Source organism: Lontra canadensis, unplaced genomic scaffold (genome assembly GCF_010015895.1).
Source record: "Lontra canadensis isolate GAN:19392208 unplaced genomic scaffold, GSC_riverotter_1.0 scaffold13, whole genome shotgun sequence".
Taxonomy (NCBI): domain Eukaryota; kingdom Metazoa; phylum Chordata; class Mammalia; order Carnivora; family Mustelidae; genus Lontra; species Lontra canadensis.
In genome coordinates, this window is record NW_022631007.1 from 25,700,420 (window position 1) to 25,772,508 (window position 72,089).

Here is a 72,089-nt window from a genome sequence, read left to right on the forward strand (position 1 = left end):
GCATAAGAAGAGTATAGCTACTTTTAAATATATAAGTGGCTTTGCCCTAGAAGAAACTTACCACCACCCATAAATTTTTTGTAAGTACCATATACAATACTCCACTCTATTTTTTTTTTTTTTGGTGGTATTAAGAAGTAGTATCAGGCTCCGCTCCTAAATTCACCCTTTCTGACTTACTTAATTATTGTTGCACACCTTTAAAGATCCATGGATAGTAAAACTTTATTCTTACTTTTTTTCCTTGAAGTGACACAAACTTCTATTTCTTTTTGCAAAACTTGTAATCAGGGGCCAGCTCTAGATTCTCCATTATTCAGCCAGATCTTGCAGACCTCAACCAAGGTTAGAACCCCCAGTCACACCCTGCTTTGCTTATTTTTCCCATCTGAGACAAGGGCTTAAACAACAGCTTAGATGGCATAAGGCAAATCTTCCTAGTGGTAAAGAGAAAGCCTTTGAAGAGATAATCAGATGTCTATGTTACTCTTTTCAAAATGGCAGTGTGATCTGTGTCTTGAGTTGATCTACTATTGTTACATCTGAGATTTGGAAGACTTGATCAGGTATGATATTTATGTTCAGGTAGGTGGAAGACTAGTGATTCTGGAGGCACCTGAAGGTGTAATCAGAGGCCAACAACTTCGAGAAGGGGTTACCAAGGCCTTAGCAAATTTAGTCAAGGCTTTACTTGAGTGTTTTACCAGGACACTCTGCAAACGAAAGATCAAGCGTAGTGCTAAACTGAGTACAACCGAAAATAAAGTTACTGTAAATGTCGGATGAGATAATTTTCTAATGTGCATGCTATAATAAGCATTAATTGAATTTTTTGCTATTATTATTATTATTACTATCACTTTTTACTATGGAATTCACTAGAGGATCTGGTAGGTTTGTTTTGAATACACCAAGTGGGCTATTTTTAGAGTTTCTTAAAAAGTTCTGAAGGGTAGACAGGTAAGCCTAGGATAGAATAACCAGGCAGTTTGGGTAAGAAATTACAATGCTTGGAGAAATCTATCCTTCTCGACTCAGTATGACTCACCCCAATGTTTAAAGGACCAGCATCCCCATAATCTCCTACACATCTTTGCAAAATGACATTTATTAGGCAAGTGGAATATCTTCTCCCAATAAAACCTGTTAAAGATTAGGATTTGAGAGCTTCACATAGTGGTTCAGAGTTAACAGTAGAGTGTAAGCAGTTAACCTAATCTTGAAGTTCCAAGTTAGAAAGATTAAAGATAGAAGGAAAATTAAAGATAGAGGGAAGCCCTTGGTAACAGATCTCAATTAAAACAGGAAAGTCTTATAAAATAATATTTTTCCACCTTGCAATGTGATCTTGATTTAGATCGCATGACACAGTGTAAGAAGGCTTCATGCTTAATCAGTTCTCATCTCATATGGACTCCAGGAAGGTGCTAGACTAACCGAATGTCTTCAAGGACTCGTGGGTAAAATCATAGCCACTATGTGTGACTTTTCTTGTGTGCTTATTTAATTTAATCTTCTTAACACCATTTAAGATGGGAATTATTACCCATACATATGGGGGGGAAAAAATCCTGCCTCAGAAAGATAAATTCCTTTGCTCCAGGTCATTCAGCTGATAGATGGGGATAGGGGGGTGGATTTAGGATTTAATTTTTTGTCAGTCTGAATCCAGGCTAGTGTTCTTTTTGGCATGACCTACTTCCTTACAAACTGACGTGGAAAGTTCATTTCTGAGGGATTCTGGCATTACCAAGTATTGGACGTGGATTCCTGTAATGTAACAGCCCCTCAATCTGCAAGAGTTTTATGCTGCATGATAGGAGACCTAGATCCTGATGTTTAATGACTTTCTGAAATCCCTACAGAGTACTTAAGACATGCTGACATCAGGAGTTGGTAGGATCCCTTTCACAACTGTGAATTGAGAGATATCCTTATACTTTCCTCCATTGTTGTGGGGCATTTAGATTTTCCCAAATATACTTGATTTCTTGCAGATATAGATGCTTTAACACGATACTAGGCAACAAAATAAAAAAAAATTCAAAGAATTAACTAAACACCTACTGACTTCTACATTTCAGTTAATTGAATAGAAGACCCTTACCTCCAAGAAGAGTGTTTAAGGCACTAGGGGTCCCTCTTTAGAAGCACAAAGTCTGGAATAATAAGGTGTTTTCTATAAAGGAACATAAAGATGAGGAAGTGGCTTGAATACAAGAATTGGAAGCTTGGATGCTTCTGGGACTTAGGGAGAGACCGGGCTACTGCTACTTGCACAATGTGTGTACACCCTTCAGTGAGATTATTTAGTAATAACTGTTCACTAATATCCAGATTCTAACAATAACCAAAGGAAAGATAAGGAGCTCAACCTTTAGGCAAAAGGTAGTTTTGTGTGGGAATAGAGAGTTTTGCAAATGCAAATACTCAAGAGAAATTCAGCAATTTTCAAATCTGTTGAAGCATTCGTCTTCTCCTTTAAATAATGACTTCAAAAGAGAAGTGCTAAGGTAGCATTATTATAGCTATTAATGAAGCAAACTCTTTAGAGGACAGAAGGCAAACTATAGCCTTGGCCCAGATGGGACCCTTGGCCTTTTTTCGTGTGCTGGGTGCTAAGAATGGTTTCTATATTTTTACAGACACACACACACACACACACACACACACACCCGAAGAGGAATATTTGACAGAAACTATATGTGGCCTACAAAACCTAAAATAGTTACTTTCTTGCCCTTTTCAGGTAAAGTTTGCTGACTTCTGCTGTATAGGGTATAAATATTACATTATATTTTGGAAAAAATGTGACATCTTTTTTTGTTAGCTACTTCTTGAGAAGTCTCATCTTTTTCTTTGATGCATTTTACAAACCTTTTACATAGAATTATGATGTAAAATAGTTCAGTAAAATAAATAAGGATTTGGGAAGATAACAAGTAAGGTAAAAAAATTAAATATACCTACCACCTTCCATATTCTTTCATGTTAAGTCTTATATTTATATATGTACACAAATCTTATTGTATTTCAATTAGTGTACTTATTTGTCAATGATGCTGATTTTATGCTTCAAATGTAATTAGACTTGTCAGGCATTTGGAGACTTCCTGTGATATTAAAAATAAGTAGAAATAAATTGACAAGTTTAGAAAATAGGAAATGATACTATTTTAAATGGGCCAATGAGGGGACCATTGAAGAAACTCCCATTATCCTCCCTAATTCAAGAGGTTTTTTTCCCTTTTTATGTTTGTGATTCTAATATAGATTTTTAAAAAAGAAATCCTAGTAGTTATTTTTATATAAAACATTGGCTATTAGTCGGCATCGGCTAGATTAATTCAAATCTCAGGGATGATGCATAACAAGTTGTTTCTAATCTTGTTACACGTCCAAAGGTGACTGGCAAGGGCAGTTGGGTGCTCTGTTCTGCAGCCCACCCACGTACTCCAACCATGCAGCCTCCAGTGTCTTGGTCAAGTGTGACCAATTACCGAGGCAGGGGAAGAAGAGGCAGACAAAAGAATTTTGAAAGGATTTTCCCCTGTCTCCACAAGTGACTCAGTTAATTTCCAGAGTTAGTTCAGCACAATGCCTAACTGCAGTTTCTGGGAACTAGTGTTTCTTGTGTCCTAGGAGGAGGAACACGAAATGTAGTTTGATGTACATTCTCTCTGCCATAGTATACAAAATTTTAAGTGAATTATGTGTGCCATCTACATGATTTGTATTTAACATGGACATTCTGGAAGAAAAGAAACATCTTCCAAGACTCAAGGGTGGTTTTCCTTGCCTACTACCAACTAAATTCAAGTAAATTTATTGTTTGTTTTGTTAAATCATGTGGAAGGGTCACAACAGTAGATTTTAATCCAGAAATAAGATTTTTGAGAAAATGAAAGTTAATAGTTTGAGAAGCATCACATTCTGGGCTCCTCACACAGAAAAGGCTAGTGTTGTCACTGTCCCAAAGAATCCTCTTTGGGAATGTTCCCATGACATGCCACTTGGGCCAATTATCTCCAGCAATAAGACTATACGACTTCCCATTTTCTATGTTGTCCAAAGCAAATGTAAGAATTTCTTACCTATTCTAAAGGCTGCTTCTGGAAATACTAGAAAATTGATGTGTTAATATTAGTTGGTATCAGTGACACAATATTTTATCCTTTTTCAAAAGTACATACATTTAAAAACTGGAATCTATGGTGGCACCTGGGTGACTCAGTCACTTAGGCATCAATCTCTTGATTTTGACTCAGACGTGATTTCAGGGTTGTGGAATCAAGCCCCACTTTGGGCTTCATGCTTGGCACAGAGTTTGAGTGTCCCTCTCCCCTGCTCCTCCCTCCTGCTCACTCGGTCTCTCAAATGAATAAAAAACTCAAAGATAAGTGAATAAATAAAATAAAAATAAAAAAATTTAAAAACCTTTTAAAGAACCTCTTGACTCTTATGAAGGAATGCCTCTTATCCAAAGTTAATTGTCTCTAATGGTAGGTTACGAGGCATGATCTCATTGTATGTTTACAGAGGAACAGTTAGAAAGTCTTTCCATAATGCTTGCTAAAATATTATTTGTTTTTAAAGTTTTGCCTTATTCTTTTATCTGAATATATTAGTCATTCATTCCTTTATTCAAATATTTATCCTCTTATTCATCAAATATCTGTTTCTCATATTCTCCACTGGGCGGTACTGGTAGCTGGAAATATAATATATAGTTATTATTTTCAGGTAAGTACTGGTTAGAAATGAGAGACTGAAATATAAAGATGTTGTTAAGTGCCTCTTTTTAAGTCACCTTTGTTGAGGTATAATTTATTTACAATAAGATGCACCCATTTTATTTTTTTTATATTTTATTTCTTTGCCAGAGTGACAGACCAAGCGAGAGAGCCTAAGCAGTTGACTGGCAGAGGATGAGGGAGAAGCAGGCTCCTGGCTGAGCAGAGAGACCAATATTGGACTCGATCCCAAGACCCTGGGATCATGACCTGAGCCAAAGGCAGACACTTAACCAACTGAGCCACAAAGGCTTCCCTAAAATGCAACCATTTTAAACATACATTAGTTTATAATTTTGACAAGTTTTATATATTCATGTAACCACCAGTACAGATAATATATAGAAGGTTTCCATCGCCTCAAAAAGTACCACATTTACTCCCACCCAATGCTGAGCCTGTACTCCCAGCAACTACTGATTTGCTTTCTGTCTCTGTAGATGAATTTTGCTGTTGTGATATTTCACATAGATGAATCATGCAGTAGATATTCTTTGGTGTCCTACTTCTTTTGCTCAGCCTAATGTTTTTTGAGATTCATCTATGTTGTGTGTCTCGGTAGTTTGTTCTATTTTATTATTGAATAATATTTCACTGTAAGATACGACACAGTTTTTTTATCTACTTACCTCTTGATGGACAATTGAATTGTTTCCAGTTTTATACAATAATGAATAAAGCTGCTGTGAATATTTATTTACCAGACTTTATGTAGATATGTTTGAATTTCTCTTCAGTATCAAACTGCAGCATCATGGTAAATGTATATTTAGCTTAAAAGAAATTGCCAATGTTCCATTCTGTGTGTGTGTGTGTGTGTGTGTGTGTGTCTTCTTTATCCATTCATCTATGAATGGACACTTGGACGGTTTCTTCCAAATCTTGGCTACTGTTAAATAATGCCACAGTAAACTTTAGGATGCATATATCTTTTTGAATTAGTGTTTTCATTTTATTTGGGTAAATACTCAGTAGTGGAATTATTGAATCATATGGTATTTACAACAACATAGATGGACCTGGAGTGTATTATGCTAAGTGAAATAAGTCAAACTGAGAAAGAAAAAAAAATATGATTTCACTTATATATGGAATCTAAAAAAAAAAAAAAAGAATAAACAAACAAAAAGGGGAATGAGACCTGTAACTACAGAAAACAAGCTGGTGATTGCCAGAGGGAAGGGGGTGGAAGGTGAATAAAAAGAGTAAAAAGGAAAGATACAGGCTTCCAGTTATGGGATGAATTAGTCATGGGAATAAAAGGCCCAGCATAGATAATAGAGCCAGTGATATGGTAATAGCGTTGTATGGTGACAGATGGTAGCTACACTTGTGGTGAGCACAGCATAAAGTATAGAGATTGAATTACTATGTTGGACACCTGCAATTAATGCAACATTGTATGTAAACCATACTCAAATAAAAAAATGAAAAGAAACTGCCAAAATGACTTCCAAAAAGTATCATTCTGTATTTTCACAAGAAATACAGGACAATTCTTTTAGATACATATTTTTGCCAACACTTGATATAGTCAATTGTTTTCATTTTGAGCATTTTAGTCACTATATAGTGGCACCTGATTATGATTTTAAGTTGCCTTTCCCTAAAGACAATTGATGGTGAACATCTTTTCATTTCTTTATTAGTCATTTGTGTAACTTCTCTGAAAAGTAATTTTAGATGTTTTGCTAATTGTTTACTTAATATTGAGTTGTAGGAGTTTCTATATACCTTTGGTCTCAAGTTCTTTGTTATCTCATATAATACAAATAATTTCTGCAAGTGTGTGGTTTGCCTTTTTATTTTATTAATGATGTTTTTCAACAATCAGAAGTTTTTAAATTTTTATGAGTTAATAATTTTCTTTTTCTTTTATGGTGCATGATTTTAGAGTCTATTCTAGGAAATCTTTGCCTACTCTCAAGTCAGGAAGGTTTACTCTTCTGTTTTCTCCTATATGTTTAATAGATTTAGCGTTTACATTTAGGTCAATTACAAATTAATTTTTGTGTGTGATGTGAGGCAATATGATATTTCTTTTTTTTCAAGTAGATATCTAATTGTTCTAGCAAAATTTGTTGAAAAAACACTCTCCATTGATAATCTTCTCACCATTGTTACAAATCAATTGACCGTATATCTGTAGTATATTTCTGAACTTTCTATTCTTCTCCATTGATTTACATTATTATTATATACTTCTAATTCCACCAATAACACATTGTCTTGATTACTATAGCTTTATGTTTTGAAATTTGATAATGTGTCTCTTAATTTTGTTTTTCAGAAATATTTTGACTAGTTTAAGATTTCTGTAAGTCTAAATAATTATGAGAAAAAAATGGTAATTGCTAGAAACAAGACTTTTGAGATTTTTATTTGAATTTCATTAATCTTTTAATTAACTGGGGAAGAATTTACATTTTAACAATATTGAATCTTCTAATTCATGAACATTTTACATTTCTCCACTTATTTAGGTCATCTTTAATTTTTCTCAGCAATTTTTATACTTTTTTGAAGTACAAAAATACTTGAAGTATTTCACATATGTAATAATATCATCTCTTTCATTCCTGATGAGATTATTTCCTTTTCTTGATCATTCTGTATAGAAGATTATCAATCTATTTGACCTTTTTAAAGAACCAGCTTTTAGTTTTACTAACTTTTCTTATTATTCACCCATTTTATCTTTTATGGATTTCTGTTCATTATTTTTGAGTCTGAGAAGTTTGTAATGATTCTAGTTTGTTTTCCCTACATTTAGAAAGCCAATTTTTTTCTTGTTACTTTAAAGTTTTGTTTTTCTCACTGGTTTTAAACAATTTGATTGTGATGTCTTCCGGTGTGGCTTTCTTTGAATTTCTGTGCTAATATCTCATTGAATTTTAAATATTTTGTTATTATTTCTTCCTGTACATTTTTTGCCCTTTTCTTGTTCTCCTCTCTATCATTCAATCCAAGTATATATATATATATATATATATATATATATATATATATATATATATATAATTTGATGCAGGACTCTATAGGGGTCTGTAGCAAGGTGTTGGTGAGGGTGTGTCATGAGGGGTGGGGGAGGGCCCTTTGGGGGGTTTGATTACTTTGAATTTTTATTTTTCTTTAAGGAGTGTTAAAGATTTTTTTTGGCATGGAGTTAATTTACTTGTAGATCACCATGATTCTTTTGAGCTCTTTTTTTTGTTTTAAGCTTTGTTCTGAAATAGCTTTTACTCTAGGGTTAGCTTAATGTTGCTTCTAAGGTGTGACCCTTCTGAGAGCTCTATTGAGTGCCTCAGGTATTCCACAAGATCTCTCTATGGTTGGTAAAAACTTGCATGTCTGCCAGCCCTGTGTGAGCCTTGGGAATTATTAAGCTATGGCTCTCTGACAGTTGATCTTTACCAGGCCTTATGCAGTTTCACTGGGTGCATATGCAGATTAGTAGTCAACCTACAATTTAGTGTAAGAATTTTGGAGGTTCTTAGGTAGATTTCTGGAAAGCTTTCCTTGACTAGCTTCTTCTTCTCCAAATTCCAAATTCCAACTGACTTGTTCTCCTTGAGGTCCTATGTCTTTCGCCTCTACTCTATGAACCTGAGTCAGGTCCATGCTGGCAGAAAGCCAAGTTGATTATAGGCTTTGCCTCATTTGTTTCTCTATTGGGGACCACGTTCCTGTGCTTCCTACCATCCAGTGGTTGAAAACAGTTGTTTCATATACTTAACCTTGTTTTCTAATTATTTAGTTGTTTTTGGTGGAAAGCAAGCCCCGTACCATTTACTGTTTCATATATGGAAGTGAAACTCCTGTCCCTGGCTATTGAAGAATCTTATTTATAAAGAAATATGTCTCCTGGACAGAAGTACAACAATTCCTTGGTGAGAAATAACATATTTGAGGACATTGGATCAGAAGGAAATAATCATTCCATTATGACAAATCCATGTTTGCTGGCTACGGTGGCAAGATGGAAGTATCTCTGGGGAGTGAGTTCTGTGAGTATCTCCCATGGAATGTTTTATTTACAAATACAGCAGTGGTGCCAAGAAGAAGTAACTATTTCTATTTGGGGAGGATTATAGAAAGCTTTACAGAGGAGGAGAAAGATATTTGAGCAGAGATGAAGGGTAAAAAATAAGAAGAATTAAAGAAGGCAGTTTTCCAAGCACACTACTGTGAAGAAAGACATAGAGATGTCCAATGGAACTGTTTGAGCATGTGAATTTTGGGAGTATGAAAGAGAGGTTGAAGATGTGAGCAAGAGGGGCACCTGGGTGGCTCAGTGTGTTGGGCCTCTGCCTTCGGCTCAGGTCATGATCTCAGGGTCCTAGGATTGAGTCCCTCATTGGGCTCTCTGCTTGTCGGGGAGCCTGCTTCCTCCTCTCTCTCTGCCTGACTCTCTGCCTACTTGTGATCTCTGTCTGTCAAATAAATAAATAAAATCTTAAAAAAAAAAAAAAAGATGTGAGCAAGAAGACCCCTGGTTGCAAGATATTGTGATGAGTTTAGACTCCATCCAGTGGCTGAAAGAAGGGTGTTCAGAAGAAAAGTTATGTGCATGGAAGAAGTATAGGTAAAACACAGAACTCTACTAACAGTTTGAGACATTCATTGTTCAGAGTCTTAGCTGGAGACAAGGCAATTACTTTGTAGTGTTTTTCAAATTACTGGTAGCAACCACACATCAGTGAGGTTGTAAAATTGATTTTGCTTTTAAAAATGGAATAGGATAGAGGGGCACCTGGGTGGCTCAGTGGGTTAAAGCCTCTGCCTTCGGCTTGGGTCATGGTCTCAGGGTCCTGGGATTGAGCCCCACATCAGGTTCTCTGCTCAGCGGGAAGCCTGCTTCCCTTCCTCTCTCTCTGCCTGCCTCTCTGCCTACTTGTGATCTCTGTCTGTCAAATAAATAAATAAATAAATAAATAAATAAATAAATAAAAATCTTTTAAAAAATGGAACAGAATAGAAAACAGTGTGCATGTTACATTAAGGATACTTTTTAAACTTTTACTTTAGCAGTATGTATTGTTTTAATTATGTATGTGTATAATGTATATGTATGTGTATGTTATGTATGTGTATAATGTAAATGTATTTCTTCATGATGATAGGAAACAGTTTGAATATCACTGCTTTAGTGGGCTATAAAAAATTGTCTAGGTAAAATACTATGAGTAGTTAGCCAAGGCAGTAGCAAATGGACATACATAGGCATGATAATAAAAATGTAGATACTGTTAGAATTTAGTTAGTTTTGTGGCTTGATAGTCACAGAAGAGTACAGGATGCCATCTTTGTGTCTTATTTCTATACCTGGGTGTTTGGTGATAATGAGTCCAACAGCAGGTGCAAGTTTGGGGAGAAACAATATCATTTCAGACAAAGAAAAACTAAAAAGACACAAAGGATGCATAAGAAAGGATCCAAAACATGTCTAAATTTTTATTCAACATTGAAAGTCAAGGCTGCCACTACCTGCACCTGTTCAGCCCTTGGAGATGAAAAATCATAGGAACAAAAGTATGATAGTAAAAGTAAGCTAAAAACAGATATACTGAGTAGAATAACAACCTAAGTGAAATCAGGCACTTTTTTCTCAATTCCTCGTTTTTTTGTCTTAAAGGGAAACGTATTTGATGATGAAGTAAAGCCCACTGGATGAGGTTGACAAAATATAGAAATATAGGAAGATAGACAGAAGAACGGTACATTATATGTAATACATGAGAACTTAAACCCTTGATGACATTTATCTTCACTTGTAAGAGATTTAATAAAGTAATTTATTAGGTCCCTTCTCACTCATGAAAAGAAATGTCATAAAAGACCTATTCTTTCATATACTGTCCATATACTGAATATTAATCCTTATATTCCTAACTCAGTATGGTATGCTGAATTTTCAATAGTCCTGCTTTAGAGCAATAAATATAGATGACAAGAAAATCTTAAATTTGGGGGACAGAAAAATTTCAAGATGGCAAGATGCTTTGGAATCACTCATCTTTCAACACTTACTTGTTTTCAGATAAGTAGCCTTGGAAAATAAGCCAAACACCACTTCATCTGGTTAAATTCTGATGCCTCTTCTGATACGGGATAACATTTACATGGACCGAGTCTTCTTCCCAACCACACCTCCCTCAGAGAAAAGTGGTGAGTGTTAGTGATATATTCCACATTTCTCTACTGTTAGAAAAGCAACTTAATTCATCGAGACCATTGTGTGCAAGACAGCAAATGGTTTTATTTTATTGTTGAATATAAAATTCATCTGCTTAAAAGATAGGTATTAAAGTATATATAAAGTTTAAATCAAAGGTTCACAAAAATAGCTAGGAAAACAGAAGTGAAGTGTAGGTCAATTCTAGCTCAACTTATGATTTTTAAAGTCAGTGGTAATGACACCAAATTAAATTTAAACATTAAAGGTTTGTTTCATTTCAGTTAGATATTTTAGGTGCTGTTAGAACACTGACTGTTTTTCACGTTTGCCTTTCAGGCTTATATGCACTTGGGAAGGTAGCTGTCTTGTCCAATAAATTTTCAGGTATCTCTTCAGTTGCTTGAGACATGAGCAAAGTGATGCAATGCAAAGCAAATAAGAAATGACTTCAGAAATTGACACAAATTCCTGCAATTGACACAAACTGACAGGTCTCTTCAAAGAAAAACTCTGCTGACATTGGAGTGGATTATCTTCCTCAGTGCAGTTTCAGTTCTAGCAGCCCAGGTGCATGGAAAGGGATTTTAGGAAAATGGAGAAAAGAATGTGACACTTTGATAAATGGTCATAATAATAGGTCCATATAGAGCATAGATTTACTAGGGAAACATTCTAATTTAGAAACTTCATTTTTATTTTTAGAAATTTAGAATGCATCTCATACATGGAAATAAGGCTTCCAAAAATCTAATACAGTTTTAGCTTGTCAAACAGGGGAATTGTAAGAGTAGGACTATGATCCTTGGGGTTGTGGACTTTTGAGCCTCTCCAATTCAGAAACACTTTAAGTAAGAGTGGCATTGCAATTAATAGAAGCAATATAGTGAGTTTCCTTTTCTTGAATGTGTACTGACTGGCTCCTGTAGCTACAGTTTAAGTATAAAGACCACATCTGATAACTTACTGAGTGTAGTGTCTTCTATGGAGCAGGAGCTCGTAGTACAAAATTTTAAAAGCTGTACTATCTTGTAATCCAAGATTGGCATATAAATGCAAAAATCGGTGACTCCCTTCTTCTTCTTCCTCCTCCTCCTCCTCCTCCTCCTCCTCCTCCTCCTCCACCTCCTCCTCCTCTTCTTCTTCTTCTTCTTCTTCTTCTTCTTCTTCTTCTTCTTCTTCTTCTTCTTCTTCTTCTTCCTCTTCCTCCTCCTCCTCCTCCTCCTCCTCTTCTTCTTCTTCTTTTTTTTTCTTCTTTTTCTTCTTCTTCTTCTTCTTCTTCTTCTTCTTCTTCCTTTGGCTAATCAGTTAAAAAACATAGAAGGATACATTATAGTAAACAAAGTCAATCACTTTCCTATATACCAAAAATAAATAAGTGGGTTTGAATTCTTTCTTTAACTTAGGTTTTTACAGGAGTCACTGTTAGCAGATCAGTTATTAGACATGGATTGCCTTTACCTTTTAAGGATCCACTTGAGATTCAGGGGGAAGAAAAGCATACGTATTATCTTTTATTTTTTAAAATGTCAATTTCAGCATATAATTAAATTAATAAATAAATACATTAATAAATCAATAATTAAATAAGTTAATCAGTGCACAAATATATCTACTTATAAAAATAAATTATCTGCATGAAAATAGTGAAAAGTAGAAGTATTCCTAAAGGGAAATAATAATCTCTTATTTCTGTTTGAATATATGTGATGACATAATAGAAGTAAACTAGCAGCAATTGTTGTTCTCCTCCCAATCTTTAAAATGCTCACAGACACCTTTGCTCTTAAAGGTGGAATAGTTCTGCAGTAGGAGATTTTCATCAATTATCTGCAGAATTTTATAAGAAATTTCTGCTTAACAACATTAGGCAGTGTGCTGATTTTTACCAACCATTAACACTCATTTGTTGATGATATTAGATCTTTGCTGACCAGGGGATTGAAGACACCATGCTATAGCTGTTTTCTAAAATGATGAGGGACATTTCCTTTCCTATCATCCCTATCATGGCCACTCTTCTATAGTTATACAAGTATAAGGTGTCTCAGTGGTGCAATCTTTCCCATTATAGATGTGTCATAGATTGTATCCTGATGATATCTGTACAAGAAAGAAGTAAATGTGAGAAAAGTAGTAAAATTTTGTACCAGAAATGATATTTACAATGAAATATAATTAACATGACTTTGAAAGTATTCTTTAATAGGAAAGAAAGACTCTTTGTCCTTAAGATATGGGAAAAAATAAAATTTATGCTATGAAAACAAAAATAGTATTTTTATAACATTTTTATTTATAATACAGTTTTGTTAAAGAGGAGATGAAAAATAACAATGATGAGCATGAGACAAAAATGGAGCTAAATTATATAGGCAAAGATGAAAATTAACCAAGAAACATGGAAAGATCGTAAAGAAATCTAAAATTCACTAACACGGTTAAAATCTGCTCTAGATGCAATAAAGAGCAGGGCACCTGGATGGCTAGGTTGGATGGACATCTACTCTTGATTTCAGCTCAGGTCATGACCTCAGGGTTATGAGATTGAACCCTGTGTCAGCCTCCACGCTCAGAGGGGAGTCTGCTTGAAATTCTCTCTCCCCCTCTCCCTCTGACATCCTCCCCCTTGCACTCATGCTTTCTCTCTCTCAAATAAATAAATAAATATTTTTTAAAAAGAAGCAATAAAGAGCAAAATCTGTATTACAGAAGTAGAAAGTTTACATTGTGGACGAATGTGAAAAAAATTTTGGAAAGTACAGGAACTTGTTATTAAAAATTAAAAACAAGAGATGATGAGAGAAGATGATAGCTACCAGAAATGGAGGAAATGGTCAAATAAAGATAATCGGTGTCCCTGATTAAGAGATGAAAAGAAATGAAACAATCAATGCACAATGATATGAAGCAAAATTTTCCTCAGGTAAAGGAATTTAGTCTGGAGATTAATAGAACTCTTCAGGGAGAATGTCTGTAAGAGAAGGTAATGTTAAGACAATTCCTGGTGAGTTTGTTTTATAATAAAACATGAAGGGAACCTTCTACAAGCATTTAGATAGAAAAGGTTATATGAAAAGTTACAAACATCATCTTAATCTTAGATTTCTCTTAGAATACTAATTATCAGAAGTAAAGGTAGAAATATCAATTGATTTTTTTATTAAAATATAATTGACTTATAATAGTCTGTTAGTTCCAGATGTACAACATAGTGACTCAAACAGTCAGTTTTTGAGAGGGGAAAATAGTGTCATCAAAACTCATGCATAGAGACCAGGGCAAAAGAGCCTCTGTTCTTCCAGCATCCAGAATTCTTATCTTTCCTGTGACATTCCAATTATAGATACAATTATACTTCCTATGTCCTTTGCCTAGAAAAAGTAAGAGTATACCTCCTAACTTCCTTTCCTAAAAAATTTAGGTATAAATCAACTGGCCAATAGTTACACCAACTGGAAGATTTCAAGAATGGGAAGTTACGGTATAATTTTTTTTTTTTTGCAATTATGGTATGATTTGACTATAAATTACCAAACTATATTTGAACAATTATAGAAAATATATTTAAAAACCAATGCACTTGTAAAAACAGTTCTTGAACAAAAAGAAGTATAGTACAAAATAATTATTTACTAATCATATTCTGGGTCCAAAATCTTAATAGTAGCAACAAAATAAAAACATTTTTAGATAAATTATAAAGAAAATTAAAATTGTTTGTTCCTTATTGAACAAAGGGAAGAAACAATGAATCACAGTTCTATTTTTGCTAGCAAATAAATAAATTTGTATATCTACCTATATATACACATGTACATATAACACAAGCATATGAAAAATTATAAACATAATCTCCAAATTAATCAAATATAATATCTTCTAAATCTTCAATGAAAAAAGGCAAATAAAGCACAATCCACTTACCAATCAGCGGAAAGCAAGGAAAACACCAAGGAAATGTTTTCCAAAAAAACAAGTAGGAAAATGAAAAGTTAAAAACATAAGATATGACACTATAAATGAGTCAAACATCCTATTTAGAAACAAGGACTGATGCTTAAGGAAACAACCAAAACAAAATGACACACGTAAATTAAGAAATAAAGAGGACAAAGATATCTAAAGTAAATAAAATTTAAAAATAACAGAAATAGTATATAGCAAATATGCATCAGGTACATGTATATAGCAAATACACATTTTCAAGTTCAATACTGTAAATGGGACAAGATTAATCTTATTTTCTCAAAGGCAGTCTATGACCACTAATGAATCGTTGAACACTATGTCAAAAACTAATGATGTATTATATGTTAGCTAACTGAACATAATAAAAAAAAAAAAGTCGAAAGCAAAGACAGTCTATGAAAAAAAATATATAAAATGACCAAAATTGTGTGTAGGCAGGTGATAACACAGAAATGAAACAGAGGTAGAAAGATTAAATTGGGAGACAATGAAAAAAGGGTTTTTCTTTGTGTGTTGTCTAAGACCCGTTACTCCTCTATGGGCTTTGATTTGGTTGTATTTATAAGGGAAAATTGTGTTGGAAGTCAGAATGCATGATGTCGAGCAAATTGTATTGGAAGTATCAGATTAGCAGAAACAAAAAGATTTGTTAGTAAATTTAGGGAAGATTGTGTATGTTGGAGGAATCTTCCGAGGAGACAAAACAGAGAAGTCAGTAGATCTGTAGTTTTTGTTTTGTTGTGTTTTTAATCATAACAATTTAAATCACAGTTGAAGTCTGATCATGTAGAATATTAAGTGATGGAGAGATTCCACAGAATCTCTAAAATTTTCTGCTTACCAAAAAAGCTTGAAAGAAATTGTTTAGAGCAGCAGGCTTGAAAATGTTTTGCAACTTACATATCAAGAGACATATAATATGAGCCAGAGATTTACATTAAAAGAAGAGCCTGCATGGACAGGGAGAATAAGCCAGACCCTGAAAACTGCATGGGAAAGCCCAGATGCCTGCCACTTAGAACTGGAAAAATATGGAAGCTCCCCAAACTCAGATCTTCCAGGAAGGAGAAGAGAAGAAAAGTTTGGGTAGTGGAGAAAGAAATCATTTTCCTTAGTACATACTGAAGAGAGCCTAAGTTTGACCTGGAGGAGCACACCTTTCCCTCAATTGTCAAGTTTTCAGTCAGGGGAGATGAGGATTCAAGAGACAAATAAATTTCAATTAAGGAAGAATAATGCCTCCTATTCCTGAATCACGGATGTGAAAAATCTCTACGTATATAAAACAGATACATTAAACATTAGATGAAAAGCTGGGAAATTTCAAAATAAGGAATAAAATGGGAAATTAGATTGAGCACGACAGCAACTAAATTAGTATCCTACAGGAAATTCTTTCCAGTGTTCACAGAACACTTACATATCTTTGATAAATCTCCCACATAATGAACGGAGCTGTATGTATTATTTCAGGAATATTGAGCAATGATAGATAGAACAAAGAGTCTCCCATGGCAGTTACAAAATGCAAAGTTTTAAACACTTCTCAGTCAAGTAGAAACTATCTGCACAGGTGAACAGACTTTCTCATCAGATTTAAAAATATATTACAAAGCTACAATAGCTAACACAGTGTGATGCTGGCCCCAAAATACATAGATTATTTGGAAGAGAATGGAGAGTCCAAAAATATTCAAGAATATGTATGCAACATTTTGTATATGATTCAAGAATATGTATGCAACATTTTGTATATGATGTGGTAGTATTTTGAAATAGTGGCAGTGGGGGGGATGATTGTTCAGTGAATATTTTTGCTCTAAGTGCCTGGATATTTAGAGAAAATTTAGATCACTACCTACCTCTAAATTTCAAATACATTAAAGGATTAGGAGATGTATAATTGACTTAATAATTCTGGGATAAGGAGGTCAGTTTAATTATGATAGCAAAGAAAAGGTAGCTGAAAATAATATTTTTCTGCCTTTATCTAATTATATTTATTTTCTTATTGTGTTACTTAAGAGCAATGTGAAACACTAAATTAGTGGTGGGAAATCTTACCTTCCTGATACACAGTAGTTATTTGAGTCTTAATGGTAGGCACGATGTTCTCTTCAGTATTAAACAGTCATATTATTCTAAAGAGAAACTTTTTCATTTAGATTTCAGAATATTGACTTGTTTTAAAATCAGCTATCTTTGCTGACTTTTATAAAATGTTTTTTATAGTATCTAAGATAAATATGTGATAAATTACATTAGAAGATCTATTTTTATTGATCTATCTTTGCATTTGTAGAATAAAAACTTTGTCATGGTTTATTATTGTTTAATATACTTCTGAATTCAATTTACTGCTATTTTACATGGAATGTTTACTTCTATATCACTAAAAGAGTTTGATTTGTAGTGTTTAGTTGTGTCTGCGGGGGCACACAGGCTATCTTTTTTTTTTTTTTCCAAGATTTCGTTCTTTGTTTTATACCAGAATAATATTTCTTTTTGTTTTTTTAAGATTTTATTTATTTATTTGACAGACAAAGATCACAAGTAGGCAGATAGGTGGGCAGAGAGAGTGGGAAGCAGTCTCTCCGCTGAGCGGAGAGCCCGATGCGGGACTCGATCCCAGGACCCAGGGATCATGACCTGAGCCCAAGGCAGAGGCTTTAACCCACTGAGCCACCCAGGCACCTCATACACAGGCTATCTTAGTCGGATTTTGCTCTTAGGCTTGAACTGTTTCCTACAATATGATTTTATAATCTTCCTCACTTCCCATCTCCCAGAAAGGACAGACTTCTGTTACTACAAAATTCTGCAAACAGCTTCTCTACACTTCTACACAAGAGGAAACTGAGAGACAGACAAATTCAGTAGCTTGACTTGTACATTGGACTAGCACAACTGGTCGGGGGGGATATCATCAAAATTAGCTTTATTTTTCTTTTCCAGTCCCCACTTACAACCTGTACCATAGGACAAATTTTTCTCTGGCTGCTAGCAGGATGAAAAATCTGGGGATCCCATGACTTCATAGCCACTTTTAGGTAATGAAAACTTCTATGCTCCAACTTACGAAATAGTCTCAATTGGGGATTGGAGCACCTCATTCCACACTGGATTGAGAATTAAATCTTTTCCATTCTCTAAGTCAAGGAGGAATTCAAACAGGCTATTGACACCTGGTATGTGGGTACGGTCAGTATCTTCTGTCATTTTCTGCTTCTCCTCCCTCAGCTTGCAAAGTGGTTTCTGACTCTTCCAAGACAGTGAGCAACAGGGAGAAATGAAAGAAGGTACAGAAAGTACACTCAGGTAAGATTCCTTCCCATTCTGAGTCTTGGTACTATTTAGAGATGACTTTCTTGCCTGGGAACTTCTGTGGATTCTTCAGAGGGGCCCTCTGTAGGGGCCAGGGGCATTCTGCCCCAAGATGGGCCACTTCAGCATGAAAATTATTTTGAGTTAGAAAGCAATCAAAATGGCAGATTCAGGCAAAGCTCTTTACTTCCCCACAACTGCCCAAAAGAGTTTAGATAGAGATCGTGCTCCAGGGGCAGAGCTATCACCATAGGTAACTACATCATGGAGGAAATGGGAAGGAACCTAGCAAAAGCTGTTTGTTCAAAGTCCTCTTTGTCCCATTGATTTTGAGTGATCCAGCAAACATATTTTTCATTTACTTTTTTCATCTTTTTACAAATTACATTCCTTTCCTCTGAAGTCCCAAATCCCTACCCCCTTCTCCTTGGTTCAGGATGACATATATACTTCATTTTGTCTGTCTTTGGAATAATCATGTCTCTGTAGTGTCCCACACATGCACTATTAAATTTGACTTTCCCCTGTTAATCTGTCTTATTTTGACTTGAATTTTATTAGGGCTAGAAGGACCTGAGGGGAAAGGAAACTCTTGCTCTCTGACACTCCCTTTGCTATGCCAGCCACTTCCCCAGGCCCTGGTCTCGTGAGTCTCTGCTCAGAAAGTTCCAAGTGGCACTTCTGAGCAGAATTTAAAGTGGCTCAGGTCATTTTTAACCCTTTTTGGCCCAATAAGTGAGAAATGTTCAGACATTCTGTGCCCGTCAATGATAAGAGAACATTTCTACACAATGGACCTCCATTTTCTTTTACTTCAGGCCTTTAGCATAGCTGCTTGCCTTGAAATTCCTTATCATGTGCCAGACACTGGTATACTCTGTTGCTAGCTGCTGAGGATCTCATTAAGGTCTCTGAACTGTCCCCTTTTACTACATATAAAGTGAGAGGCACGGGCTTTAGCCCATTCACAATGGGATAACAGTTTGGCAACAACTCTCACCAGAGAAATACCCTCTGGAAATCTACCTACACAGGTTCATACTTTCAAAGTGAGTGAGGAATTTCAAGAGACCTGAAATAGCTCTTGATAAGTTTTCATGAGGTCAGGCCCTTCTTTTAGAATTTCATACTTACCATGTCCTGGCACTTCAGTTGCAATTTCAGGTATAAAGTCCTGTCTCTGAGACTGCCCAAGGTCATCTAGAAGAAGTGTCACAGAAGACCTGCACATAGGTCCAGAGGTCTGTTGATTCCCAGTAACGCATCTCCTCTAGTCCATGCTGCCACCTCCTCATTTAAATCATCATTGGCTATTATTACATGAATTTAATTTCTTATATCTTGCACATCACAGCAAGAATTAGAAGGAAACACCATTTCCACATTTGTACTTACATTCAAGAACAGTTCAAGTTAAGCTAAAAATTGACTAGTCTTACTGGTAAAATCATCCTGAACTCCAACTAGTTACTATGGCAGTAACTCCTCTCCAGAAATTAACTGTTATTTGATCTTTACATATAATACTTTTAGAAATAAGAGGCCAGAAATAGAGAAGAGTCAAAATTCTTTACTTTTTAGACTGCTGACACACATGTTAACAAAATAATTGAGTTAATTAATAACTAAGTTCATATGATGAACTTTTTTTTAAGAGCTACAAAAACTCCTCTATAAAATAATAGAGATTGAAAATAGCCAGAACAAGGTAAATGGCTTTAAATAAAGTGATATTTACACGAGTCATGTTATGTTAACTGTTGAAGTCCCTGTTGAAACACAAAACACTATCTTGAGGTATATTTGAAAAATACTATAAGTGAAATAGTATACTGAATTCATAAACACTATTATTATTAATTAGTTTCTATGGATATATTCTGGTTTAAATATTCTCTTTGACTTTTATTTGTTATGGTCTGATGTTTGGAGTATTTATACTGTGGATTTGGTATATAATTTAACTTGATATATAGAATACTTTTTCTCTAATTAATTACCTTAGAAATAAATTATGGGTATATTAAAAATGATAATGTAGGAATATCTGAATTTTAAAAATGTGTAGTTCAAGAGACATTTATGCACATTACCAAGGTACCCTTCACCTTAACACATATGTTTCAATAGCACATTTTAAAATATAATTTGATATGAAAATACATGCTCAATATAGAACATTTTATGGAAAGTATCCCTTGATAAGTTGATTTGCTATAGTTGTATCAAAGTTTTGCTCTGTCATTATTACCTGTTCAATCAAATACATGTATTTGATTATATGTATCATATATATAGTAGTTATTATGTGCATAATATAGACAGGTACTATGTAGATAAATAAAGTACAACTGCTCTCGTCTTCAAGTTTTAACATTTGTTAACTAAAGAAAAACTTCCATTGGAAACAGTAAGTGATAATTCCAGACAGTAGATAATTAATGAATAACCATGCAGGAGTAAATGTAATGGGACTTTACAGAACAGAGAGAGCTGAGTAGATAGAGGAGATGAGTAAGACTTTATGAATGAACTGGAGAGTGAATTTGTCTTTCATGATTGCAGAGGATCTGAGATGATTGGAAGAGAGAATTCCAACCACACACACACACACACACACACACATGCACCATGAACAAAATTATGATGGTATGAATGGCCACACTTTGTAGTTAGGGGATAGAGAATATGGAAGGAGCAGAGAGAACAAATAATCAGAAATGTAAATTGGAAGGATATTTAGTAACTAAACTGTGTCAGTCCTTCCATGATAGGATAAAAAATATCCAGTTTACCCTAAGGATAGGATTAATGAGTAGGAATAAGATAAAATTAATTCTAAAGAGCTTTGGAAGGGGGGTAGGCATTGGAAAATCCCTAGAAGACTATTGCAGGGATAAAGATTGAGGAGTCAAAAGAACCTCAGGTAGGATATGAAGTGAGAATTGAGTGTGTGGATTCCAGGTACACTGAGAAAGAAGCACTGATGGGATAAGGTGAATGTATTCACAAGGGACACAAGAAGGAGAAAAAAAAATCAAACATCATGCAAAGATATACTGGGAGATATGATGATAGCACAGTATACTTATTTCTTTAATTTTTTCCTGTCTTTACTATTTTACATTTAATTTTTATTTTTTAATAAGAGAGGGAGAGAGGTAGGGGAGGGGAAGAAGAAGAGGGAGAGAGAATCTCAAGCAGGCTCCACGCTCAGTGTGGAGCCTGACAGTGCTCAATCTCACAATCCCAGGACCATGACCTGAGCCAAAATCAAGAGTTGGATGTTTAACCAGCTAAGTCATCCAGACGTCCCACAGCATACTCCTTTGTAATACTACTTAGAAGTTAGCTTTCTCTTAAAACAGATAATCTACATTATTACTTTCATTTATAAATATTTAAAAATGACCAACTGCTTTATTAATGTTAATAATTCAATTATGAGTTTAGCATACATTTGGAATTTTACATGCCAGTTATTTGTCAGTGGAATAAATATTTTAAGTTATCTGAGGAAAGTTTCCTTATTAATATAATCTGTTAAGTAAACTGGAAACTAATTATTTAGAAAGTTATGTATTGCACAAACTATGGACCATCACTAAGGTTAGATAATAAAAAGTTTATCTTCATCAAGTGCATCAGGCCTATGAATTTCTTTGAAACATTACTTCTTATTTTAACTGTGAATCATGGTTACCTCCTGTAGCAGAAAAAAATTGCAATTACATTCACTGAAAATGCAAATATCTTCAAAGAAGTACCAGAATCAAAGGACAACATCTTTGATGGCTATTAACCTTTTCTTTAGGCTCCCTCCCTAAAGGCCTCACCCATCATTCTCCAATCCCCTGCCCCCCCATCTCCAGATAATAACTCAGGTCCACACCCTAAAACCTAAAGCTTTTGTAATGTCTAAATATAAGACTGAATATTAGAAACAATTGTGGTGTAATGTTTGGGGATGCATTTGCTACAGTTGATTCACATTCTACTTTGGGTGATGGTACTGTATGGTCTCTAACATCCCAGAGCCCACAATACCCTGAAGGTTTTGGACTGTGTGAACAGATTGTTCATAGAATGCCACTGAAATCAGGATCCATCTGGAGTTATAAGAGTGCATCCATATGCTTTTGTTACCCCAGGAGCCCTTTGTACAGGGTAGCAATATTTTCATGGACTGATTTCTGGTTCCTGAAGCCATGAGTGCTTGGTTTTATTGGATTATGATGTGAGTATCAGTAATGCCAGCTTGTCTACTAAAAACAAGCAAACAATAGAAACCTCCAAAGGCCATAACTAGCTACTTTTAATCCTTTTCATTGCAACTGATGTTGAGCAAAGTTCATGGGGACTACTAGTAAAAATCAGACTAGACACATTGTCCTTACTTTGCATAGCCTCTAGGAATTATAGGTGTAGATAGAATTGTGTATGTATAGGACGATTAAAGATGTTAAAATGAGGGAGGGATATGGGAGAGAAATAAGAACCAAGAAAAAGAAGGAAAGAAAAGGAAGTAGCTCAGATAGGAAGATAGCACTTAGCATTAAAAAACAAATTCTTAATATTTAATACATAAAGTAAGAAAGTAGACTGAGAAGATGATCTAAGAGAGGGGATAAGTCATTTTAAAATTTTCCCTAGAGCCCCTGCGAACACATGAGAAAGAATGGCCTATCACATTTTGGGACAACAGTGTATCCCAATTTCAGAAAGCACTCCCTGCCCTCTGTTCTTTATTAAATTTTTTTTCTTTCTTATTTTAGTTTTTTCTGTGCATCATATAGATGGTCAATGTGTATGTGCTGGAATTGCTAAAGCTGAAGTCAATTTACTGAATATAATTTAAAGTCACCTATGGAGAAAAGTACATATTACAAGGATTTTGCATGTAAATATTGAAGTATCTAATTTTATGAATAATAAATTAGAAACCCATTCAATTACTAAAATTTTTATAGATTTTAGATCACTATCAAATATCTTTTGTACTAAAGGCTTGTATTCTCCAAAACGTAAGAGGTGGTCTTCTGTATCAAAATGATAATAAGAACTAATGCATTACAGAGTACACTTACCACGATGAGCACTGAGTAAGGCACAGAAATGTTGAATCACCATATTGTAAATATAATATAGTGAAACGAATTTATAATCTATTGAAATATTTGTAATATAGTGAAACGAATGAAACTAACATGACACTCTATCTTGATTATATTGAATCAAAATAAAAAACTCAAAAAAAAGGAAGAACCAAATTAATAAAAAATTAGTGTTGGCATATATACATTACCATCCATGTTACTGTTTCATTCAGAAATATCTTCTACACAACAGTGTTTAAAACGATATGGATCTAGGATTAAAACTATTCAGCAGTGGACACTTCTTTACCATATCCTAATTCTTTATTAGATGAACTTAAGCTTTAGGGGCTTTCAGAATTCATTACCTTTCTTTAGGATGAAAACTGATAGAAATTTTTCAGTGTCCATTTGTGCCCTACGTCTCCATCTTCTTGAACCATATATTACATATTATCTGATATTATAAGTTTTATAAGGAAAATCTTGATTAGAAATGATGCATTTTCTGTAGCCTGAGTTAAACCAAGGAGTTTGGTTCGAAAAGTGCTTCCTCAAAAATCTTGGTATAACTGGTGAGTAGGCAAACACAATTTCTAAAATGGCCAGTGGGGTGACCTCTTGTTCAGATATCCCTTCTCATCTTGGTTGGAGTATTTCTTAAACTCAGAACTTTAAAAGTGATCATTTGAAATTAAACAAACATTGAATTGAATGCAAAAAGACTATTAGGGCATTATCTTAGGCATCTATAAAACGAATCTATTATAGATGACACCGGAATAAATCTTTTAACTGGCAATGATTCCCCTCCAGAGAGTGATGAAACTTTTAGCCATTAGGGCCTGGAGTATAAATGCAGTTTTTTGTCGACCTTTTTGTTGACTTTTATGCTTGTATCCATAAGTTACTTACTTTCTTTTCTAGAAGTATTGTCTATATTTCTCTGAATATTTTAAGCCAAGTTTCTAAAACATAAGACAAAGGCATTCTGCCTTGACGGTTCTTCTGCTGCCTCCATTTCTTATTTTCCTCTATGTTGCTCCGTTTGCACATTTATGCACGGCATCAACATGCTGGGTGGTTTTTAGATCTGTCTCTGGGCTTTTCTTCACTTGTTGTACTTTGTTCTTGATGTCTGACATTAACCTTACAAGGCTTCCATTTCCTCGCACCATATTGCATTTCCCCACCAGACTCCCAGTTCTAAAGAAAGGTCTCGTGTTTCCAGGGCTCTCTGAAGGATTACTACACATAGTGTGGTTCACAGATCAGCAGCATCGGCATTATCTGGGAACTTGTTAGGAAAAACACAACGTAAGCTATGCCACAGATTTGCTGAACCAGAATCTGTGTTTTAGCCAGATCTCTGAAAGAATAACACCAATAAATGGGAAATGCTGCTCTAAAGGATCCATCCCAACTCCATGCCCTCAGAGATCTCATCTCCATGTTCTCTCTGGCTGTTCGGTTGCATGAAATAGTCTCCCCACTGATTACTTGAACGTCAAAGCCGGGACTGCGTCAACCTGGCAACAGCTGTTTGTGTCTACATGGATGCATAGAGTCAATGATTTTTCCGATCTCGCCTCTTAGCACTTTGGGTTTGGGTATTCATCCTGCCAACGTGGTTATGGTGGGAAAAAGAGGATTGTGGCTGGGAAACAACAGACTAGGTGCTTATCTCTGTCTTTTTCTCTTCTCACTTTGAACATCATCCCCTATGACTGATGTACAAGGTGAAGAACAAATTACACGTTTGATGACTCCACAAAGCTTCCAAATTTCTGTCTCCCACCACACGTGGATTATTATTGTGTTAAGCCAAGTATTTTGATTGAGAAAAACAAGTTTCATTGGTAGGACTGGACAAGTTATTGGCACAATCGGTAAAGGAGTGATCTGTTCTGTGCTATTGCAGGGAATGAAGGTGTCTCCATAATCTTATTCCTAGTCCAAGTCACAGGGACTTGATTGTTAATTGGTTAGGACGTGGCTTGCTGAAGCTTAAGCATAATGTTGTACTGTAAATGCTCTTGTATTTGATGGTTTTCCATAGGTTTTAAAACACTGGGACTGACCAAATGGCAGGAAGTGATTTTATCTTATTTTATTTTATTTTTAAAGATTTTTGTTGTTGTTGTTGTTATTTGACAGAGAGAGACACAGCAAGAGAGGGAACACAAGCTGCGGGAGTGAGAGAGGAAGAAGCAGGTTTCCCGTGGAGCAGGGAGTGCAATGAGGGGATCCATCCCAGGACCCTGGGATCATGACCTGAGCTGAAGGCAGACGCTTAATGACTGAGCCAAGCAGGCACCCCGTGAAGTGATTTTCAGAAGAGAAAGATGTACTGCACATTTCAGTGTAGCATCATCATGGCATAGAAACAGGCTATCGTTCCTCAATTGTGCCTATTTCTTTCTTGGACATGCCAGAAAGCTTGGATACACTGTAAATATACAACCAGGAAGAGAGTAAGAAGCAGAAAGCATCTTTCCTTTTTTTTTTTTTTTCCTGGAATGATGCTAAAAATTAAAATTAATTCAGAAAAGAAAGTGAACAAATAACACGTACTATGGTTCATGATATATCAGAATTACATATATAATGAGGTAGTCTCTTCCAAATGGTGTGGCGGATTGCTGACAGTCAGGTCGAGAGAGTTGAAAGCTTCTAATGGGACACTTAAAGGAGGAATTCTTGGAGTTCCTGGGTGGCTCAGTTGGTTAAGCATCGGATTCTTTTTTTTTTTTTTAATATTTTATTTATTCATTTGACAGACAGACAGAGATCACAAGTAGGCAGAGAGGCAGGCAGAGAGAGAGGGGGAAGCAGGCTCCCCTGCTGAGCAGAGAGCCCAATGCGGGGCTCGATCCCAGGACCCTGGGTCATGACTTAAGCCGAAGGCAGAGACTTTAACCCACTGAGCCAACCAGGTGCCCCTAAGCATCGGATTCTTGATTTTACTGCAGGTCATGATCTCAGGGTCCTGGGATTCAGCCCCGCATGGGGCTTTGTGCTTAGCAAGGAGTCTGCTTGAGATTCTCTCTCTCCCACTGCTTCTGTTGCTTCCCTGCCTGTGCACTCTCTCTCTCTTTCAATAAATAAATAAAATGTTTTTTTTTTTAAAAAGAGGAATTCTCAGCATTCTGGTCAATTAAGAATTCAGAATGTGCATAATTATTGAATCTGATTGCTATGAATCATAGGCCAATATAAAGATGCAAAGATTTGGGATAACTAACACAAGTTATGTTTGATGTGTTATCTTTCATTTCAAAAGGTAGTTGTACTATTTCCCCAGACTGACATAAAGATCTCTTGTAAATTCTATATTATGAGTAAATAGCATTTACTTAATATTCACATCTATATAAGAAAAACATGTTGCTATTACAAAAAAAAATGTTGTTTTTAAGTACTGGGTTTTAATAAGATGTAATTAAACCAATATTAAATTTAACATGAATTACATTTTAAATTAAACTATATTTCATATTAATGTTAGTTTGGGATTCCTGATTTTGAAATTATGTTTTGTTACCTATTTGCAAAGACACTAAATCTTATCATTTAAAAATGAAATTTATTTCTACAGATGTATAAAGAATGTAAATTCAAGCATGTATAATGTTTAAAATTAAGAACTCATTTAAAATTATATTTTCCCCATGTATCATGAGCTTTTTCATGGTTTTAATATTGGTTACCTTGACTCCTATGCTGAAGAAATCCTAAACACAACATTCCATGATGATGGTTCTACTCTGGGGTATTAGGAAAGCTATGGAGACATTACTGGTTGTTGCAATTATGTAGGGGAACTAATGTTACTTACTGATCAGGAGGTAGGACATTACACCTCCTATGCTTCACAGTGCTTACAATGAAGAATTGTCCTGTACACTGCATGGTCTTTAAATATTCCTCCAGGTAGACATTTAGGGAGTTGAAAATCCTGTTGATACTGACTGGAGCCTAGAATCTATTTCAATTTACATCTTATAATGAAGAACATCTGCATCGTTTTAATATGTGCAAATTTTTCTAAGAATGCAAAACAAATATACAACAAGAGTAATCAAAATAATAAAATTTCAATGCTTGCAGCTTGGTTTGGAATTTTACCAAGATTTAGCTCACCGTCTTGGAAAATCTTGTCAATCATCAGCAACAATCCCTCATGGTATTTGAATCACTGACTAAATACCCTGCGTTTAGCAGTTCTGTGTTCATGACAATTTTTGAAGGGGCTAGTGTCTAATTACTTGGCTAACTATCTAGTATATTCATTTCCAAGTGTTTAGCATTTCAAACCCCCCCCACATACGTAAATACTTCATCAATTACTGATTTCCTTTCATTTGTTCTTTATATTATAGTTGAAGCATTGAGTTGATGTTTAAAAGTTCTCTACGTAGGTCCATTCTATTACCTGTAAATTTTAGTTCAGGATAGAAATAGGGACATTAAGTTATGTTTATTAGAAAATGGGGTCTATTTGGTGTGATAATGTTGAGAACAACTGTCCTAGAAGCATTTTATCTCATGGAGATTTATGTCTCTGAACAGGACAATTGTTCAGGAAAAGTTTACTCTGGTAGGAGGGCAGATATTCCTAACATGGAACAAAGGTGGGGTGTAGGGGAAGACACATGTCTGCAGTTGATGCACATTTCCTTGTTTTGTAATTTGGAGTGAATCAATAAATTTCTCTGGCCCTGAATTTTCTTTCTATTAAAGTGTTGGAATTGATGAACTCTAAAATCCCTAAGACAACATTTATTATGGGTAGACATTTATTTTCATGGTGTGGAATCTATATACGGAAACCTGTGTATTTCATTTGCAATATTCATAGTTTTTCATATCTGTTCTCTTTTTAATGCTGCATTTGAATCTGTAAAATAATATGAAATTAACTTTTATATACATAAATTTTTCACTAAGTAGTAACCCGCTTACATTTTATTTTGAGAAATGTATTAGCAACATGATAAATATTTATAATGATTGCAAGCTCTTCCTTGGCAAAAACCAATACCATGGGTTTTCACTTTTCTTACACATGTAAACATAAAGTTACACATCTGTATGATAGAAGGTGCAAAGGTGTGTGTGTATGCACATACACAGATTTATTTCTGATATTGTGAAGGGCTCATGAAGCTGTGTATATTAATGGTTGATTTCCCTAAAGCCCAGACAAGCTTTTCTGAGTGAAATGTATACATGGTAATATATGAGAAAATTACTTGTCCCCAGGTCATATGAAGAGTTGGGTGGGGAAAAGGTATGTTCACCTTTATCTTGGGGGCAGGCCAGTGTTCTCTCCTTCAATTCCCATCTCCTCCCTCCCTTGGCCCGATGCACCTTGCCACCTTCTTTCTTTAAATTATCAAGAAGAGGCCACAAGATGAGGAATTCTTCACCGCAGGTGGTGATATGAAACTGACAAGTAGTTTATAAACTAGCCCTACCCTCTTGCTTGGAAAAGCTTTATAACTGATTGTTTTAATACCAAAGTGACACCAAAGGGGGTCAAGTAAATAAATATGCAAGCCTCACCAGTTCAAAATAATAAAATTCCAATGTGTGCAAGCCTGCTTGTTGAACATATGTTGGAGGCACGGCTAAGCCATCTGGCTCAGTGTCAAGCATTTACACCAACTGCAGTCTTACAGTACCTGACAGCAGAAAAGCTTTATTCCCCTGGTGTTTGGGCACAAATGGAGAAATATTATTGAAATGATTATCTGCATCAAGACTCAGATTTGCTTTGACATTTAGCTGGCTCTGTTTAATCCAAAGGGTTGTCTGAATGAATAAAGAGAAGGGTTCCTCCAGAAGATGCTGCGAGCAGCCAGGGAAAGCCAAATGATTAATGAGACTGAAAGGCAGGGTGGACCTGCCCACCTCCACCCAGACCTCGGTGCCAAGAACTGAATATGAAATTAGTCTAAAGCTTTCCGTAGCTTGTCAGGAAGATTCTACCCTTACATGGTGCTCTCGTTTTGGACTTCTGGAAACAAAAGGAACTGATGCCTTCCCCAATATGGAAGCAATAGGCTGGGAGAGAGCTTCATGTTATAATCAGAACATTTCACATTCAAACACTTTTTGCTTTTAACAGCTCTACCGGAGGCATTTCGATATTATGTTAGGAATAGAGTCTCAGGAATCAGAAAGCTTCGGCTTGTCGACTTGTTTCTGTTTTGGCAGCTGGTTTCTAACATGCTATGGTCCTTATATCAAGATAATTTCATTTGGCTTAGAATGCTGTGTTCTACTAGTTGTTTTGTGCTGCCTTTCATTTTAAAATGTTATGTGAAGCTGAGTTTCTTGAAAGATGAGGTACAATGCTAGATACGGTATTCACCTATGCGGACGAAATGCAGAGGCTGACCCAAGAAGAGACACCTTTAACAGAATAATGGGAAATCAGCAAGAAAATATAATCCTCTTTGTCATCATAGTGGAGGAAATAATTTGGAAATCTTTATCAAAAAGTGCTAGGTTCACATCTGCTTTATCTGATTTTTTTAGGTATACTTTACCTTTCAGAGGGGGAGTTTTAGTAATGATTGTTGATTTAAATTTGAAATTACTTTGGCAATTTGGATCTAATAAGAGTGTTAGACATGATTTTCTCCTCACTCATACTTTTAATTAACTTTTTATAAAGATATGAATGAATTCTAATGAACACAATTGGCAGGCTAATTGATTTGTCTCAGAGCACAGTGAGTGATCAGTATGCTGGCAGCATTGTGATACACTATTCAAGGATGTCAAACAGTTTTTGGGTTAATTTTCTGGCAGAGGTTAGTTGGGGAAACTGCTTAAAATATGGACTGTTTTTGATTTTCAAACAAGTGCCTGTTTTTTTTAAAAAAATTCAGTGAATTAAAAGATATCTATTGCTTTGAATTTATGGTGTCTTTAAATTATCACATTGCCACCGGGGAGTTGTTTTGTGTATTCTGCATATTAACAGAATACTTTTACATGTGTTATGCTCATGAGGATATTAGAGACAATTTTCAGAAGATAATGCATTGTGTTTGCAAGAAGAAAGCCTAGACTGTGCTCCTCTGTTTAAAAAATGTATTTTTAAAAAGTTGCCACAAAATCAAGAGTGGTCAAAACAAATCCTAAAAGCACCCATTTAAAGAAAAATAAAGCACAGCTCCAAGAGGTTACTGTTTTACTAAGGATCTCACTGTAAAGGTTTGGCTTAAATAAATCCCAGTGAAATGACATTCTTTTATAGTGTTAAGAACAATGAGCGGGTGAGAAAATATATTATGACATAGTTAAACACAGGGCTATAATTTCTAAACTGCATAAATTACATGTTTTCCCCTATTATGATACAGACAGCCAAACTGAACATTTTTGAAAGAAAATGACCAACGTATGATTAATTGCAAGCTCACAGATTTTGTAGCTTCAAGAGTAAATCAACTGCTAAGAAGTGCTAACTTGCTAAAATATAAACTAATTTTAGTCTCTAGATATTAAAATACAATCTATCTTCTTCCTCCATTGGGAGAGCTAATTAGAAATTGTGACTGGCAGAAGGAGGAGAACCAAGAGAACACCGGGATTAAGTTCATGTGCTTAAAACCTGAGCCCGGAAAAAGTGGCCAGATTTTTTATTCTTTACATTTCACATATTTGAGTTTCCTGAAGCCAGCTTATGGTAATGGCTGCTACCCAAATGTGCAAGTAACAGAAGAGAGAGTTTGTGAAAAGAACACGTTTAGTTAACATAGAATGCTATGAATATAATGCAGAAAGACAGAAAAATGGTTCATGGATTCCATTTCTACCCCTTTCCTCAAAAGATATGGCTGTTTGTATATAACACATCTAATAGCTAGGATTTTGGAGAGGTCATCAGACCAGTGACATTTATGTCCTGAATTTTTTATATTCTAGGAGACCTTCCAAACTGTGAGTTAGTCTTGATTTCAAGTTGGTTTTGCTTGGACTCTGTCTGATGACTCTTCCATTGGTGACTAGGGTGAAAAAATGATGGGTTTGGATATGCATGCTGATTAAACAGACTGGCTGTCCTACTAACATGTCCAGAACACTTGTTGACAATTTCAGATTTGCTATTTTGTATGGTTAGGGTCTTATTTTGCAGAATGTTAGTTTTGCTGTACTTTTAAAGGCATAAGTACACTGTTAAACCTTTTCATAATATGTTTTGAGATTTTTCAATGAAATAAATGATGACCATGAAATACAAGAAGATTCCCAACCCATGTTATGATTTGCTGTGAATAAGGGAGTGAATTGAAATAACATAATTTCAAGGAGGTTCTCTCTTACAATAATAACCCCTTTTTAAAATTTACTATTGAAGAAATAGATCCAGGAAAGCATTTCATGCTAGAAATAGAAGACTACCAAATGTGGAGCTATTATTCTATGAGCATTTTAGAAATGTTAAATTATGATAAGATTTCCCCAGTGCATATTTTTATGCACTTTTGAGGGGTAGATGTACTTATCTGACATTGAGATTAGTTGCAATATAATTTTAAAGGAATAGCATGGCTTTGCCCCAGGAATTTTTATTAAATTCAGTATGCATGACAAGAAAAAGAATTTCCCAAGTTTGGTTGTAACAAAACCTACAAACATTCCTTTTTCTGCCCTTAATGAGTAAAGATTTTATCCAGCCAGTATTCCAAACCCTCAGGTAATGGTCATAATGAAAATAGTAGTAATTGTGAAAGCCACTATTCATAGTGATTAACAACTAGACCACCGGGGTTATCCTAGCTTTATGACGTCCCTGCCGTGAAATGTTGGAAAAAATATTTAAAATATCAATTTGGTTTTCTCATCTGCAAAATAAAGGTTGCAATAGTACCTACCTCACAACATTGTTAGGAGGAGTAAAGCATATTAATAGATGTAAAATAATTGGACTAGTGCCTGGCACCCAGGAAGTGCTTAATAAATGTTAAAGCATGTACACATTCCAAACATCACAAATATGAACAATGTATGATACATGAACCTATGGAAATAATTTTTCCCCATTTCCAATAGAGTTCTTTGTCTGAGAGTCTCTAATATGAGTGAACATAGGATCAAGAAATGCTGGTAAGGTAAAATGAAGACTATGACAGGTCTGAGAATTCACATTCCTACAGAACCACACCCAGATCTACAGATAAGAGCATCGATAGTTGACGAATTTGGTCATGTAGAAAACAGACTGTATCACTCCTGCCTTTTAGTTCACATCTGAGTCATTACTGCATGGTTTCAGTCAGAGTCTTCTGATTCAGCACAAAGAATAGCACAAACTATTTTTAAAGCACCTGATGCTAATTTGTCAATCATGTAAAGGTCAACAATGATAATTTAGGCATTCTTCACTAGAAGTAGTTGCTATTTTGAATGCCTACTTTGTACCAAACGCATTTATTTCAGTTGCCCAAAATATTTTTATTATTATTATTCCCATTTTAAATAATGTCTAAACACCTTTCTGAGGGATTATCTAATGTATCCTAGGTCATATACTTAATAGTGGAGCCTGGATTCAGATGCAGATTTATTTAAATTTTAAGCCAAATCTATGTGCATTACATTATTATACCACAGGGCATGAGAAAATAGGATTTGAAATCTGACCATGCTCCTAAAATAAATAAACAAATAAGCAAGCAAGCAAACAAACAAATAAAACCTCTTTTTTGATTTAGCAACCTGTGAAATGTGTGGCAAGTGGACAATTTGGACTCTGGATTCCCAGTCTTTTTCCTCCATCAAGAACCTGAAATACCGAGTAAAAGGAGTGGCCCATATTACCTCATTTTTCTGAGGTTCTGTTTTCTTGTATTAGCTCCTCTGATTTCATTGGCTCAGCAACTTCCTTTGTGGACTATTTGAACCCATTCGGAAGCAGATGCTCCTTCTGCAACTTCTGTACCTCTGTGACAAAAGAAAAATGTCTCTTGTATATGTTACTGGAGTCCCAAAAATAATGAAAACAAAAAATGAGGTAGGAGCAATATTTGGAGATATGATACAAAGAATTGTCCCAAACAATATACCCGAGCCCACAGACTCAAGACATTCTATAACCCTAAGCAGGTCAAATATAAGGAGAAACACACCTAGACCTATAGAGTTAGATAACTGAAAACCAGAGGGGAAAAAAACATAAAAGTAACCAGAGAAGAATATTGCCTTCAACAGAGCAACAATGAAAGAGACAGCTGACCAATCAACAGAAATGACAAAAGCAAAAGACAATAGAATGACTTTGGGAAGTGCTAAAAGAAAATTACAATCCAACAAGAATACATATACACAAAATTGCACAAAGAAATGGAGAACAAAAAAGTGTAAATAGATGGGTAAATACAAATGGATATTGACTGGACATAATATAATAACAATGTATAGACATAACGATGTGAAAACAATAATATGTTTGAGGATTTCAAATATATATGAATGTAGAATTTAAAAAGTATATAAATAAGATTAAAATGCATGACAGTAATAAAATATGATTTTAAAAGGTAAACAGGATGAAAATATTTCAAAATTTTAACATTGTTTGGAAAGTGGTAAAATTGTTAATTTTCATAAGACTTCAATAAATCTAAGATGTATGTTATAATCTAGGTAACCACTGTGATAATATTCAGTTTTTAAATTATTAAGTTGTAGGGGGCAAATAATAAAGCAATTTTATTGATACAAAATTAGGCAAGAACAAAGGAGCATAAAACAGGTGGTTCAATGGAAGTATCCGGATATAGAGCTAACATAGTCATATAGATAGTAAATATAAACTTAAATGTATCATTATGTACTTTGAATGTACATGGACTAAATATTGCAATATAAAAGTATAAAATTGTCAGATGGGATAATATGTAGCAGAAAGAAAAAGCAGAAACAAGGAAAAGAAAAATTCTAGACAACAGCAAAAATAAACACAGTAAAACAAGCAAGAACAGCCTGCCACAATAAGGCAGAGAGCTGTGTGAGTAAGCAGAAGTCATGAGTGGGAAGAAGGAATCCCGCTCAGAGTGGCGAAACTTAATGAAAAAGTGACTTACTATGAAGGGGAAGGAGGAGAAAGAAATTAATTAAATTAAGAAAGAAATAAATTCAAACAGCATAGTAGTCTGTGGAAAGTCCTATAAGATTTACTAATGCCAGAATTACTCACTAATTTTAAGCTTATTTTTGTTTCTAGCAGTGCTATTGTTGAAGTTCATGATAATCAGTATTTATTAAGAAAAGATTATATTATGTTTAGTTCACCCTATTTTCAGAGATTAGGATATACGTGTAGAGTTTGGACAGTTTTTCCATTCCAATGGTTAAAGCAGCAATGCTGCAAGAAGAGATAGCTTCATGTTAGCTGGAAATTTGTGGTGTTCTTCCCCGCCACCGTAACCATAAGTCCCTTCTCTGACACATGACTGGACCATATGAACTGGAAACTAAGTTGGGACATGAGAAACATTTAAAATCTGCTGATTTAAAAAAGTGTGGGAATGGTCAGAAGACATACAACGGAATTATCTTGAGCAGTCTTCTCAAAATTTGAAAAGCAGGGAAATTACCTGAGGTTTCTTTTATTTCATATTTTTTATTTTTTTTTAAAAAATTATTTATTTGAGAGAGAGAGAGAGAGAACACAGGAGCTGTGGGGGAGAGGCAGAGAGAGAAGCAGATTCCCCACTGAGCAGGGAGCCTAAAGCAGAGCTCCATTCCAGGACCCTGAGATCATGACCTGAGGTCATGACCTGAGCCAAAGGCAGTCACTTAATCCACTGAGCCACCCAGGCATCCCCACCTGGTCTCTTTTAATATACAAATTCTTACTGGGTACCTCTGCAGTGAGACCTGAGACTCTGAATTTGTAACAAGTTGCCAAAGGCTGCCAGTGCTCTGGCCCATGGGCCACACTTGCACGTATCATAGCCGGAGCTGAGAGAACATAGAACAGATGATCTTGAGGATGATACTCAAAGGCAATCATGAAAGTAGCTCCTTCATTGCATGGCCGTTGCCCCCATTGCTCTAAGCTCTGTCGAGTCAGAAGGCATTCAAAGATCCTCCTCCACTCCCATACCCCCCCCAAAAACAAAACACCCAAAATGAAAGTCATCCTGGAGATTTAAGGAAACACAAAAAGGTAACAAATATGTACTAAATTATTTTCACCAGCGGATGGAAATGCTTCAAAGGATTTGCCATCGTTTTTTTATTTCCACAAACAACCAGAGATCTAGGCCTGTTACTATGTATCATTCTCTTTGTTTCTCAGGAGTATCAGTCTCCACTTAGGGAAACAAAGCTTCCTTAGAAAGACACATACAGGGTGAATTGCAGTCAGTTTTGATTATGACTTCTAAAATATACTTCCCATCAAATTTCATATAAAATTAAAATCCAAGGTCATATAAAGCTGCCAATCAAAATACTGGCAAATGAGAAATGCACACAGTAAACATTTGGGAAAATAACATAGCAGTTTTCTCCTTTTATTAAATTTTCACTGAACAAATGGAAGGTGCTTTAGTGTCAGGGAAGCTGCAGGAATAAAAGGCAATGAAGTTGGAAGCAGTGTGTTATAAAGATTAAGGTAACTACATTCAATTATCTTACCCACATATTCCCCTCACCCTGTAAAACTCCTGTCTTCTGAAAAGTGTTTAATCAGTAGTCTTGAATCTGAAAATTTCTAAGAATTCTTAATGTTGCCCTTATGGGTATCACTTTTTAAATCTGCAGATAGTATGAAGAAGTCAAGGACATTAAAATATAAAATAGTTTTTTCTAAAAAACTATGACTAGCAAGAGAAATAAAGTGTCCTTAAATGTCTTAAGAAGAATATGATTCTCATCCCAAACCTTATTTTTCTGGGGTTTAAATGGGTATTGTTTAGAACTAACAATTGCCTTTCCAACAATCCCAAGGCAGAGGAATGAAAGGAAACTACATGGAGAACATTAAAGGACGAAATATGAGAATTTAGAAGAAAGACACCTGCATTTGTTTCATCAGAACTGGAAAATCCAATTGGAAGATGAAAAATCATAACAGAGTCTTCAAGTAATTTTCTGGAGGACTTTACCTAAAGGTAAAGATAAAATAAATGATTTAGCACAATGAGGGAAAGAGAGATTGATTAAATCCTGAAGGAGGACAACATTTTACACAACAAAACTTACATTATAAAATGAAGGAAAGGAACAAAGTTGTTGTAACTCAGTATTGAGACACAAATAGAAAAAAAAATACTTCCTAACCCATAACTTTGAATATAGAATATTTATAATAAGATGATTTAAAAATATACTTTATATTGTGTTGAGTTTTTGTACATATAAGTTGACTAAAATATGAATTGGAATATCACCCTTATCGTTCTCCACAATCACTTGTTGAATATAACTATATAACGGACTACTTTTCTAGACCCTGAGGGCCCAAAATGTAGAACACCTGGTCACTCTCGGTAAGTACAATTGCATGGGGCTGAGAATATATCATCTGATTTATTCATGAATTTATTCCTTGATCCAATTTACATTAATTCAGTGAGTATCACTTTTGCACAAGAGGCCCAGATAGAACAAATAGAATAAGATAGACTTTTTGGTTTTTAAGGAACTTGTATTTCAATAAGGGAAAGAAACCATGTACTTAAATAGACACAGTCTATAAGAAATCAAAGATGAGTTACACCTCTATTAATGTCAGAACCAAGTACATGCATTGACGCAGTACAGGCTCCGAAACATTTGTGGAATGGATATTTAAAGGGCTCTCAAAGAGATAGACAGCTAAGGTGTCCTATTAAGTCAGAGCTGGGATTATTACTTCTGGCTGGTAGGAATAAGGAACGCTTTCTGAAAGTGACTTGAAAATTGAATAGGCAAAAACTAACAGAACAGGAAAGAACCATTGGAAAAATGAAGAGCTTGGGCCCTGAGACAGAAAAATAAGGACACATGAGAAGTAAAGAAGTCCCTGGTTTGGCTTGAGTATAAAAAGTAATAAAAAGAGATTTCAGTGCAGCTGTCTTGGGAGTTCATGTGTAAAAAAAATACTAAACAAACATACCCCAATACACACCCCTCCAAGCACTGAGCGATGATAGATATTTCCAAAAAGAAACAGCCAATTACAAGAACAAGATGAACATCTCTGTGAACTAGAAACATACATAAATATAATGAGTACGTGAAGACTTTGCTTGTAAACCAAAGTCAGAATTCCAGGGAATTAGACTCTCATGATCTAATGGGGATTATCCCATATGAAGCATATCCCATATTAGAGCCAGTGTCACTTCTTGATAGCTAAGAAAAGGGACAGCAGCTGCCCAGGACTATGACTGATTCTGCCGGTCAGGACATTCCCTAGGACTAGAGTTTTGATACAAGATTTAGTTCTCAATTTGGAGACTGTCAATCATGGATCATAGCACCTAAGGCTGAGCAAGCCATGGAGTGTAGTTCGTCTTTGCTTCAGTGAAAAAATATAGATAAATTCCTCAGTCACTGAAAAGGACTTGGGAGCAATGTTATACATCCTAGTAGCATTTCCTAGACCTTAGGACTGCAACCCAGACACCAGTGTTGTTAAACTTAATGGCCTGAGCAATACGTGCTTCCCAGGCTAATGTTACAAATGCCTTTCTCTTGCCTGCTTCTGATGTCTGTGACTCATATACACTGAATATGGCCACCTAGAATTCCTACTGTCCTCGAGTGTTTCTTATGGGTATATCAGGGGCCAGCACCTCAGATATTATAGGTTGAAACGGGGATCGTTGTTGACAGGGTGGCTTGATAATGAGATCAGGGCATGGACTGAGAGGTAAGACAAACTTATACAGGACTGATCTCTGTACGCTGCCATGGAAGAAGGCTTCCTGCAAAGCTTCATGGAAACTGGCAAGGCCCACTGCTTAAGACTATCAATCTTGGTCAACTCCATGGCTTGGATCTCAGCCCCAACCATGATTATCAGTGTGGAAAATCTCTCTTCTGGCTTGCTTCATTCAGTAGGAACTGTAAACCTTGAAACACAAACTTGATCACAGCAAAAGAGGAGCTTGTGTTATTCCAAATAAAAACACAAGCTGTGCAAGATAAGGCCTATATCAGGGTTCTATCATGTTTTATCCTTGATCATGCCTTTGTGCTCAAACCATTAGTGGAAATGGTTCCATCCTAACCATGCAGCTTAAAATCCCCATGAGAGTTTGCCTTTCCTGGGAGTCTGATGATAGTCCGGATTCCATTTATCTGTGCTGTTATGGAATGAATGGAAAATGGGGCCCGCATCCTTATGTCTCCAACCTTTCTGTAATGGATGGTGCCATATGAGGTTTTGTTCCAGCCAGTATATGGTGTGAGGTGAATTGCTTGGACTCTTGTTCTCTTTTACTCATGAGTTCAAATCTGACTTTTTTGCTAGACTCTAAACTTGGTAGGGACCAATATATTTTATTCTTAATTTGTTTTTGGAAATGGGTTTATGTCTGAATTCTTTGCTAGTCTTCAATCTATGTGAGAGTAGAATTCTTTATATCCGAAGCCTCACATGACACAGAGATATACTTCAGCAATATAGTGGGTTCAGCTCCAGACCACTGCAATAAAACAAATATTGCAGTAAAGTGGGTCAACTGAATTTTTTGGTCTCCCACTGCCTATAAATGTTACATTTACACTATACTGTAGTCTAGTAAGTGTGCAATAGCATGATGTTTAAAAAAGTATATATTCCAATTAAAAATACTGTATTGTTCAAAATGGTACCAATTATTTCCATAAGTCATAATCATTGTTCACAGATCACAATAACAAATATGATAAAAATGAAAAAGTTTGAAATATTGACAGAATTACCAAAATTTGACACAGAGACACAAAGTGAGAAGAACTGTCAGAAAAATGGCACCAATAGATTTGTTCAGCACAGGGTTGCCACAAACCTTGAATCTGTATAAAACATGCAGGTCTGCCAAGTGCAGGAATACAAAGCACAATAAAAGGAGGAATGCCTATATAGTATATAGTAGAGGTATAATAATTATTTATTCATGGACTTTGTGTATTTCATTTGATCCTCACAACTATTATATGAATGAGTATAAACGTACTTATTTTCTAGATAAGGAAACTTATGAAACTTCTGAAAGGCATGCCACTAGAAAATGACCAAGTTACGGTTCAAATTCTTATGTGTCTGACTAATATTCCAGAGTATTGAAAAAGTCAGATACATGGATGCTGGTGTTGCTGAAAATGAAGTCAAGGGTCAGGATAGTGTAGTTTTCAGGTGAGGGTTACCATGATCCCATGAAACAGACCAGACCAAAACCCAGTGGCGTAAAACAACAACAACCACCACCACCAGCTCTTTTTCACTCATTTGTCTGCCTGTTGTCTTGAGCTCAGCTGATCTTGGCTGGTTTCAGCTGAGCTTGATTCAAAGCTTTGGACTGGGTTCATGTCGATTTCACAAAACTCTCCTCTTTTGAGGGACCAGCTATTTTTCTCCTGACAAAAGGTGGAGCACAAGAGGGAAGGCCTGACTATACAAGCACATTTTTAGCATCATGCCAGCCAACATCCTATTGGCCAAATTTCTTTTTATCCAGTCCATGTTGGTAGCACTCTTGCCAGGGTTTTACCTCAAAATCCTCATTGGTTTTCTCTATATTTCATTCCAGTCAAACCCCAGTATTAAAAGGCCACGCCCATAGTTCTTTTGGAAACATCTTTCTCTAGTCTTAAAAATGGCATTTTAGTGCACACACGCACGTGTGTGTGTGTGAGAGAGAGAGAGAGAGGGTTTCGACTGGTGGACCAACATTAAGCTCAGCTTTAAGCTGTGAGTTTAATGTAGCTTTGTTCCACGTGTCCTTCATTCTCCTTGGGAGGCAACTGAGGCATATTCTTCTCATGGCAAAATGTATGGGCTCCAGAGGACAAACTCAATTATGCAAGATAATTGAAGTCTCTGAGCACGTTATATTTTCTAACACGCCCTTGGCCAAAGCAGGTCATATGAGCAAGCCCAAAGGCAGCTGGACAGAGAAATATACTCTGTCTCTGGAGGTAGGTTGGGAGGAAAAAGAAACAATATTTGTTAAACAACTAGAATATAATCTACCACAGGTAGCAATAATAAGTCAAATTCTAGAATTTTCATATTGGATGAAATATCCTATAGGTCAAAACAAATAGTACTGAGGATATGGAACATAGGTATAAAGGATATATAGAGAGGAAGAATCCATGAAAGATAGTCCTCTTGAATAGTATTTTCTAAACTAGAGGCCACTATTCATTGTTGGGGAATTAGATCAGTTTCCTGGGTGATAGCATCATTCAAAAAACGAAACAGAATAAATGAGGTTAGAATGGACTAGAATAGAAAAGTACAGAGGAGAAAAGAGGTTTATGAGGTTGACTATCTGGTTATAGTCAGAACCACCACAAAAAAGAGGCAAGATTTGACATCAGATACTCCAATTCCAAGCCTGAGCATTTAACCACTAAGCTACACGTTTTTGTCATAAATGTTAACTTTGTTTGGACTGTTCACATATTGACTCAATTTTTTAAATGTTCTCATTATCTAGGTATAAAATCAAGTTCTATAGGTTGAAGAAATCTCTTGTTAGCTCAATTAGTTACTTGTCTTTGATAAGCTTTGATTATCCCTTTGTTGAGCTTTCTTTTATAGCACACAAATAATATATGCCATTTGCATGTCAAAAACTTGTTCCAATGACCCTTAAAAATTCAGCACAATGTACAACTCTTACGCTATATTCAATGATCTATGAAGTCATGGATTGTGTCTATTTTAGCTGACAATTGTGTCTCCTTATGCCTAGCAGAGAGCTTGGCTCAAGAAAGATTTGTTGAAGAATAAATGAATCAGTCAAAGAATGAGAAGATTTTTCCAGTATGATATAAATATTTCCTGGAAATGGGATTGTCTTTCTAAGGTGAAAGAAAATTGTTGTGAAACAGCAATGATATTTTTGGTATCAATTGATATCCTTTATTTAATCCTTTGAAATTTGTTAAGAAAGATCCAACTATTAAAAGATAAAGCCTTCTCAAATATCATAAAACTTATGTTATGATGGGAGATAATATATCTGAAGGTTTATTCCCACTGAAACCAAGGCTAGTGTTTAAAAACCACAAACAGAATGATTATATCAGTGGGTCTTATTAACCACCTAAAATTTATTCTATAGAACTGTCTGATGACTGTTCAATGCCACATTTTACTAAGAACCTCCATACCTTAAAATATTAAAGATCAGCAAAACTGTACACTGTATTAAAATCACATATCCCTTTGAAATGGAAAATCATATTATCTTTCTGAAAAAGCATTGGTTTAAACCAGTATAAGTTTGGGACTAACATCAGTCAATGTTCCAGCAAGAAGCAAATGGCACAGTCAAAGTAGGATAATTTAAAAAGAGTTTAATAGAGGAACTATTGAGAAAAGTATGCCTAGGGCTTAGAAAAACCCCAAGAGATAATATAGTGCCCCATGTAGTGACTTGTATACTTTTCCAGTAAGAACACTTGAAATACCACTGCAGGCCTGAGGAGCAAGGGGGAAGGGCTGTTGCAGGGACGGTTGTGGGGTGAGGGCTATCCTGAAGGGGACCCATGACCTTCAGTCAAAGGACACAGTCACCCTTGGCAACCCTACACCTCTCTTCCATGCCTCTGGTCATCCACTTGTGTTCCTATAAGGCCAAGTCAAAGGGTGAGGATGTTTGGTGATATGGTTGATATAGGGCAGCTCTTCTTCTGGAGAACAGAGGGATTATACTTGAGACTTGACTGGTGGGCATAAGTAAAGATCCAGCACAGAGTCTAAACAGTTTGCTTTCAACTTAAAAAGTTCTTTATAAGAGTTTTGAACATTAGGATTTCTAGCAGTACTTAGATTTTTTATTATAGGGAAATTATGGGGAAAATAAATGTAGCAAACCTATTAAAAGAGGTCTTTTTAAAAAACAGGTTAGGAAAGTAGAGGGAAGAATCCCTAATATTGATGAGAGAAGTCATACTTTCCTTGCTAATCCACAAGGTTGCTGTGGGATTAAATAAAATGTCTATGAAAATGCTGTGCAAATGTAAGTTGCCTTTTTTTTTTTTTCAGTGAAGAAAAAACCTCATAATTATGCTCTTTATTTTTCCTTTTTCATTGACATTTCCAGGAATGCACAATACTGTCTTTCTAATGATCCAGTTAAAATGCAATCAAATAATTATGATATGATGTGATAAATGAGGGAAATTAATTCTGTATCCAGATGGGGGTTGGGTAAGGCTTCAGAGAGGAGGTGACATATGAATTGGACCTCGAAGAGTGAATAGGAACTCAGGGAAGTGGCCAGGAAGTGGATTTAAGTAGGGAAGGAAGACAGGTAAAGGCAAAGGAGTATGTCAATCCTTGGCTTATTTGGAGAAGGAGGAGACCAGGGTTTCTGACAAAGGGTGTAAGAATGTATGAAGTGGCAAGGGAAGAGCCTGAAAAAGAACACTGGCATTGATTTGCACAAGACCTTTTTTTGGTCCATAGTAAGGATTTTGTTTGTTTGTTTTTACTACAGAGCGTTAGTTTGAAACCCAGGCTCCATTTTAGAATTCCCCGAGGAGCTTTTAAGAAATACTAATGCCCGGGACCAATTACATCGGAATCTTTGGCAATGAGGACCAGGCATAGTTTTGTTTTTATTTTTTTTTTAATGATCCCTTGGTGGTTTTAATACACAACTGGTGTTGAGAACCTATATTCTAGAATGAATATATTCTAGACACATCGATACCTTCAGTCACAATTGTTTCCTTGAGCCCTAAGCCTATACACAGCTGCTTCCTGGATATGTCTACCTGCCCACACCCTTCTTGACATTGCAAGGTACCTACCTCACATTTGAAATTGCATCTTAGATGACGTACATGTTCTTAAACTGTATTTTGTATAATATTCTTTATTTCAGTGAATGCCGTCAAAATACATCCAATCCAGAAATCTCTTGAGTCTTTCTTACCACAATCACCAAATTCTCTTTTTATACCTCTTAATTATTGATCCAGGCTGCCTCACTTCTCCCCTGTCATACTGTCACTGCTCTAGGCCAGGCCTCCATTTCCCATCACCTGAATAGGAGTAACCAGCAAATGTGTCCCAATTCAACCAGTTACCTATCCACGTAATTGCTTTGGTGACATTTCTGAAATACAGATCCCAACTCATTCTAATATGGGACATCCTCTGATATTTTCTCAATTTCCTTAGACTACATTAAAAACATTTTAGCATAAATTGAAATGCCTTCAAGATCTGTTTCACCTTGTGCTACCTGCCTCTTGCCCACTGTTGCGCTTCTCCCTGGGGTATCCACATATGCAATTCCTCTCCTCTTGTCACTCTACACCTGCTATTCCCTACCTTGACAACTCAGTTCATGCTTCAGGTCTCCATGTGGATCTCTGAGATCAAAGAAATCTGCACTACCCTGATCAAGGCACTTACTAGGTTGTATTTTAGGTACTTACTGAATTTAATATTTTTCTCACAACACATAAAGTTTTGTAGTACAAGGAAAACGTCCACTTTGTTCATCATTTGCATTCTCAAAGTATAGTATAGTTATTGGCCAGAGTAGGCATTGAATAAGTAGTTGTTGAATGGATGAATACATGAGCTAATCTTGGGAATGCGTCAATACAATTATGTATAATTCTTGGGCCCTGTCCTCCAGAAATCTATAATCTAGTGTGGGAAACAGACAGGTAAATGGAAAAACACAATGCATTGTGAAACATGTGGTCTTAGGTAAAGGCTATGGAGTAGCATCTACTTCAGCCTTGGCAGGGATTAAGGGAGATTAGTTAGGAAAGACTTGGGTGAGGATTTGATACCTAAGCCAATTTTTGAAGGAGCAAATGATTGCCTGAGAAAAGGGGGAGAAGAGAAAAAAGTGTAGGACACAAACACCAGGAACAAAGAGAAAAGAGTACATGGTAGAGGAACTCCAAATAGTCAAGCATGGCTGGGGCTTGGAGGGGCTCAATGGGGAGAAAGAATAATGTTAGGATAATGACCAGATCCAAGATGATAAAAATGGATATACATTTAGAACATGTTCTTGAGGGCAATTAAAAGCCAGTAAGAATTGTAAGCAAGGTCTTGATATGATCTGATTTGCTCTTTGGAGAGGTCATTGACTGTATCTTGGAGACCACTTAAGAAGGGCACAGTTGGATCATCAGCTAGGAAACTTGAGTAGTTCAGAAGAAAGGTGCTTTCCATGGACGTGCAGAGAGAGACCTAACAAAGAGACAGAAATGAGGAAGCCTTATAAGATTTGATGACTGATAGGTCTAATACCTAGACCTAGAACAGGAAGGAATAAAAGAACAACACTAGCTTCTGACCTGGGCAGTGAAATGAGGACTGTGCCATCCTCTGAGACCAGAGTGATTGAGAAGCATCTGACTGACTGTGGAAGCAGAGAAGTTCAACTTTGGTCCCTTGCAGTAGGAGTGCTAGTTTGCACGTGGATTATTGTGATAGGTTGAACTATGTCCTCTGCCCCACCTCCCCAAAGATATTGAAGTCCTAACCCCCAGGACTTCATAATGTGACCTTATTGGGAAATAGGATCATTGCAGATGTAACTAAAGTTAAGTTGAAGTCATATTAGAGTAGGGAGGACCCCTAATCCAGTATCACTGGTGTCCATTTGAGAAGACTGCCATGTGAACACAGGGCCCAAAGACAACACCATATGAACACAGAGCACAGGAGTAATTCATTTACATTGTTCCTTCCTCCTCGGAACTACGGGGATTGCTATGAACCACCAGAAGCCAGAAGTGGCAAATATGGATTCTCTCCTACAGACCTCAGAGGGGGCATAGCCCTGCCAATACCTTGATTGCAGACTTCTAGCCTCTACAATAGTGAGACAATAAATGTCTGCCACTTGAAGCCACCCAGTTTGTTGTGTTTGCTAATGCAGCCTTAGGAAACTCATATAGATTTTTTAATAATGCCAGCTAATATTTTCAGGCATTTACTATATGCCAGTAACTATTCTCAGTGATTTGTATCAACCAATTTAATCCATGTCACAACTTTATGATATACATACTATTATTTTTAAAAAAGAGAAGCAAAACAGGGTGAGTAAAAGAAATTACGGGGGAAGGAAAGAAATTGGCTTATGTTTGTGTCATCTGGCTAATCTCTCTTTAAAAACACTGGAGTATTCCCCAGGGCCTGCTTCGGAATGTAAGAGGTCAGCAGGTTTTCCTTAATGTAAAAATTAAAAAAAAAAAATACAAAAAACAAAAAACCAGAAACCAGTAACCCTACAGTGAGTAATACCTAGACCTAACAATCGTGTCACATAGACATCTGTTTCCATGAGCATCTCTGGCTGTCCCACCTGGCACTGACAGAGTTCAGCTTGAGGGGAAAAGAGGGATTTCTCTCCCAGGTACCACAGAAGATGAATGTTTGGATGGAACTATTGGTCTACCTTCATGGTAAGAAGTACAAAGGGCAGCTTATGTGTTTAGATGAAATGCAAATTTGAATGTTTGATTCCTCATACAAGGAATGTGGGAGGCTTTATAACCGTGCAGCCGATTTTCCTGAAGGATAATCAAGTCCAGACTGACTGCAGGGACAGAGCCTCCCCTGCCCTTCTTCCTACTGTTAACAACCCAGGGCTCACGGAACACAGTAGAGTCCTCACTCCCTGTGGGTGGCTGCCTGAGGACTTGATTTCCTTCCTGCCTAACTGTTAGGGAAACACATTTCCTCAGAAATAAATCCCCACCATAAGTGTATATATGAGCTGAGCCTGTAAAATTATAAAATGGATTTTCACTGTGGCTTGTGGAATCCGTTTCAAAAGCTGAGGAAACAACGGAGGTGGTTTAGGCTGCCAAGACGGGTAAGTTTTAAGGGATAATTTATGTGATGCTGAGATATGGATAGAGTTGAGATGATGTAAATGAAGAGATTTTGGAAAGTATAAAGCACTGTATAAATATATTCCTATTCAGCATGGTTAATAATCCCTTTGCTATGCAGCACGTTGACTGAGAATTCAGTTATTTTATAGAAGTCTGTATTTCAGGTTAAATATTATCCAAGATGTCATTTTAGGAACTGATTTCTATTCCAACTAGAGTAGTCCTCTGGTTGTTATTATTATTTTTATGTAATTGTCAGTGCACATTTGTACTTCGCCGAGGAGGGCATATATGGTAACTCTTGCACCTTTTACCCAAAGATGTTGCAACGTTTTTACCTTTAAGCATTATTAAGCTTTCTTTATGAATATAAAAGGAATATAAAAGCACAGAAAAGTCAAGAAAGCCACCCTAAATCACACAGCAAGGCCGCCATGGGAAAAACTGAGGACATAGCAGCCCTACCTCTCAGTTATGTATTCGAATCTCTTGAACACTCCTCCTTCTACTAAACATTTTAGAATATTGTATTTATCCTTAAATAATAGCCTAATGGAAGAACTCAGGACTCAATTTTCAGTTTATAAATTCTTCAGCATAACTCCATGTTGAGCCAGAAAAATATCACATGAGCTAGCAGATTTGGCAAATGGAAACCATGCTATCATGCTCATTAATATATGGATGGTAATAAAGATAATCACAAGTTTACATACTTTAAGCTATAATTTCCTCACTTAATTCTGTAATACCAGATATTAGTGTACTCATATTCTGAGAACACATATGTTTAAGTGTCATTCTGATTTTTAGCAATGATTTTTAATGTCCAAGTGCCCAACTATTTCTTTGGGATATGTGTTCAGAATTCAAAAGAGTGAATTTCTAGGTAACCATGAACACAGAAATAAGGCAATATTTGGAATTTATATCTCAGGAAGGTGACTTCAGGAAAATGGTATCATTGGCTCTGGCTGCTAAAATATTATTATTGCTTGTGACACAAATATTCTGGCCAGAAGGACTCTCGCATCACATCATCAACAGAGTCTGGAGCAGAGACCAATAGGAGCACTGGTTTGTAACTGGCCAAGAGATGTTACATTATGTCATTCCATGCCATGCCATGCCATGCCATGCCATGTATGTATTTATAATAGACAACTGGCATGTTTTGTTACCAAGCATAGATGTATTCTGTTGATAGTCAATGGTTGCTCTGCCTTCATAAGTGAATATAAAAAATTACAAGCATTCAACATTCACTTGTCCATTTCTACTTTTATAGCATTATGCACTTCAAAATAAAAGAAAATGATGCAACAACAATGACATATAATCGACTGATGTCACTGACAGTTATTTGCCAGGGATAGAGGTGGACTGCACTAACTCACATGGTCGGGTGAGGGTAATGTTAGATTGTTACTTTGAAATACTTAGAGAAGAGTCTGGGGATCACAAAGTAAATACAAAACTCCTTCTCTGCTCTCTATAAGCAAATCCCTCTTTCAGTTGCACTACTTTGAAATACTCTGTGTTAAATTTGTCATCAAGAAGAGGAAGTTATTATAAAGTATATATAAATTTAAAACAACTTCAAACATAAGTACTGCTGATTCTATGAAACTAAACTGAACTAAAACAAAATTGTCCATATATGTATACTTTTATTGCATACATACATTTTCCCCTTGTATTACATCATCTTTTTGAAATTTTGTGTTCTAAATCATACTGAAGAATAGCACATCTTTAGGCTGTGACTTGTTATTAACTCTGGAAAGTCATAAGTTATATTGATTTTTAAAATGGAATATTCCCTTTTATTCATTATCATTTCTTCTCAGTTAGCTAATATACCAAAATGTATAAATGTCCATGTCGCAATCTTAAAAACACCATTGCCTCAAATGAATTCCAAGACATGCAAACATCTACACCATGGATCAAAGATGGCAATGTTGGCTTTCAACAGACCCTACTCCAAAGCATTTGAAACTCATCACAATTACATTTTTAGAGTTCATATATCATTTAACACTAGCATTACAACTAATACTCTCTAAAAAAGTGTAGGTAATATTGAAATCTACTTTGGTGCTATGTACTACTCTGAATTTGGGAGCCACTAACTTGACCATCATATGGCAAATTTGTAGCCCTTGTGAGCCATTTCATATACCTTTCTAATACAACCAATATTTATGTGTCACACTTGATTCAGTGAAAGATCTATGTGAGATTTTCCAGGTTTTTAACCCAACTGACATCAACATGATGATGTGGCATTTTATCTGCTTCACCCTTAACCTTGTGGATTGGGAGGATCAGAATATAATCGGACAATATCCATACGATGCATGAGAATACAGTTTGTTTTATACTTTACCATGGTAAGTGTGTTTTAAAGAAAATGAGCTGATCAACTTATTAAACTCATTTATCCAAAGTAAAATTTCACAGCAAGGCGGAAAGAAAAAAAAATGCTTGAAAAAGATTTGAAATGTTAGACAAAATGCTTTGAATCATAATGAAATTGCTCATGTGCCAGTTTGAACATGGATCTGAGGGTTATCTGTGCTGCAGACAGAGGAAGAGTATGCTATTGCTGAGGTCAGCTCCTGAATTGAACATGGAAACTCAGACTCTCTGCAGCCAAAGTAGTCAGTTCAAAAATGAAAACAAATCAGTTGAAAGCAAAAATGAATCAACTAATTATTTGGACAAGTATTTAAAAATAATTGTTGTTTTTTTTTTTACTGGATTTTTCTTATGATTATAATGACAGGGTTCTCAATACAACCTCAGTTTCTGATTTTTCAAAATATACTATTAAGCACCATGGTTTTATAAAAACTAGCACTCCAAAAGAGGTGTAAATCCTTGATCACCAAACAAGATGTGGACAGTCTCGGGAAGCAGAGCTCTGGCTAGTGGTGTGCCGCTGGAGAGGTCAAGGGGGCAGGATGTAATGCTGGTTGGGTGATGCACTGCTCCTCCTTGGTGTGGGACCCAAAATATTAACTGAGGAATTTTGTCAAATGTTCCACCCTTAAAGGATTTTCCTCCCTTTCAGAAAAGACTTTGAGAAGGACATATTAGCTTCCCTTTCACAAAAGCCTGGCTAGGTTTAAGAAATATCCGTTCCTGTCTGTGTTAGCTTTTTGCTTTTCGGAGAGAATTCCCTGTGGCAAAGTTATAATCCAGATCATTCTAAATGTGTGTGTGGTTGTCTGTGTGTGTGTGTGTTACACACACATATATTTTTAAATTACCCTTTCCCTCAAGTTCTAACAAATCAGAAGATTTAATTATTTTAGTATTATAGCTTTCTATTTCCTACATCTTAAAAAATACCAACATCTATTTCGTCTTTGCAAACCTCATCTTTTTCATCTTAACCCATTTATGGACATGTCTGTTTTGACTGGACATGATGATGGAGAAGACCATATTTACACAAAGGACCTGTTTCTTAAGTTGGGCATGCTATTTTATATGTAAGTAAACATCAGGTGATAGGAAATGAAATCAAAGTAAAGAAGTAGAAAGATGAAATTTGGCTGGAAAGGAGTTTTGTCTTGTTTATTTATTTGAGCTGTATGGAAATGAAACGCTGCCACTGACTCATTTAGTTCTCCTTAATGTTTGTGGGCTGACTTACTGGTGGCTTTTCACTTGTTCTCGCGTAACACACGGAGTGCGCGTGCGCGCGCACGCGCACACGCACACACACACACACACACAAACAATAGATGCTCACTTACTATTTATACATTATCATCTGCCATGGTCTTTGAAATTTCTGTTTTGCATTAAAGACAAAGAATTCGTTCCTCTGACTGCTTATTGAGGGTTTCCTGACACAAGAACATAATTAACTCTTTACTGGCCTAACTAATTTCTGCATTTTAAAAAGTCACCAGATATGACAAAAGTGGAGCACTCAATCCACAGGGTGGCCATTAACCGCACTCCGTTACTGTATGTTCTCAATTCAGACCACAATTACTGTCAGGGAATTGCTCTGGAAGCTCCTCTTGTACGCAAACAGGAATACCATTCATTAAAGAGCACTTTCAATAAAGCACAATCTATATTTCTTAATGAATATTTGAGGAAGAAAAGACAATCTTGGGCTCGGAAACCTGCAATACGGTTATTATTCTTTTAATAACGTAGACTCTCTCATGTACATATGCTGACAGGTGCGGGAGAAGGAAGCACACGTGAGGTGACAGGCTTGAATGCAGAAGAAATAAAAAAGCCGAGCCACGGTAAACTAAGTCAATGTTAAATCAGGGTTTCCTGGAACCGCCTCCAGCAGACACAGCTTTCTCCGGGGTTTTATTGATGTTCCTGAGGTAAGAGACTCTCCTGAAGTCTTACAAACTCAGTTAAATATGGGAACATGGGTCACTTTGGAGATGGGACAAACCAAGAGGCCCATCTAAGACTGTCCTTTGCTCTAAGAACCTGCCACTCCACACCCAATTCTTCTTTCCCTTAATGTATTTTTAATTTTAGTGGCTATAATTTTCATATTTTCAGAGTGTTGACTCTGATAAAACACCTAGTTGCAGTTTCTAGGAAATGAGATCAGTAATGTTTAATGCTCAAGAAAAATGTCAACAATTATTTCCCTCTAATGAATTTTAAATAGGACCCTGAACTAAGAAAAAAAAGAAAAAAAAAACAAAAGCGGAAACAGAAGCACGTGCATGTGCGTGCATGTGTGCGTGTGTGTACACCGTATATGAACACATAGATATATTTGTAAGAAAATTCACGAGTGGATTTATTAAATGCAAGAGCAGCTTGCTCTGGTAGCATTCTACGGTACTCTAGCTTCACTGCCAACTGCTTCAGAGAGCAAAAGCACAAACAAGCATGTTGGTATAGACTAAGAGTGTTTCTTTGACAGAAAAATTCCAGGAATTCTGCTACTCAAACAAACCTTCCATTGAAAACCTAAATTGTGCTTCCAGAAAACAACTGAATTTTTAAAAGAATGAAAAATAGGTGGAAATAACCTATTAAAGTCTAATAAGCTGCCAAGGGAAGAAAAAAAAAATCAACATCTTATTACTGAAAAGGAAGATGACTAATTTAGAGTCTCCTAAAGAAAGCCACTCTTATATAAAAGCCTGCATTCACAGTGGGGTTAAATAATTTAAAATCATAGCATGCAAAATGCACTCCCGCACTCCCGGCAGAAGAAATTGAGTGCCAGTTATCAGGATTATTGTCAACATCCTGGTGTTAATTTTGAATCTTGTTTCGACTCGGAAGATGATGGCTAATTTTGAAGTAAATTCGCTGAAAATGAATATGTATTTTTTTTTTTCTCCCTTTTACATTCAGTTTGGTTACGGATGAAAACCATGATTCAATCACTCACTGACTATTTGAGAATAGGGACGCCGGGAAGAATACTTTCCACAATATCCTAAAGCAGGTTGTTTCCCCCTCCCGCCCATCACTGGCAAATGGGAAGGAAGAATTTCGAATTTCAGAGACAGCCCTTTGCTTGTGTGTGCCAGTCATGCATGGAGTGAAATGTGTTAACCTTTAAACAATTTGGGAGTGGATGCAGTTAATAGGTAGGACAGATAGTTACAAAGTCCTGATTAACTACAGAGCGCAGAGACATGTGGAAACTTGTCTGTGGTGAAAGGGAAGAGACAGCGCGATTATTTACCGTTCCAGAGACCAGGTCCCCGGGAACAGAAGGAGGAGATTCGGAACAGCAACATTGCCCTCTTTTGGCAAAACAGTGCACAATGTGTTTACCTCACTCGCAGGTGAAAGCGTTTCTTCAGGACACAGACATTTTCCCTCTGCGGACAAATGCCACAAACTAAAACAGCACCAAACACAGGAAAGAGTTCACCTATGGCCCTGTGAGCGAGACGCATCTGCAATCCAGAGGAAAGGAGCTTAAGGGAGATGCTAACAAAGAAGCTTTGGACTCGATCTCTCCGTTGTCCAGTCCCGGGGACTAACGGTTTCTTTAACCCTCTTTATTTATCCCTGACAGCTTCGGGCCATCTGCAACGTACTTGGAATCATGTAGGACTCAGAACGGGAACAAATAGAGCAGGCGCTCGCTCTTTCGGAGCTCCGGGCGCTTCCCTGCGCGGGCACCTGCGGGCGGACGGAAGTCATGGATAGGGAGCTGCAGCCGCGGAGAACACGTCCCAGCAGCCTGTGCTTTGCGGTTCTAATGAAGCCTGTGATGAGTTAGGACAGTGAAGGAAATGGGCTTGATTACCTCCAAAAAAGGAAAAGAAAACTGTCAGGAGGAGACACAATGTTAAACTAATTAGTTGTATTCATGTCGTGGGTGCCAGTGCCACTCTTTAAATAATACTTATTTCAGGCAGACCCTCCATCTCTCATTTCTGCTCTGGTTTTCAAGTTAGAGTCCTTCTCTGGCAGGATCCTGGGGATGGGATTTCTTTAAAAAGGGATAACTCTGGAGTTTCCGAATATCCAGTACACATGCAGGTGTATTGAAGCAGGTTAGAAATTAATTCATTGCTTTTTTCCCCTCCCTGACTGTGAAATGAATCACCATTCCTGCCAGTCCCAAATACATCACCTTTGCTAGCTTATGGGCTAAATATATTTGGAGAAAGGCACCAGTTTGCTGAGTGGTCACAGTTCTCTTAAGGAGTAGGATAAAGCACGTTCTTCATCTTCCTTTCAACGGTTTGAGATAAAATTTCCCGTATGAAAGGACGGTGAACATCCTGTTCCATTCTTTTTTATTCGACTAATTCTCGCTAAATAAAACACCAGTAAGGAGCAATGGGTTTCTACAAGAGAATAATCTAATAGTAAAATAAACAATTTCAGTGCTGAAGTTGGAGAGGTAGCTCACACCTGCATTTTAAACTGATTTTTCTTCTTTTCCTTCTGACATTTGGGAATGCCTGGATCGTTATTGTCAAAGTAGGATTTGAAGGGAATTAGAGTGTAATGTTTAGATCACATTTTCCTCATAGGATTCATTTGCAAAAATGCTTGACTCACTCACTCAACATTGCTCTACATAAAAACTCGGAGACACTATTTTGAGCTTTTTTGCAATCAATTTGGAAAGGTGAGTTAATTCTATTAGTGCTAAAAGTTTATAAATGGCTTTCGTATAAATCATCGTATTTTATCTTTGCGAAAACCCAGTGAGGTAAGTAAGGCTCTATTATTACCTCTACTTGGCAGATGAGGAATAGGGAGATCAGAAAGTTAATGTGGCCATCTAAGGGTACGCAAACCCAGGGTTCTCATTTTTTTAATTTTTGTGCTCTTTTACTTTTCCTCATATGTGAGGTCAATATAATTTATTTCTCAACCTGCCTCAAAAGCAAAGGGAGTGGAAAGCGAGGCCCCCAGAGCCTCCAAATTGCATGTAAAGCTTGAAACTGTCTAGAAAAACAGTTTAAAAATTAAATGAAACTTGGGCCTTCCTGTTCATATTTAGGCAGATTTCAAACTGCGACAGTACCTTAATAGAAGCACATTTCATAAGGAACCCCATTCCATGAGGCAAAAACAAAGTTTTCCACTTTTTCAACTCCTGCAACATCAGCACGCTTCCAAGTGACAAAGCTATCCATTAACATCCTCCTTCTGTCACAATCAAACTGACATTTCTCTCTCCCACACCCAGTGACTCCTCACCATGTTGTATCTATCAGCCTCTGCAGGATTCATACCGGAAGCAAAGGAAACTAATCTTCCAGTGGCAGTATTTGAGGGGCACATAGGTGGCAAAAGCAATTGTGTAGGTCTGCCACCAAACACAAACAGCCCTACCCAGGTAAGCCTTGCTAGACGGCATTGTTCTGTCAGACCATATTTTCACTGAATTCCCCTTTGAACCTAAGGAATTTGCTTACTATTACCTGTAGAAGAATATGTCCTTGTGCAAATTTCTCCTGGCCAAAATATGCAAGCCCTTATTACGGTAAGAAATAGCCATCCATGTCTTTCTGCATGAATGTGTTCATTGACCTTTGAGGCCAGCAACATAATTTTATGTTTGTGTATGGGGGGTGGAAGGAGGATGTCATTTCTTCCATGATAAAACAAGAAAAAAAAGTCAGCAAGGTTGTTGCTTTTTACATAGGGAAAGAGAAACAAATTTTTCCTCTCTCTGTGAGTGCTGACATAGACACACACTGTAGATTTAGAATAACTCGTGTGGTCGTTTCATTTTCACATAGGAAATATAATTCAAGCAACATTCAAGTGACATTTTCCAATATGATGCTCAAGTATAAATAATAATCATTCCCAGCTTTTTTTTTTTCCTGGATCAAAATGAATCCAAAATTATTCAAATAGGTATTGCTCCTGTAATTTAATCAGTTGGTCCATAGGAGTACTTATATTTGTGGCAAATATCTGAAAAATATTATTTTCATCTTTAAAAACAATTTTTTTTGTACATATAAATCCTGGCTGGAAAAACAAGAGGTAATGAGATGTCATTAGTAGTTACTGTCCCAGAGTTCTCTCAAGAAAACTTTATTAGTAAGACATAATGTTTTATTAATATTTTGGAATTTTTTTTCTGATTTCTTAGGATTGCTTTCATTTCCTGACTTTTGAAATATCTTTGACCATCTCATAAGTTGCTCAGTTTTTTATATATGAGTTTATTTTTGGTTATAGTCCTTCTTAACATTGGCTATTCCACATTCTCTGTGTGGCTCCTCACTATTTTTATTAGTATTAATTTAGTCTTGTGGTTTCAGTGACCAGTTTGAATAACAATTTATGCCAGGTGAAGGAAAATAAATGAACTTCCAAAAATGAGCAGATACTTGCAAAATTGTTTAGACTGGAGAGTAATTTGATTTATTTACATGCAGAGCTGCAGATTTTTTGATGCTTAATGGAATGGAGCTGCAGTGGTTTTCAAACAATGTATATAGGCAGTCCCCTCATTCAGTATGGGTTATATTCTGGAAGTTCATTTGTAAGTCACTTGTGTGGAACTCAGAATGCATTTTCTCGCAGTAACAATATCATAATGGTGATTAGGAGCTCAGGCCAACCTCCCTCCTTCCCCGAACGCACAATGTTGTTGAAACACCATTTTACATTTTCAGAGAAAATCTATAAAAATGATGGATGTTTTCATACCAGTAATCAAACAACACAGGAAAATAACAAAATTGAAAAGGACTATTTTGGAAATGCCGGTGCTTAAGGAAGGCAGCTTTAATTAGAGGAGGGTGAGGATGTAGATGGAGACCCTTGTGGAAACTCTGAAGGGGTCTCCTGGGCCCACTGGAGGGTTCTTTTGGTGCCCAGTGCCAACTTGCAACTGTGTCTAATTTCACTTCACAATTGGAGACTCTCCCTCACTCTTTATTACAGGTGTATCGTGAATGCTCATGAGCCATAATTGAGACCATTGTTTCTCTCTGTATTCACAAATGGAAGGAATTGCTAAAGGGCAAAGGATTAGTCTGAGGTAACTGTGTAGGAGATAGAAGAGGGAGAGAGGGAGGATTGTGTTTGGGAGGGAAAAGCAACATTAAGATCAGTGACCACAATGGTCACTGAAATTTCCTGAGGGGAGACAAATGAGTTATAAATGGTGGCTGAGGGGGAAATTTGAGCAGGCAGCAGGTCCAGTCCCCTGAACAGAATGTGATCCAGACACATTCCCACTCTGAAGAATAGATTTTCTCTAGAAAAAAACTAGGGAAAGCAAAGTTAAGGTAGCTGGGTATGTGTAGTCCTTATAAGGAATCCTTTCCTGGTCAGATACCTACAAGTCTGGAAATGTCTATTTTTGTCTACTTTTTTTAGGGTGTTATAATGGATAGAATGAGCTCCCTGTATTTTCCATACTGTGTTTTAAAAATTTGTGAGCTCAGTTATATATGTATATATGAGATTTGCATGTATATATACATATATATACACATGACTGAATTCACAAATTACCTGAATTCACAAATTCACAAATGGGTATACATGTGTAACTGTATTTTTTGTTGTCAGTGTCTTCTGAGCTTACTATTGAACTAAGTAGAAATATGTTAAGAATAACTAAATTAAATAAGAAAATTTGTCTATTTTCCATACTAACTACTCTGTGCCAATCAAAAAACTCATTACCCCATGGGTTTTCAAAAAGAGCCTCAGTTGCACATTCTTTCAAATTTACTTTTCATGTAATCAAAACTATAATGAGCTATCACCTCACACCTGCCAGAATGGCTAAAATCAAAGACACAAGAAACAGCAGGTTTTGGCAAGGATGTGGGGGTGAAAAAAGAACCCTAGTGCACTGTTCATGGGAATTCAAACAGGTACAGCCACTCTGGGAAATAGTACAGAGATTCCTAAAAATGTTAAAAATAGAACTACCCTATGATGAAGTAATTGCATTACTGGATATTTATTCCCCCTTCTCAAAATATAAAAACATTAACTCAAAGGGATGCATACAACCCTATATTTACTACGCATTATTTACAATAGCCAAATTAGGGAAGCAACCCAAGTATCCATCGATGGATGAATGGATAAAGAAGATGAGTACATACACACACAATGGAATACCATTGAGTCATAAAAAAGGAATGAAATCTTGCCATTTGCAACATGGATGGAACTAGAGAGTATAATGCTAAGTGACATACATCAGTTAAAGACAGACAAATACCATATGACTTCACGCATATGTAGAATTTAAGAAACAAAGCATGAGTGAAGAAAAAGAGAGACACAACCCAGGAAACAGACTCTTAACTACAGAGAAGAAGCCGATGATTGGCAGAGAGGAGGTGGGGGGGGGATGAAATAGGTGATGGGACTGAAGGAGTACACTTATTTGGATGTGCACAGGGTAATGTATGGAAATGCTGAGTCACTGTATTGTACACTTGAAACTAATATAGCAGTGTATGTTAACTGTGCTGGAATTAAAATTCAAAAAATAGCACAAATACCCCCAAATTTTCATACATTTTGAAAAAAATAATACACTGTAAAATGTTGAAAGCCAAACTACTGTGTAAACTGTGTTCTGTGTCTGTGTGTAAAAGCGAATGATATGTGGAATGATATGTGCAATTGTGCACATATGTATGTGGAATGATATGTGTAATTGAACAGAATACTTAGCTATAGATATAGAAAGGGAATAATCCTATTCCATCCTATTTCAGTCATTTGATCACTTTTGAAATATTGAAAATAATTTCTTATTAAAAATATTAAACAGGGGCACCTGGGTGGCTCAGTGGATTAAGCCTCTGCCCTGGGCTCAGGTCATGATCTCAGGGTCCTGGGATTGAGCCCCACATCGGGCTATCTGCTCAGTGGAGAGCCTACTTCCTCCCCTCTCTGCCTGCCTCTCTGCCTAGTTGTGATCTCTGTCTCTCTGTCTAATGAATAAATAAAATATTTTTTTAAAAAAATATTAAACGGTATTTATGGTAAAGTATGTAAAAGATATTATGAATAACCCTTCCCAAGAACCCTGTGAAATGGGTTCTATAGAAATTCCTTGTGTCAGATGAGGAAACAGACTCACTGGTGTTATGTAATTTGTCCAAGATTATACCTATGGCACCTGGTGAAGGGATTTAAACACAAATTTGCTTTATTCAAAATTCACTGGTCTTTATAGTTATGTTAATATGCTTGAAAACAGGCTAATGCAGAAAATAGTTTGTATGGGAAAAAAGACACATTTTCTTACTTAATCTAATTAAGCTTATTACATGAGTTGAGTAGTGAGCTCTGACAGCAGTCACAACAAAGTAAATAGTTTCATCTCTCATGATCCTGTAGATCAGTTTACTCCTTTTGTCATGAGACATACTCCAGTTGACTCAGAAAGTCAGTGTGTCTAATCAGGAGGATAAGGGAGAGAGTTCTGTTAGATTTTTACAACCATTACCACTATTGAAAAAACATCAAATTGGAGGTGCCTGGGTGGCTCAGTGGGTTAAGCCTCTGCTTTTGGCTCAGGTCATGATCTCAGAGTCCTGGGATTGAGCCCCGCATTGGGCTCTCTGCTCAGCAGGGAGCCTGCTTCCCCCTGTCTATCTCTGCCAGCCTCCTTGTGATATCTCTCTCTCTCTCTCTTTGTGAAATAAATAAATAAAATCTTAAAAAAAAAAACAACAAAACAAAACAAAATCAAATTATTCTTATATACAGCCAGTTATACCTTTCTACAGATCCAGGCTACATTTTTGTTAGACTGAGGCATGGTTGATTGATGGAGTTACATAGTATTAAATTGTCACCAAGGTTATTTTTCATGTTTAGTTTCTTTCATTATTTGCCTTAAGTCATGTTAATAGACTTCCGGGTGACTATGACTTACTAGACATACATGTTTCCTCCAGTCCTTCCCAAGACCCTCTTCCTACCTGAATAAAGCAGAGAAGTACAAAAAGAAATAATCTCCAAATGCAAAGAGATTTGTGAGGTGAGTCCAAAATAAACAAGTGATTTCAGCAGATTTCAGAAAGACAGAAAACAGATGAGCATGAGTGAATGGATGAATTGGGAAAGCTGCAGCTAAGACACATGACAAAAGAACTGCAGTGAAGTCTGAAGCCACTCTTCTGTCAATGGCATTACTGGGAAAAGCTGGGTCCAGAATTAGCACCTTATGGAAAAGCCTGGTCTGAGATTCAGGGATGAAAAAAGAATAAATTAAAAACCTTTATAAGGCCTAATGCATGTACGGTTCTATAGGTAGCCAACATTTACCTCCACGTAGAAAACACATAGGTCTTCTCTAAAGATATGGCCTAAAATGTCTGTTGGAAACTAAGTCTTTGGGACACTGAATCTCTTCTCATTCCTGAACTCAAGACATTCTGAAAAGAATCAAGTCCCTCCCTGAGATAGTCTTCTTTGCTCTTCCACACAGGACTCTCAGATGGAATTCTTCTTCAGAGATGAGACTAGCAGAAAAATAACCCTGTGGACCTATGACACAGGTAACCCATAGTAGCTACCAATTTCTTCAGTCTTACTTGTAAGTTATTGCTAGGAAGATAGATACTAGTAACACCAAGAGAGAGACTGAGGTAAACAAACGGAAAAATGAATACAGCAGGGAAGAAATTATCCAAAGAACAGCAAGGAATTTAATATACACTGATGCATTGCTACTCAAATGTGGAGACAATCTAAATGTCCATCAACAAACGAATGTATAAAAAATGTGTACACACACACACACACACACACACACACACACACACATAGTAGTATTAGCCATAAAAAAGAATGACATCTTGACATTTGCAGTTATATGGATGGATCTTGAGGCTATTGTGCTAAGTGAAATAAGTCAGACAGAGAAAGACAATTATCATGTGATCTCACTTATACATGGAAACTTAAAAAGAAAATGACAAAAAAAAGTTCACAGATACAGGAAACAGATATGTGGTTGTCAAAGGGAGTGGAGGGTTGGCAAAATGGGGGAAGGGAGTCTAAAAGGACGAACTTCAGGTTATAAAATAAATGACTCATGGGGATGTAATGTACAGCATGGTGACTATAGCTAATAATATACTGTATTGCATATTTGAAAGTTGTTAAGAGAATTGATCTTGAAAACTCTCATCACAAAAAATATTCTGTATGTATATACTGGATGCTAATTAGACTAATTGTGGTGATTGTTTTGCAACATATACAAATACCAAGTCATTATATTGTATACCTGAAACTAATATAATGTTGCATGTCAATTATGTCTCAATTAAAAAGAACCAACCAAAGAAAAGCAAACAAAAGATAATCCCAAAGAGAAAGAGAAAGGCAAAGAGATAAAAATTACAGAAAACAAATAAGAAAGAAACCAGCAACCCAGGAAATTCAACATCCACTGGTAAATATTAATTAAAACAAAACAAAACAGAGAGAGAGAATAGTGAAAGTAGGCACAGGGAAATTATCAAAAATGAAATAGAGGAGAATTTTCTAACAGTGGGAAAAAATTAAGTTTTCTGATTAAAAGTATATCTGACTGTCTGTGAAATTTAAATGAATTTTAGAAATCCAATCCACAGGTGGACACATAACTTTGAAATTTTCAGAAACAAATAGAAGATCCTAACATCTTCCAGAGGGAAAAACAGAAGAAATATGAAGTATCTAAGTGGATTCTAGAATACTATACGGTTCTCATTTTTCTACAAAAAAATATACATACACATATGTATTCAAGATACAGTTCTACAACCAATTAAACTTTTATTATAGGAGGATAATATAAAGACACTTTTATACCTGCAAGATTTTAGAAAATTTAGAAATTTTACTTTTCCTACAGATTCTCTTTAAGGATGTTACTTAAAGATAGATGGCAGAAAAGCAAGGGTATCTTCTACCCTCTAAGAATGAGGAAGAGATGGGATCAACCCAAGAATATGTAATTCAACTCAACTGAGCAGAGTAGGCAAGATGTCAAATGCACTCAGTTCCACCAACAACCAGTCAAGACTGGGGCCTGAGGCTAGAAGTTTCTGAGAAAAGCTTCCATGGAGAAACCTAGACTCAATAAATGAAGAATCTAAAAAGCACTGTGGCCACAAAAAAGACAAGTAATTTTTTTTAAGAAGGAAATAAACTTTAGGAAGAAAATATTTTCAAGAAAATAATGATGATATGATTACCTTAAATCCATAAATGTAGCATGAGAAAATAGATCCATCTCTGTTGTTGTTGTTGAAATTAGGAACATTTTCTATCAAGTCATCCAGAGGTCAGAACAGTTGAGTAAGAGAGGAAAAATTTTATTTCTAGAACACTAAATGGCTCAGCAGTGAAAAATCTTTACATAGTCATAATAATGTAATGCTTTATAGTTTTTCCAATTTGTAGAGTCAATCTGTGGCTGGCGTTTGGATGACAGCTTTGCTAGTAGAACAGTGTTCATGTTAATAATATTAACAAGGTAAAAATGGAAGAGCAATAGGAAGAAGGTAGGATATGGAAAGTAAAAGAAAAAGTAAAGAGGAGCTGATGTCTTTATCTGATAAAGTGGCGAATGAAGTGATATTTTTGAAAGTGACACATCAGACCTCACACCAAACCAGTACAAGTTAAAGTTTTGAAATAACTCCTCTATTCAAGCCATATAGTAATTTTTGACAATATGAGTCCATGACCTGCTGTCCATAACCCCCCTGGAAAAGTCTAGTTCCCCTGGATCTCAGCTGTGGTGAGAGTGATCTAATCACCAAGTTCCCACAATCACTTCTTTCCTGAATAGGCAGAATAACAAATCCCCCCCCAAAGATGTCCATATTTAATCCTCCAAATCTATGAATATTTAGCCTTACATAACAAAGCATTATTGGCAAATGTGATTAAGTTATGAATATTGAGATATGATGATTATCCCGCATTAACTCATGGTTCTATGTAAACACAAGAGGGATTCCCTTATAAGAGGTTAGCAGGGTGGTTAGAGTTCACAGGAAAAATTTTAAAGATGCTACACTGTTGGCCTTTGAAGAAGGATATAAGGGCCAGGAATTCAGGTGGCCTTCAGAGGTTGGAGGGGTCAAGGAACTAAATTCTCCATTAGAACCTCCCAACAGAACCTAGACTGCTGACACTGATTTTAGACTATTGACTGCAAGAATTATGACATAATAAACTTTTGTTGTTTTATGACACAATTTGTGGTAATTTATCACAATATTCATAGCTCTTTAAGAAAATGGATTTCTACTATTTCTCTGTTCAAGGTTACTTGGACGTGCTTGAGATCAGGGACAGGAATAGGGCATCCCCAAACTGGAGAGTAAGCTGACTAGAGGAATAACAATCATGGACTGAGACTAAGGCCTGTATAAATTGAAATGGATTTCCAAGAAAAGGGAGACAGAGATTCAACCTTGCATCTGAGGTCTGGGGCAAGCTTCTCTCACTAGCTCAAGTATCTGGATTTGAAATATTTATAATTACTCTGCAGGATGAGAGTAATATACTTCCAACACAGACCATACTGCCCAGACAATGTGTAGTCAACAGCAGAACTTCAGACAAAAATAACTGGGCGTTGTGAGGGAGCAGAAAGCTAGCTAAGGACAAAGCACAGGGCTAACACCCTGCAAACCAACCCCCACCCATAGGATACATGTGACATTTCTCCAGAAGTTCCCAACAGTCTTAAGGTTAATACCTTGCTAGTGGGAAATACAACCTTAACTTGACAATGGCAAGGCCTCCAGTATCTTGTAGGTCCTCTATAGCATATTAAAGTGTTTTTGAAGACCTCCCTTTTTGGGATGTCTGAGTGGCTCAGTCAGTTAGACACATCTGCCTTTGGTTCAAGTCATGGTCCTGGGATCCATCATATATTGGGCTCCTTGCTCAGCGGGGAGTCTGCTTCTCCCTCTGTCTGCCGCTCCCCCTGCTTGTGCTCTCTCTCTTTCTGACAAACAAAGTCTTAAACAAACAAACAAACAAACAACAAAATACTCCCTTTCCTTACCTCCCCCAACTCCCAAGTATATAATCAGCCACTCTCCACAACCCTGGTGCAGCAGCTTTTTCTGCCTATGGGTCATGTCCCCCTACTTTAATAAAACCACCATTTTGCACCAAAGACATCTCAAAATTTCTTTCTTGGCTGTCTGCTCCAGAACCCACACCACCAGACTTCACCTACATTCAAAACTACTCTCTCACTTTTGAGAGCTTTTTCTATATTCTTGATTAACATAACTGTATCCCTTTACTCACTCTCCTTTGACCTCAAGATTCATTCTTTGACTCCTTGAGACAAGTAACTCGCTCTCCTACTTTGGGGGAGAGAGAAAGAGACACACAGAGAGAGAACTATTAAGTAAACTTAAATAACTAATTACTTTAAAAAGAATTATATTCTTAAAAATGGAGGTGAAATTAAAATTTAAGAATATAGGGACACCTGGTTGGCTCAGTAGGTTAAGCTCATGATCTCTGGGTCCTGGAATCAAGCTCTGAACCTGGCTTCCTGCTCAGCAGGGAGTCTGCTTCTCACAATCTCTCTCTCTCCCCCTCTCTCCTTCTGCGCCACACCACGTGTTCTCGCCCTCTCTCTCAAATAAATAAATAAATAAATAAATAAATAAAATCTTTAAAAAAAATAAAATTTAAGAATATATTAGGAAGCAGGGTGCTTAATTGGCTCAGTCAGTGCAGTGAATTGTGAGTTTGAGACCCATGTTGGGTGTAGAGTTTACTTAAAAATAAAATATTAAAAAGAAAAAGAATATCATTGGAAGGAAGTAGGTGGTATTCAAATACACTTTTTTTTTAATTAAAGCAAAAAATAAAAAGTGAACATATTGGAATTTTTCATAAAAATACACAGGTATTTCTGAAAGTGTATGGAACAAGAAATACAGGTTGAAACATTTCAGTTAAGTTTAGATATTTAACCAATATAAGATTAAAAATTTACACATACCGAGGAAAGAGAAAAAGGAGGGAGTTAGTGTGTATGAATTAAATAGACAATTCAAAGAGATAATGGATTCATTGAATTTAAAGGGGTGCTTCTATGGAAGGTGGGATTTTAGTTTGAAAGGGGTGGAATAGAAGGTTTTTTTTTTTTTAACTTAAAATTTTCCCTATTACTTTATTTGTTAGACTTTTAAAAAATAAAAAATAGAAATAAGAAATCAAGTTAATGTGAAGTGCTTATGATAAATAGGGGTGCATTGGCTAAAATACAGCAACACTTAACTTTCATTGATGTCAAAAGCATTTGTTTATTCTAAGACTATTGTGCAATTAAATTGGGTAGCATTTGCTTTTATAGAATATAGTTTGCTTTTGTAAGTAACAGAATTGTTTCTATTTAGTTTGAAACTGTTTCCTGAAAGCCGGGAGGTTTTCCTACAACTGAATGTGGCTTAAATAATTTCTTCATTCTAATTAAATCTTCCTGCTAAAATATGCAGAAGGAAGAGGAGAACAAAATAAAAGCATCGGGCTTTAGGATGAAGAACCTGAAGATACTGATATTCTCTACCTGGGTTTTAAGACAAAGTTAAATGACTCAATTCCATCTTACTAAAACATTTCAAGAAAGATTGAAACAAATTTCCTAAATTTAGATTCTCATTAGGGATTGGTCATAAAAACTATTGGAAAATCCCTGTGTTCTTCAGAGAGAATATATAAAGCTATTTTACATATTTTAGTTAGCTTTTTTCTCATGTTTACTTTTTAATGTTAAAATAATGCTTCTTTAAAAATTTAGATGTTTAAAAAAAATTAAAAGGAAGGGAAAATTGACTCTAAGTTTCATCATATAATTTCAGTTTTTTGTGAGTTTTACTGTGTATATACTCTTCTTCTTTTCTTCATCTCCCTTCTTTTTAAAATCACTGTGCATGTGATTTTATTTACTTGCTTTTAAAATTTATTTTTACATACTTGTAATGAACTGTGTATAAAATTCTGTCCTTTTAAAGTAAGTTGTTCATCTTCATTAAACCCTTTGGAAAACTGCACACTTTATTTTTAGTACAAAACTATTGCATTTATTTGTTCAATGAATATTTCTTAACACATGCCAGGCACTAATTGTTCCAGGTGCTAGAGAGAGAGAGAGAGAGAGAGAGAGAAGCATCTTCCTGCAGAGAACTTACACTTTAAAGAGGAAAAGCTCACACTAAAGATAACAGTAATTTATATGCTATGTTAGAAAGTGGTATGTACTTTGGAAGATGTGTATCTGAATAAGACAAATGAGGGGTGCTGGAGCAAGGTTCCAAAACAGGCAGAGAAGAAAGGCCTCACTGAGAGATGAAACTAGAGCAAAAGCCTGGAATTAACAAGAAAGCGATGAATCTATGTTGATACCAAAGGGAATGCTGCTCCAGCCATAGTGAATAGTAAGGGCAAAGGCCTTGAGGTTGGAGCCTTCGGGCATATTCAATGAAAAACAGAGAGGCTAGAAAAGGGTGATCAAAATGAAAGGCACTGGAAAAGCTTAGAGATGTAATGGGGGATGGGAGAGGAAGGGGCAGGTCATGTTGGGTCCAAAGCACCGAGTTCTTTGACCCTTACACTAAGAGAAATGGAGAGTCAGACTCATGGAAATTAGTTTCAGAGGAAATTTAAGCAAAACATTTAATATTTAAAAACTAAACTAGAGAAAATACTATATGTTGTATTGTAAAGAGAAAACTTTCAGGTCACTTCAGAAAGGACTGAATGACCTTTCAATTTTTTACTTCTAAAATTGGACTCTGTACAGTAACATTCTATTCAAAAATGCTCTTGGAGGAAAATGTAATATGATGTGTCACTGAGTTATGACTCAGCAGGGCATTTATTCTGCCCTTGACTGAATCTTGAGACACTTGATGCCAGGACATTCTGACTATGGCCTCTGCTGTGGAATTCTCTGTTCAGCTTGTCTTTTCATTTAAAATTAATTGAAAAAGTATCTTTTTGCTGCTGTTTTCAACCACCTGAAAATACACAAATGTATTGTTGAGTATTCTGCAAAGTGCTCTTGGACTTCTCTTGTCTTCCTGTATATTTTGTTGATGGGTAAACAGAGCAGTAAGATCAACTGGACTTTGGCTTTATCATGAGAGTGGGAGCCATACAATCTCTAAGTTGTTGTGCTTCTACTTGCATTAATGATATTTGGGATACACAGAAATATACATAAAGAATCTATATGAATATGTTGACAGTGGAATAAAGTATACCCATATTCTATTCTGTCTTTTCTAATTGATATGACATTCACTCAGAATATTGAGTACTGACTCTGTGTCTGGGACTGTTTTAGTCACCATAGACACAAAAATGAATGGCAATCTTCTTCCTGCCTTCATCGAGTTTAACTTAGCAAGGCAGTGCAGTGTGGTAAGTGCTATGATGATACGAGTACAAGAGGCAACAAGAGCATATAAAGAGAGCATGTCATCTGATTTTGAATGTGCAGGATCATGCAAGGCAAGTTTCAAATGCTTTTAGAAGGCCCACATGCATGCACACAAAAACACAAGTTAGGTATTTTCCATCGTAAACACCTAAGATGGCATACCCACGAAGCTATTTTTTTCTACTAGGCAGGCTTTTGTTAACTAGGGAAATAGAGCTGGCTCTTGTTCTAAAGGGATAGCAGAAGATGTCCTTGATAAACTGAACAGATATTTATCATTTCCACAGATTTTTGCCAAATTTTGGAAGCTCTATTTCTTCACCTCCTTAAAAACTCCCTACTCCTGGCAGAGTTTTAACCTAGGACATTATTGTAGCAGCTAGTACCAGATTTCCAGATATTTGAAGTCAAGCATATAACTGATTCTGATTAAGGGACAGGCGGGGCTCAGCAGGGATAGAGAGGTATGGGGACTAGGTGATCAGGCTCACAGAAATCCCAAAAATGCTGAGGTGTAATGAAACCAGAGATACAGGAAAAAACCAGACCCACCTGCCCTATGTGTCCCAGGGGGGTGTCTTTTTTATAACAGTCACCTGTGACCAAAAAAGAATAACCAGACCCTAAAAAGAAGTAAGCTTAGTAAGTAAGTAAGAAGTAAGCTTAAAGATGTTGTAACTAATCCTTGAACAATGGTGTGGCCAGTAGAGAAGTCAACAAGATTTAAGAACCCTGGTCAGCCTTCCATAAAAGACCCTTCCTAAAAGCCCATGTTGGCAACCCTGTTGGGGGTCCCTCTCACTCTTGAGAGCTTTTTTCTGTATCCTTGCTTAATAAAATTCTTTCCTCACTTTACTCATTGTCCTTTGTCTGTGAGAGTCATTCTTCGACTCCATGAGACAAGAACGTAGCTATCCCCCTTCAATTTCACCATCTTGGTTACTAACAATTGGTGCAGCAATTGTATTACATGTAGATGTCCAATAAGTGATAGCCAAGAGACATTTTGAATGGAAACCTTCAAGTTCTACAGAAAAAAATAAAATTGACTGCCTCAAAGAAACAGGTTGGACAAGCTGGGATTGGGATTGTCAATACAAAGGTCATATTAGGAGCAGAGGACAAGCTTCCGATTTCCTCTTCTTTGGATGCCCTCTGGAAATTAGAGGTCAGTCCCACTGTACTGTCCAATGGTGATGGGAGAAAGAGTGTACGTAGCGACTCATAGTTGTCTACTTAACCTACAGCTGCAACGTTATGTTTTCCTAATGTAGAGTGTTCCTATTTTAACAATCACTTTACCTCCATATAAAACCAACAACTTTCCCTTGTGTTTTGTTGCCAAATAGCTGGGATTTTGTTTTATCAAACTTACAGGGTAGAAACATTAAGTCCCATGCCTCAGAGGAGAGAGAATTGGTCAAATATCAAGATGAAGACCCAACCACTGCCATACTGGAAGGTTCGTGCTTTTGAATAGAAATCCCTGTATGTGCTACAGACAAATGGAAGGAGAGAAATCTACATGGAGCCCTGAAGGACAAGAGGAGTTAGTCCAGCAAGAGGGGCTGGAAGTGTGTTTTAGGCAGGGAGAACAGCTTGTGTTACCTAGAACCCAGAGTGAACACAAGAGTTGTAAGAAAGTGAGGTTTCACAAATTCAGTATGCATTGAATAGATAAAGTAAGAGAACTCTGTGTAGCCACACACTGAGAAGGACTGCATGACCTCTTGTAGAATTAATGCCTGCTAAATGTGTAAGTTCACCCTGGCCAGTTGCAAGTCATCTAAATTGTAATTACGGGAAATTTGTGATTTTTAAGAGATATGGCAGAACTCGCTAAAATCATTTTTCTTGGAGAAGAAAATCTTGGGCAAAATTTTATTTTTTTGATTTTGTTTTATAGATTTTATTTATTTATGAGAGAGAGAGAGCAGGCACAGAGGAAGAGAGAGAGGCAGACTCCCTGCTGAGCAAGGAGCCCAAAGTGGGGCTCAATCGTAGGACCCTGGGATCATGACCTGAGCTTAAGACAGGTGCTTAACCCACTGAGACACCCAGGCGCCCCTCTTGGGCAGAATTTTAAGTCCTAGGATCTTTTCATGGACTATCAGTGTAAATAAATGGATAAATCTGCCTATAGAACCCTCCAAATACATTTTATGTGGGTGAATCTATATATCAAAATGTTAACGATATGACACTATAAGATAACTTTAGTGTTCAGAGACATATTATATAAATGGAGAAGTTCTTACCCTCAGAGTAAACAAAATCTCTCTGTAAAATATTTTTTTTAATATTTAGGTGGTGCATTATTCTTGACTTTATTTTTCTCATATGTTATATTTTCTGGAATCAGATTAATTTAGTCTTCTTGTATTTTGAAATCACATACTAGGTCACCTCAAACTGATCCTTTTTTACTGAGAATATCATCTTAACATTTTCAGTGGAATGCACATTCCAGAGGGTTGGTATCATTTCTGTTTTCTCTATCTTGGGTCCCTTGCTTGCCAGCAATATGTAAGTGCATGATATTCGCTTGGAGTGAAGAACAGTGTATTTGACATTAGGCTGGAGGGATGGTGTCTTTATAATTATAATAGGCTTCTGACACATGGCTTTGGTTATTCTACAGAGTGCTGTATGCTGGAAAGAAATGTGGGCTCTAGGGACTCAGATCTCAGCTTGAAACCTAGCTCTTCATTTAAGATTAAAAACTTAGGCATATTAATTGCCCTCTCTAAGTCTCAGTTTTCTAATGTGCAATGGGAGTAAGGCCATCACTACAGGGATATTTTGAATATTAAAAAATTAATGAATAGATACAAAGTGCTTGCAATGTGGTTAAGACTTAGTAAAGAACAGTTGTTGTGACAACGATAATAATTAGCACAGTATCTACCAAACCAACAGTATTTTCTAGAGATTGAGCAAAGAAATTAGCAGTCTAAGGAAAATATTATCTTTTAGAGAGAAATGTGATACTTTCTTGTAAGTAATTTAGATGAAATTAAGAATGAAGTTTCATATATCATAAATCAAAATTCAAATACTTCCAATTATACATAAGTAGTTGTTGGGTATATAATAGATAGAAGTATAATTTGAATGATTTTAACATTTCTACAAAACCTAAAATGTAGTTTTATTGCTTCTTCGTTTCAGGCAGTTTCTCCGTGTAGCATTGTGTATTAAGCTCAGAAATGCCCCATACCTACACTTCCACTTTAATTGATGAAAGAGTACAAAATGACTTATAAATCAATTAGCATAATAAAAATGAGTAATCCTATTCTTGATATGATGATGTTTTTTAATTTCTAATTACTTACAGTGCTGTGTAGTATATATAAGATAGAGTAGTAACTACATAATATCATCTAAATCATCGAACTAACCCCAATAGGGCTGCTGTGTCTTCCATCATGATCAAGCAAAAAACCTGAATTCAGAATTGGAGTCAAGATATTTCTTTCTTAGAATAAGAGTTATTTTGCAGTATTGATATGATATTGATATTGATATGCTATGTCAAGAACTACAAAGAATAACCCTAAGTTTAAAAGGACGACTTTTTCTTCAGATGAAATAAAATCTATATGACCTTGGCAATCAGGGGAATAATCAAAAGCAAAGATATTAATTTGCAATGGACAAATACAAAGGAATACCAGTAAGGCAGAAAACCTCAAATATAGGAAATACCAAAAAATCTTCCAGATAAGGAACCAAAATTTAACAACCACATTCTTCCACTTATCTTTTAAAAATGCTTTTTTTTCTGGAAACTTTCTTACATATAGACAAAAAATGTAAAGAGCCTCAGTATACTCATCATATAGCTTTAGTAATTATCATCTCCTAGCCAATATTTTTTTATACCCCAGCAACTTCCTCCTCTCTTTGCTAGATATTTTCTTTTTTTTTTCTTTTTAAATATTTTATTTATTTATTTGACAGACAGAGATCACAAGTAGGCAGAGAGGCAGGCAGAGAGAGAGGAGGAAGCAGGCTCCCTGCTGAGCAGAGAGCCCGATGCAGGGCTCGATCCCAGAACTCTGAGATCACGACCTGAGCCGAAGGCAGAGGCTTAACCCACTGAGCCTCCCAGGTGCCTCTTTGCTAGATATTTTGAAGCAAATCCCAGGCAGCAAAGAATTTCACATATAAAAGTTCAATGATGGGGGCACCTGAGTGGTTCACTCAGTTGAGCATCTGACTCTTGAACTTAGGTCTTGTGGGTTCAAGGCCCACATCAAGCACCAAACCTACTTTTTTTTTTTTTTTTTAAGATTTAATTTATTTATTTGAGAGAAAGAGAGCACACGAGAAAGTACAAGCAGGGGGGAAGATCAGAGGGAGAAGGAGAAGCAGACTCCCCGCTAAGCAGGAGCCCAATGTGAGGCTCTATCCCAGGACCCTGGGCTCATCACCTGAGCTGGAGGCAAATGCCTAACTGGGGAGCCACACGGGCACCCCAGCATTGAGCTTATGTAAGAAAATAAAATAAAATTCAATATGGAAGTACAATTTTTGAAGATGGGCTCATAATACCATATTTCATTTAATAGTTACTAGCAATGTATTAGTATCATTTTATAGCCCATTGGGGTTTAAATTTTCCTACCCGTCTCATACGTGTATGTGTATCTATCTTACATATTGATCTTTTTATTGCAATTTTTTGATATGTTTCTTTGTGCTCTGATATTTAACCTAGAGCCTTGATCAGATTTAGTTCATCTTTAAACAAAATTTTTATTTTTTCCAGTTTTATTGAAAAATAATTGATACACATCACCTTATAAGTTTAAGGCATATAGCATGATGGTTTGATTTACATCTGTTGTGAAATGATGACCACTATAGGTTCAGGTAATATCCATCTTTTCATATAGATACAATAAAAAGAGAAGAAAAAAGAAAAAAAATTCTCCTCTTGATGACAAACTCTCTTAACTTTCCTGTATATCATACAGCAGTGTTAACTATAGTCATCATGTTGTACATTACATCCCTGGTACTTATTCATCTTATAATTGGAAGTTTGTACCTTTTGACCCACCCTTCTCCAATTTCCCCTCCCTCTACCCTCTGCTTCTGGTAACCACAAGTCTGATCACTTTTTCTATGAGTTTATCTTTGTTTTTGTTTTGTTTTGTTTGTTTGTTTTTAGATTCCACATATAAGTGAGATCACACAGGATTTGTCTTTCTCTATCTGATATTTCACTTAGCATAATGCCTTCAAGGTCCACCCATGTTGTCACAAATGGTAGGATTTTCTCATTTTTTATGGCTGAATAATAATCCATTGTGTTTATATACCACAGCGTCTTTATAAAATCATTCATCAGTGGACACTTAAGTTATTTTCAAGTCTTTGTTATTGTAAATAAAGCTATGAACATGGATGTGGAGATCTTTTTTTTTTCAAATTAGTTTTTGTTTCCTTTGGCTATAGTCCCAAAAGTGGAATTGCCGGATCATATGAGAGTTCTATTTTTAATTTTTTGAGGACCCTCCATCCTGTTTTCCATTGTGGCTGCACCAATTAACCATCCCACAGTCAAGTGTTACCATTTCTTCACATCCACACCAGCACTTGTTATCTCTTGTCCTATTGGTCATGGTCATTCTAACAATCATGAGATGATATTGCACAGCAATTTTAATTTGTATTTCCCTAATGATGACTGATGTGGAGCACTTTTTTCATGTACTTGTTGGTTTTTCATGCATTTTCTTTGG